The sequence below is a fragment of the Myotis nattereri genome, assembly GCF_964212035.1.
Source record: "Myotis nattereri genome assembly, chromosome: 12".
Classification (NCBI taxonomy): Eukaryota; Metazoa; Chordata; class Mammalia; order Chiroptera; family Vespertilionidae; genus Myotis; species Myotis nattereri.
The window spans coordinates 77,359,199-77,427,014 of record NC_138087.1 but is presented as its reverse complement, the minus strand read 5'-3'; the positions used below and the strand labels follow the sequence as shown (position 1 = coordinate 77,427,014).

At 55.0% G+C, this 67,816-nt stretch overlaps 6 protein-coding genes across 19 annotated transcripts in view; 3 read left to right on the top strand and 3 right to left on the bottom strand.

Annotated features, from left to right (window-relative positions):
• The window catches only part of CIZ1 (CDKN1A interacting zinc finger protein 1), a 16,730-nt gene extending 16,020 nt beyond the window's left edge, over positions 1-710 (top strand). For all 3 annotated transcript variants that reach the window (XM_081103909.1, XM_081103911.1, XM_081103910.1), the window contains exons 16-17: positions 1-35; positions 390-710. The exon at positions 1-35 is cut by the window's left edge and continues 87 nt beyond it. In XM_081103909.1, coding sequence (XP_080960035.1) covers positions 1-35; positions 390-605 — 251 coding nt within the window. In that variant the 3' untranslated portion in view covers positions 606-710. The remainder of the gene's footprint in view (positions 36-389) is intronic.
• Positions 711-1,226: 516 nt separating this feature from the next.
• BBLN (bublin coiled coil protein) lies at positions 1,227-5,186 on the bottom strand. The gene is made up of 2 exons (XM_081103912.1): positions 4,960-5,186; positions 1,227-2,151 (listed from the first exon to the last, which is right to left on the bottom strand). The coding sequence occupies exons 1-2, from the start codon at positions 5,030-5,032 to the stop codon at positions 1,952-1,954; spliced, it is 273 nt and encodes a 90-aa protein (XP_080960038.1). The 5' UTR covers positions 5,033-5,186; the 3' UTR covers positions 1,227-1,951.
• Positions 5,187-5,319: 133 nt separating this feature from the next.
• On the top strand, positions 5,320-23,967 carry PTGES2 (prostaglandin E synthase 2). 7 transcript variants are annotated; one of them, XM_081102865.1, is made up of 8 exons: positions 5,320-5,389; positions 5,596-5,827; positions 20,280-20,477; positions 21,514-21,572; positions 21,890-22,039; positions 22,315-22,515; positions 22,609-22,726; positions 23,404-23,967. In XM_081102865.1, the coding sequence occupies exons 5-8, from the start codon at positions 21,927-21,929 to the stop codon at positions 23,527-23,529; spliced, it is 558 nt and encodes a 185-aa protein (XP_080958991.1). In that variant the 5' UTR covers positions 5,320-5,389; positions 5,596-5,827; positions 20,280-20,477; positions 21,514-21,572; positions 21,890-21,926; the 3' UTR covers positions 23,530-23,967. The 7 variants fall into 7 exon arrangements, with proteins under 7 accessions (XP_080958991.1, XP_080958986.1, XP_080958990.1 ...); XM_081102860.1 differs by lacking the exons at positions 5,320-5,389; positions 5,596-5,827 and adding an exon at positions 18,102-18,735; XM_081102863.1 differs by lacking the exons at positions 5,320-5,389; positions 5,596-5,827 and adding an exon at positions 18,390-18,735 and having other exon boundaries at positions 20,342-20,477; positions 21,933-22,039.
• On the bottom strand, positions 7,175-11,351 carry LCN2 (lipocalin 2). Of its 2 annotated transcripts, none has more exons than XM_081103724.1 (7): positions 10,772-11,093; positions 9,956-10,089; positions 8,838-8,917; positions 8,545-8,664; positions 8,206-8,307; positions 7,460-7,489; positions 7,175-7,357 (listed from the first exon to the last, which is right to left on the bottom strand). In XM_081103724.1, the coding sequence occupies exons 1-6, from the start codon at positions 10,907-10,909 to the stop codon at positions 7,467-7,469; spliced, it is 597 nt and encodes a 198-aa protein (XP_080959850.1). In that variant the 5' UTR covers positions 10,910-11,093; the 3' UTR covers positions 7,175-7,357; positions 7,460-7,466. The 2 variants fall into 2 exon arrangements, with proteins under 2 accessions (XP_080959850.1, XP_080959849.1); XM_081103723.1 differs by having other exon boundaries at positions 7,176-7,307; positions 10,772-11,351.
• Positions 23,968-31,763: 7,796 nt separating the features above from the next.
• SLC25A25 (solute carrier family 25 member 25) lies at positions 31,764-66,004 on the bottom strand (the record flags this gene model as incomplete). Of its 5 annotated transcripts, none has more annotated exons than XM_081103862.1 (11): positions 31,765-33,781; positions 33,892-34,042; positions 34,576-34,743; positions 34,863-34,970; positions 35,231-35,383; positions 36,839-36,997; positions 38,262-38,373; positions 38,631-38,666; positions 39,290-39,377; positions 39,462-39,588; positions 65,682-66,004. In XM_081103862.1, 11 exons carry the CDS (start codon positions 65,931-65,933, stop codon positions 33,597-33,599), a joined length of 1,539 nt encoding a protein of 512 aa, XP_080959988.1. In that variant the 3' UTR covers positions 31,765-33,596. The 5 variants fall into 5 exon arrangements, with proteins under 5 accessions (XP_080959986.1, XP_080959987.1, XP_080959988.1 ...); XM_081103864.1 differs by lacking the exon at positions 65,682-66,004 and adding an exon at positions 48,135-48,353; XM_081103860.1 differs by lacking the exon at positions 38,631-38,666 and having other exon boundaries at positions 31,764-33,781.
• Positions 66,005-67,079: 1,075 nt separating this feature from the next.
• Positions 67,080-67,816, top strand: part of NAIF1 (nuclear apoptosis inducing factor 1) — a gene marked incomplete at its 5' end in the record, with an annotated part of 4,548 nt that continues 3,811 nt past the window's right edge. Inside the window, one exon of the mRNA XM_081102895.1 lies at positions 67,080-67,590. Coding sequence (XP_080959021.1) covers positions 67,080-67,590 — 511 coding nt within the window. The remainder of the gene's footprint in view (positions 67,591-67,816) is intronic.

The window sequence follows — 67,816 nt, the reverse complement described above, 5'->3', positions numbered from 1 at the left end:
ACTGCAAGTCCTCGGGCCACTTGGAGAACCTGCAGGTGAGCTGGGCCTCCAGCCCCACCCCACCCTGCCCAGGACCCACCCCATCCAAACTGGGAGCGATGGCCACTGGCCACCTCCCTCCTGTGTTTGACCTCAGCTCCCAGACACACCCCCCAACAGGGAGGACCTGCCCACAAAGGGGGGGCGGGGCTCCTTCCGCTTTTGTTCTGGGGAAGAGAGGTGCTGAGGGCCAGGCTGGGGGCGCCAGAGCTCTGGCCCAGGGAGGCTGAGCACAGCACAGAGTCGCACAGCACGTCCAGTGCCATCTCAGCCGGGCGGGGGAAGCAGCTGCCGCCTGGCAGTGCACCAGGCAGGGAGGGCCCTGCCTCATCTGCACCCTCTGTGTCCAGAAATACAAGAAGGCCCAGGACCCCAGCCCTGCCGCCAGGCCCGTGAGCCGCCGGTGTGCCATCACTGCCCGGAACGCCCTGACTGCTCTGTTCACCTCCAGCGGCCGCTCACACATCCAGCCCAGCCTCCAGGACACAGCCAAACCCCCCAGCAAGGTGACCACCCAAGCTCCCCAGCCCCCACCATTCCGGCGCTCAGCGCGCCTCAAATCCTGATAGGAGCTCCCCCAGCCACCTGGGGCGGGTCCGGATCTGTGCTTCCTGGGGGTCTGCATGGTTGGTGTTTTTACCCAGAAATCCAATAAAAGAAGGTAGCTTGGTTGTCTAGTCCCCACCAGCACTCTGTCTGGGTGGACAGGGGAAGGGAGGCACCCAGCCAGCTCTCCGTCTCTCTAGGCTCAGTGTGGGGGCAAACCAGACAGCCACCCACAGGTTCCCAAACCAGGGATTCTGGGATCACAAGGCGCTTCACCTCTCTGAGCCTGTTTCCCTCTTCATGTACGAGGGCCAGGAAAATCTTCAAGAGAGATCTCATTTAATCTTCACAGTGACTCTAGGAGGGTGGTCTCATCACCCCAAATTATAGATGAAGAAACCAAGGCCTAGCAAGGTCAAGTGACTCGCTGAAGGTCACACACCTGGCGAGTGGCCAGGATTTGACTCCAGGCATGAGCGCTGGCCCCGCTCTCTCCAGCCGGATTCTGTGGGAGGGGAAGTACAGGCAGGGGGAACCTTGCTGCTCTTCCCGTTCCGAGCTCGTGGTGCACTAACGGTGACCCTGCCTTCTCGTCAAGTGACCTGCGATGAATCGTCAGTGACTGGAGCCCAGGCTGAGTTGGATCTTTAGTTCTGCTGTTTCCCCATTTGGAAAGACCCTTACAGATCAGACAACCAGACCAACCGTACTGTTGGCCAGCTGGGGAGACTGGGGCCAAGAGCGGGAGGGTGGTGCCCGAGGGGGCACGGCACGCCTTGGTGTCGGCTGTCAGTGAAAGCCCTCGTACCCAGAGGAGCTAAGCGCATCCCACGGGGTCACACAGCATGTCCAGTGCCGTCTCAACCTGGCGGGGAAGCACTGCTGGCCAGGAGCATTCCAGCGGGGGAGGAAGTCCCGACCTCACCTGTACCCTGTGTCCAGATATAAAGAAAACAGGAACCGCCCCCCTCCAGGCCCATGAGCAACGCCCGGAACGCCCTGACTGCTCTGTTCACCTGTCGGCCCCCGGGGCTCTCATCCAGGATCCAGTCAGAGGCGCAGTGCTACTGCAGACACGTTTAATGTGGACATTCAAGGCCTGGGCAGAGCGGAGCGTGCCCAGGAGTGGGACAGGCAGGCAAGGTGGGGGGGTTGCAGGCCCACACCTGACGCCAGGAGGGAAGGCTGGGTGGTGGGAGGTGGCCCATACACGCCGAGGGGAGAATCTGAAGAGCGGCTCAGGCAGGCAGAGCCGCCAGGGGACCTGTAGGCCAGCCCTTGAGAAGGCATCTAATCGGGTGGTGAGTGCCCAGGCTGGAGCCTGGCCCTGGAGGCAGGGTGAGGGCTGCCTGGAGGCTCCTGGAGCCTAAGTGCTGGCGTCGTAGTCGTAGCCGTAGTCGTCATCGTCGTCGGGGTCCTCCCCCAGCTGCTGCTGGAACTCCAGGCGCGTCTGCCGGTTGGACTCCAGCAGCTCCTGGAGGCGGGCGTGGAGGTGGTCGTTCTGCTCTTCCAGGTGGTCCAGGCAGGAGTTGATCTGGTCCAACATGGAGTTGATGGCAGCGTATTCTGGAGGAAGGGAAAGAGAGCCAAGATCCCAAGTCTCCTCAGCGCTCAGACACCCCTCACCCCCAACCACCACCCCCAGCCTGACTCCAAAAGGGCTTTGGCAAGTCCGCACTCCTTCCTGAGCCTCCGCGTCACTGTGGGGAAAGTGGGTGGGTATAACAAGAGGGAAGGCTTTGGAGAGAGAATACCTTAGCACACCAGGCTCAGCCAGGGTCCTGCCTGGGAAGTCCCGCCTGATACCAATCTCCTTTCCACTCCTTCACCTGCCGAGAGGCCAGAGCCCACATTCCTGAGTGGGGCAATCCAGGCCTGTCCCCAGGCAAGTCCATCCTGACAGCTCTTCCATGGCCTTTGCCCCCACGATAAGGCAACCAGATTCCAAGACCCCACTCTGCTCTCTCACATCTGCCTTTGCCCACCTCAGGCCCCTTGAACACGCTGTTGCCTCTACCTGGAGTGCACCGTACCCCCCTCCTATCTCCCTCCCTCCTCCTGGATGAGTCCTACTCATGCTTCAAGTCTCAGCACGGCTGTCACCACAGGGAGCCCTCCCAGCACCCCAGACGAGATCAGGCCTCTATGCCCGATCCCCTTCCGCACACCTCGGGGGCCCTCCCTCCGGATGTGATCATCTGTGCTGGTCTGCCTCCCCGACCAGACCATAGAGCTCCGTGAGAAGTGTTCACCGCCATTTCCCCGAGGCCCTCGCCGACACACAAGGAACATTTGTTGAATGAGTGAATGAATAGAGGAATGAATGAAGCCTCTAACTTTCCAGTCCTTTTTCTGCCTTTGCTCGACTGCCCCTGCCACCCAGAATACAACAACAGCCATTTAACAACTAGCTCAAAACACCTCTTCTGAGAAGCCTTCCCTGATCTCCACCAGAAATCATCACTCCCTCCTCCCCAACCACTCCTGACCTGCACCCAGCAGCACAATGTCCCTTAGGGCCCAAGGTCTGGGCCTGTGCCCACTGCGGAAGCCAGTTCTGAGCCAGCCCATGACTCAGATACACTCCGCTGCCAGCTTGGGACCAAGGGGAAGTGGCTGGCAGTGTTTGGAAAAGGCCAGCGCTGGAGGGTGTCTGGGATATGGATGCAAATGTGTCTGCATTCTGGAGGAAGAGCGCCCATCACCCAGAGTTGGCACACCTCAGAGGCCAGAGGCCTGGGAAGTCTCTGCTGGGCTTTACAGTCCAACCACCTTGTGGTACAGGTGGGGAAACTGAGGCCAGGAAGGAAAGGACTTGCGCAGGGTCCTCCAGCTAGTCGGAGGCCGGAGCCAAGAGGCAGACCTGGGAAGTGGGGCACCTGGGCTTCAGCCCCAGCTCTGCTCCATCCCAGGAAGTTGCTGCAACCTTTCTGGAAAAGGGAGAGACAGTCCTGGTGGCTGTGAGGACTCAAGTATATCAAGAACTCAGACAGGGTCTGGCCGCAGCAAGTACTTAATACTTGGTCATTATTATCAACGTTGCACATTCTGTGTCAAGAGACACAGCCAGGGAAGGATGGGGGCGGCGGTGTCTCCACAACACTGGGGCCGGGCTCTATCTGTGTCAAGGGTGCTTCCCATTCCCAGCCTGTGCCTCCCTCCTCCCCACTGTGCTAAGTGCTGTGAACTGGCTGGCGACCACTCAATGTGACTCCTGGGAGGCCCGTCCTGATGCAGCTTAACACACATCTGGCCACCGTTCAGGGCAAAGCGGCCAGCTCACCACTCTTCCCGTGGGAGGTCTACCTCTATTAAAGGCAGGCCCTGGGTGATGGGAGTGCTGTAAAACTATTGAGGTGATGCCCTCGCTGGTTTGGCTCAGTGGATAGAACATCAGCCTGCAGGCTGAAGGGTCCTGGGTTCGATTCCAGTTAAGGGCACATGCCCAGGTTGCAGGCTTGATCCCCAGTAGGGGGCGTGCAGGAGGCGGCCAGTCAATGATTCTCATCATTGAGACTTCTACCTCTCTCCCTCTCCCTTCCTCTCTGAAATCAATAAAAAAATAAAACTATTGAGGGGATAGATGCACACTCTGGATACTGTGAAACCCACTGAATTGTACAATTTAAATGGATGAGTTGTATAGTATGTGAATTATAGCTCAATACAGCTGTTACCAAAACAAAATGCAGACTCCACACCCTACATTTACTAAGTCCTGCACTCTAATAACCCAATCTTTATTACACTAAAGAGAATAATAATAACCATTTACTGAACACTTGCATTTTGGAACCTTCTGAGTATTTCTCATTCATTTTTCCATTCAATCCTGACACATCTCAATGCCTGAGGCAATAATCATTGTTATTTTACAGATGAGGAAACAGGCTTCCGAGGGTGAGAAGGGAGTTGACGGTTCTCTCTCCACACCTCACCCACCTTCCATCCTCCGCAGTGCCGTGCACACAACAGGCTGCTTTGTAAACAGGTCACATTCGCCAGGGCTCCAGGCCGCACCAGAAAAGATGGCTGGGGCTGCTGACTTAGCAAGGCGCGAGCCCACCCGGATGGCCCTTGGGCTGGGCCCGAGCGGCCCGCCATCCCCACAGGGGCCGAGCTCAGCACTGGAGCAAACCCCCAAAGCGCGAGTGTCTCTGCAGCGGCCTCAGTTTCTGCAAAATGGGGCCCGCTGCCCACAGTTCTCGAATGCTGGGGTTTCCAGACACCCACTGGCAGGTGCCAGGAACCTGCAACCCACCCAGGAGCGGGGGTTGGGAGGGCTCCTTCCTTCCACACCCCTGTCCGGGCCGCCCCCTCCCCAGGAAGGTACCCGGAGAAAGCAACGGTCGCTCAGCAGTCCCCCCGCGTCACCTGCTTCCCCAAAGCTGTCATCCTCGTCTTCCGTGCTCGGTACCACCGGCATTCCCATATTGGGGCCCGACATCGCGGGCTCGGGCGCCGCAGAGGCCACGAGACGCTGAAACGCCGCGACCGTCACGCCGCAGCCCGCGCCGGGCGGAAGGTGGAGGGGGCGGGCGTCGCGCGGGGGCCGGAAGAGTGGAGCCGCGCAGAGGAACGCAACCTGCGGACTGGGCAGCCGGGACTCCGCCCACAAGGCAAGGAGCCCCGCCCCAACCATAACCCCGCCCCGCCCGCCGTCAGGCCCCGCCCCTCCCACAACCCTAACCCCGCCCCGCCCGCCGCCAGGTCCCGCCCCCAGCCGAGCCCCGCCCTCTCCGTCGAGCTCCTCGCTGGAGTCTCCCGGCCCCGCCACCCCCAGGCTGCTGGCCGGGAAGCCCAGGTAGGTGGTGGAGGCTCGGGCAAGCGAGTTGGGTGGAGGGACAGCACAGCCTGGGACCCCGCCTGCCCTGTTCTATCCCCATTCCGCCCCTCCTGCCGCTGGCGACCTGTGGGTGGGCCAGCAGCGCCTCCGCGTGGGCGAAATCTGAGACGCGTGCTTTCTAAGGACCCCCCTAATGAATGGCTTCGGAACATTTTCGTTCACAGCCTCCTGGAGAGTCACGGTTGGCAGAGTGCTGCGTGTGGCTGTCGCTCAAGAAAGGCCGTGGGATATGCCTGGCCCAGCTGCCATCACCCCCACCCCTTTGCCAGCTGGGAAAGGGAGCCCTGCTCAGTCACCAGCCAGCAGGTGTCGCTCCTGAGCGGGACCCAGAGGTGTGATCTCCAGCTGGGAGTGACTTGCATACAGTCAGTGCCACCGCCTTCTCTCTGAACCACGGTGAGTGGAGGTGAGGCCTCAGCTGAACCAGTCCCTCACCCAGGCCAGCTGACACCACCCCCACCCCTATCCCGGACTATAAAGTGGGGGCATCCTTTCTCCTGTCCCCCAATCGGCCACCCTCCTGCCAAGCTTCCACTCCTCCCTACTGGGGGCTGGCACACCCTCACAGCCGCCTTGAGAAGCACCTGTGCCCCCGATGGAGCAGGTGACAGCACTTGGACCATTCCGGGAGAGGGAGGAATCTTTGGGTCCGAGAGGGTGCTAGGAGCGTGCCTGGGGGCAGCTGGGTGCCTTGGGCATGGCCCTATCCCTCTCTCAGTCCAGGCTCCACTAAACTCATCTTTCCCTGGAGTCTGGCCCCGAGCTACAGCGGCATCTGGTTGGGCCTGGCCCCAGGTCTGTCCTGCTGCCTGGTGGCTGAGGCTGGGACTGCTCACAGCTCCAGTACCTCCCCATGCCCCTGCCGAGGGCTAATGGGACAGGTGTGCAGTCTGTGAGGGGGCGGAGCCTGGGTTCCTTCGGAAGCCGGCCTCCTCGGGCCTCTGGCCTTGCCAGGGGAGAAGAGGCAGGGGAGGGAGTTCCCGTGTGTGGCACAGGTGAAGAGGGGCTACAGTTGTAGCCCAGATGGGCAGGAGCTTGTCAGGCCCCAGACACAGGCCCCGCCAGTGGTGGTGCAGGCCTGGGGCCCTCAGGCCTCTGGAATCTGGATCCCTGGCAGCATCTCCCCCTTTTCGCCTCCCCCAGCCCTGCCCCAGGTGGTCCAGACGTCATCATAGAGAAGAGGGGTGGTGGAGGGACAGTGCTCTGAATGGGGTTAGCATGGGTACTGCCACTCACCAGTGGAGGGCGAGCACTGGACCCACAGGAGGCTGGCAGAGGAGCAAGGGACTACCCTGGTGACCCTGTGTGCCTGGCACAGCCTCAAGCTGGGCATTCCTCTGTCCCACCTACTGTTGGCTGCCATCTTCTAACATCACAGGGATCCTGGTGAGTTGGATCCCTGGTGAGGGATCCAGCTTCCCCTGTTCCCTCCAGCTCCCGGCCCTGGCAAGGCCTGTGTTGTAGGACCTGTTGCAGGTGGCTGAGTGTAGACGTGAGGTGTGACCTCAGTGTCTCCATTGGCCTGGGCACCCCTCAAAGGCAAGGACATGTGAGGGCTAGCATTGGCTTGGGGGTGGACCCAGGATTGGGACTTAGGAGGTGTTCAAAGATGGACTCAAGTTCCGTGACCTCCATCCCTCACTGAGGGCCTCAAGGCGGCCTGGGAGTAATGCTGAGAGCCACCCTTTGCCCTTTGCCCTTTGCCCTCCCAGATGGCCCAGTGGGCAAGGAACACAGACGGGGGGGCTGGGGCATGTGTTTATTTAGCAGTCAAGGAGCAACTCCAGCAGGGTGGCCTGGGAGCAGCGCTGGGCCGCACTGTGAGAGGGTCCTGGCTCTCAGTGGCGTCCGGCTCGTGGGGGCAGCTGGGTGGTACCTTGGGCAGAGGCAGAGATGAAGGCAACGGGAAGGAGGAAGAGGAGGCACCTGAGAGGCATGCAGGGGAGTCACGATGGTGACAATGCCGGGTAGGGGAGCAGAGGCCGCTGCCCTCAGGCTCCCATCAGCCCCCTCCCCATCCATACTCACCACCTGCTCACTGGTCATCGATGCACTTGTCTGTGGGGGAGACAGTTCGTCACAATAGGCAGGGATGTGTGTGTGACCCCTGACCACCAGGACCCCTGCCCTGCCCCCCGGCTGCCTCAGGCCCCAGCCTGGCCCAGGAGCAGCAGATCTAGGGGTTCCCTTCAGGGCTGGGGCAGCAGAGGGGCAGATGATGGGGGAGGGGATCTAGAGAAAGGCCTGAGAACACCTGGGCGTCACTTGTTCTCAAAGACTCAAAGGAGGCCCAGCCACCTGCTGGGCACCGCGGTCTCCTGCCCATTGACCTGATGAGCCCTGGCACCCCCTCAGCCTTGGGGAGGCCGGTGGCTCTGTGAGTGGCCTGGGTACAGCCCCTGCCTGGCCAGGCTGACCTCCCAACTCAGTGGTGAGCAAGCCCCAGGGGGAGGGGTGGGGGGAGGTGGCCCAGAACAGCAGGACCTGGGCTATAGGGGGAGGGGGCTCAGGCAATGAGACTGGGAAGCTTGGCCCGGCCTGAACCTCTCATCTGGGTCGGCCCAAGTCATCTCTCAGGGAAGAGTCCTTGGGACCCAGACCCCCGGGGGCCACGCAGACCCTGGCCTGGGGCATGGTCTTTCTGAACCCAAAGTGGCTCCCAGGGGCTCCAGGGACTAGAGGGGAGCGGGCCTCCTCTCCCTGTTTCCCTGGTGGGACGTAATCAGGCCTGGTCAGTCCCAGACCCCCCTCTCCTCTCCCCAACTGGCCATTACCGATGGGGACAGGGAAGACGATGTTGTCATCGGTGAGGCCCAGGGATTTGACAAAGCGGATGAAGTTCTCCTTCAGCTCAGGGGGCAGCTCCTTGGTCCTTCCTGTGGCCAAGATGGCCGGCGAGTGGCCGGGAGACACTCCATGAATATTGTTGAATGGATGAATGAGCCTCAGACCCCTTCCTCGTGGGGGGCCTGCGGAAAGCCCTCGTTCCCTGGCCTCCCGGGGACTTGGGGCAGAGATAACGCTGGAGGGGGCCTTTGGGGATGGTGGGGATGGGCCCTTCCCTCCCTCGGATGGGACAGGAGCGGGGTCCCCCAGGGTGGCTGGAGACCCACCGTAGAGGGTGATCTTGAAGTACTCCTGGTTTTGGGAAACCTTCTTGAAGAACACCGTCGCGAACTGGTTGTAGTCGGTAGACGCCACTCGCACGGTGTAGCTCTGCAGTGGAGGGTAAGCTGCGGGGTGGACAGCGCGGGGTCAGCCCTGGCTGGTTAGACAGAGCAGCTCCCTCCCCCCCTACCCCGCACAGGACGGCCTCTGTGCGGAGGTGCAGGGAGGCCGGTTCCCCCTCTGGAAGGACCCCACGCCTGGGACCCCAACCCCAGGGCCCGCCTCACTCAGGACTCACCCTTAATGTTGCCCAGGCTGAACTGGCCGGGCTCGGAAGTTTGGACAAAAGTTCTGACAAAGTAGTCGCAGCGCTGGTTCCTGTGGGAGTGGGAGAGGTGTGGGTGAGGGGAGATGCGGGCTTTGCCCCCCTGGGCTGGACGAGGTGGGAGCCAGGGTTGCCGCTGGAGGGGCTGGGATTCCGCAGCCCTGGGTCCAGCCCAGCCCATCCCCGCCGCAGCAGGAGGCCTGGTCTGTCCCTCTGTGCTCTCCCCGCTGCCCTGCCCGGGACCCTGCCTCCAGCACCCACTGTCCTTCCGTCTGCAGGGCTGTCTCCCCTCGGTGGCCTTCCTGTACACAGTCCTCCCCACCCTGGGCCTTTGTCCCCTCCTCTTGTCTTGCTGTTTTCCTCTGTAACCCCTCCTGGGCGATTCATCTCACCATGTCCTTGGCACCCGAGAGCCGATCTCCCCAAACCCGTCCTTCTTATGCCCCTTATGCCCAAATGATCCAGCGCCCGCCAACCTCCCCCCGCCTCCAGGTACCAGGGCCAGAAACCCACAGGAGCTGGTGAGCCTGGCACCCCACCATTCCTCTTCCCCCTGCAACCAGAGGGGCCCTGTCTTCTCGCCAGATACCTTGGGTGCCGGTGCCTGAGGCCCAAGCAATGTGGTGCCCACCCTGGCCAGGCTGCTCATGGCTTGCGGCTGCCCGAAGGAGCGGCTGTCTCTTACTCGGAGTCCGCCAGCCCCTGCCGTGAACCCCGTGCCCCTCCTTCCAAGGCAGATTGGTTCCCCCAAGGCCCAGCCAAGAGGCCACCTCCCAGGAAGCCCCCAGTGAGGTCCTGGCGGGGTTCCAGGCTGGGCCCAGGGACCCTCCTCCCACTCCGGACTCCCCTGCTCTCTGCCTTGTTTCCTGAGGACTGTCCGTGCGCACCCCTCCTGCTGTCTGTGCGCACAGAAGGGACCAGTAAACGCTGACGTAACGAAGGAAGGAAGGAGGACACAGGTCTCTGAGTCCAGTGCTGAGGAGAGGAGGACTGACTGTCTGTCCGCTTGGCCGTGACATCAGTCTGTCTCTCAGAGCCCCTCCTCCACGCAGCCCCCAGGTTCCCATGCTCCCGGGAGGTGGGGCTCTCACCTGAGCAGGGTGGAGGTGACATTGTAGCTGCGGTCTTCTTTCAGCTCGTAGTTGGTGGTGTACATCTTAAACTCTTTGTCTTCCTTTGAAATGGCATTCCCTGCCAGGCCCACGACGTACCACTTCCCCTGGAACTGCAGGGGGCGGGTGACAGGCCGAGCTCTGTCCCTGCACCCATCTCTGGGCAGCTGGCTCAGAACCAGGAGCGCCTCTACCAGGATCGCAGGACTCCTGATGGGGACTCGGGCCTGCACTGGGCCTGCACTGGGCCTGCACTGGACCTGCACTGGGCTTGCACTGGACCTGCACTGGGCCTGCACTGGGCCTGCACTGGACCTGCACTGGGCCTGCACTGGGCCTGCACTGGGCTTGCACTGGTCCTGTACTGGGCCTGCACTGGGCCTGCACTGGGCCTGCACTGGGCTTGCACTTGGTCTGCACTGGGCCTGCACTGGGCTTGCACTGGGCTTGCACTGGACCTGCACTGACAAAGCCAGCAGGAGCTGGAGGCTGTGGGCCAGAGGGAGCCCAGAGTCTGGCAGAAATAGAGTGACCATGGGCAGTGGGACTGAAGATGTCCCCACCTGGCAGGGACTGTGGAGATTACAGGAGAGAAGGTGGACCTAGGCAGGTCAGCCAGGCTGGGGTGGGGTTGAGGTGGGGGTGGGAGCATGGTTTCCATCAGGAGGCGTAAGGGCAGGCCGAGCTGAAACCTGGGCCCATCCCATCCTAAACGTTCTCTAAGACTCGGCCTCAACTCCCTTCTGCTCCCACTGTTCCGGGGGGCCTCCCCACAGCTGCCCACAGGTTCCTTACCTGGTCATCTTGGAAGTTTGGCTGCAGCGGGACCCTGGACAGAGGGGGGGCTGGGATCAGGTTTGGGGTGGCTTCCCGGGCCTGGGTGTGCAGGGCCCCCAGTAGGGTGAGGCCCAGCCACAGGAGACTGCGGGGCATGGTTGCAGGGCTGAAGCAACTGGGCAGCTGCTGAGCCGGGCAGGTGGTGCAGGAGGAAGAGGCGAGTGAGGAGGCTGGCCTGGGGGCCCTATTTATGGTCCCGGCTCTCCCGCTCCTGCCGGGGCGGAGTGGTATGTCCTTTGCCAAATTCAGGAAGGGTTACATAACTGCCAGCAACTCCTCTACCTTACGGAACATTCGGTGAGATTTCTGGCCCTTTCTCCACGGTCAGGATTGTGCAAGGTGGAGGGGCAGGAAGGCCAGGGGGGAACCGGGGGACTTTCCCCAGAGCACCACACCTCTCCTGCCCTTCCCTCCACTCTGTTTGTGTTCAGTGGCCCGATCTGTCACCTCTGACCTCCAGGAGTCCCTGCTCTGGCCAAGGAGGGGCGGGGGTGTTTGTGTGGGCAGCTGGAAAGTGCGGTGAGATCCTCAGCACAGTGAATGCAGAGGAGGCCCTGTTTCCTGGTGCTCAGAAGGTGCAGGGAAGGGTGGGGCAGCTGGAAATGAACATTCCTGACAGGGAAGGACATAGACTTCTGAGCTCTCAGAGGCCTCCCCCCGCCAGCCCTGGCACAGGGGAGACCCCTTCCTCAGACGCCCATCTGGAAGGGCCCCCACCTTGAGATGCCCCTCCCCCTCCGTGCCCCATGATCAGGAGTGGCCCCCCTGTGGGCCCCGAGACCCCAAGCTGGGTGCTCCAGCCGCACATGGAGCGGCTCAGCTGCATCCTGGAGCCGGGACAGTGAGGGGTGGGCCTGAAGCCGCTCTCCACCTACTGCTCTGACCCCCGGGGCTTCGGCTCCCAGGGAGTGCAGGACTTGGCCTCGCCCTGGAGGGTCGCTGAGACCACCCACCATCTCTGGCCACAGCCTTGGTCTGTGCAGTCCCGTGGCCCAGGCCTGGGTCCCCAGAAGTGTTCCTGCCATGCTGACCCCGCTCCGTCCTGGCGAGCAGGCTCCTCCCTGGGGCTCTGGCTGTCCCTGGGAGAGGTGACGGGCTCAGCCCCTGGGCTATGGCTCCCGATGCCACTGTGAGGACAGAGGCTGCCTGCAGTCTGACCTGGGGGGATCTGGGGGTGTCCGGGCCTCAGGACACTGACAGGGACCCGGGGCTCTACCCGCCACCTGCCGCTCTGGACCCAGCACCCCCAGCTGGGATTGGGGCAGCGGTCCCAAGAGAAGGGGCTTTGTGCGGGGTTCTGAGCTGGTGGGTGGGCTGCAGCCTTGGCCATCCTGACTGAGAAGCCCCCTAGGCCCTGGCCGGGCTGCCCGTCTGCGTGAAGAAAGGCAGGAAGTGGAGATGAGCAAAGTTTCCACGATGTGGCCACCAAACCCGCATGCCCTTCAAGCGCCGTGCCCGCCCCCCCCCCCCCCCCCGGCCCCCCGCCCCCCGCCCCCTGCCTCTCTTCCAGCCAGCGGGCCAGGGCTCCACCCAGCCACTCTCTTTGACCTTAAAAGGGATCTTTGAGCCTTTGGTGACTGTTGGATGTGGGGGAGACTGACGGTGGAGCCCCAAAGATAACTTGGGAGGGGCAGTGCCCTAGATCACCAAGGAATCATTGGGTAGACTTTTTTTTTTTTTTAATATATTTTATTGATTTTTTACAGAGAGAAAGAGAGAAGGATAGAGAGTTAGAAACATCAATGAGAGAGAAACATCGATCAGCTGCTTCCTGCACACTCCCTACTGGAGATGTGTCCGCAAACAAGGTACATGCCCTTGACTGGAATTGAACCTGGGACCCTTGAATCCACAGGCCAACGCTCTATCCACTGAGCCAAACCGGTTAGGGCTGGGTAGACTCCTAAAGCCAGGGAGTAGATGGCCCATGCTCCCTGGTATGAATTGTGGAAGGGGTAGGACAGGGTCTGCAGCATGAGCAGACCAGGGCCAGGTGCCTGCGAATCTCTGCCCACCCCTCACCCCCTCTGCTCTCTGCCCACCCCTCACCCCCTCTGCTCTCTGCCCACCCCTCACCCCCTGTGATCCCTGCCCACCCCTCACCCCCTGTGATCCCTGCCCACCCCTCACTCCCTCTGCTCTCTGCCCACCCCTCACCCGCTGTGATCCCTAACCACTCCTCTCCCCGTCAGTGCAGCCTTGAGCGCCCTGTGTTACTGACGCTCTGATGGCATATGTGCCTGAGCCCCGTGAAGGCCTCTCTATAAATAAGATTCTGGCGGCGACTGTGCAGCTCGACTTGTCTTCCCGCGCCCAAGACCCGCCTGGTGAGTTCCCTTGCTGACTAACTGCACCTGCCCAGCTGGAGTGGCCTCTTTCCTTGCCCTCTCCTTGCCCTCCATGTACGGGGACCCCTTTGGGAAACAACAGGGTCCCAGGACAGTCATGGCCTCCACCGGGCAGACTCAGTGCTGGGCTGGTTGGACTGGAGGGCAGGGGACCGGCCGAGGGTGCTTCTTGCTTCTGCCTTAGGAAGGCAGGGCCCTGCAGGCGGTCGGGGTGAGAGGGGAAAGCTGTGCCACCTCCTTGGAGCCAGCAGGGCTTTCGGGGCGGGGTCCGCTCAGCAGGCACCCGCCTCGCACAGCTGTCAGCACGGGGGCTGGGTGAGGGGCGCGGGGTAGACTCCTGTGTGGGCACAGGCTGACTCCCAGGGCTCCAGGGCGGACGGGACCCTCGAGGCCCCACTCCCCGGCCACCCGCTTCCCACTGGGCCTGGGCACCTGGTCAAGGAGGGAACTCTCAGGTGCACCCTGCCCAGAGCTGGGCAATCCCTAGGCACAGGGGCTTCCAGAATGGCCTGCACCCCTTCCCCTTGGCCCATCACAAGCCGCACGGAAGCTTTTGGGCCACGGCCAAGTCCCACTCCGGGTCCATTTAGCAATGGCAGGAGCTACACACCGTCTACACGTGGGTTTCTCTGTGGCGAGAAGCCAGGAGAAATCTGGCGGCTTCAGACAACCTCCCATCCCCCCTGGCTGGCAGGTGGCCCTCCCCTCTCCACAGGCCCGAGATGCGAGGCTCCCACGGACACAGTGGCCTGTTCTCCCAACCGCAGGGCCCAGGCCCCGGGCCGAGCCTAATCCCTTCCGGGTGCAGCGAGTGTTCCCTGTGCTGACTGCATGTCAGGAATCCAGTCTAACGCCCTGGACTGTTCCCCGGAAACGTGTGAGCAGCGTTCAGCCACGGGTGGTTGGGGAACAACAATACCCTCTGAGGTGCCTGAGGGCTGGGCAAGGGGTGCCCTGGCAGCGGGTCACTAGGCTTCTAGGCGCCCGGGACCACGTGGAGGAGACGCCGATGCCCCTGGAGGCCCGTCACAGCAGCGGGGACTCTTGGTGTCCACAGATGGGCCCCCCTTGGCCACTGCAGGTCCAAACACCCAGGAGGGGGAAGGCCTGCTCCTCTCGGGCCTTGGCTGGACTCTCAAGTTTCTAGAAGCAGCTTTCCAGCCCCCATGCCCATCTCTCAACTCGGGACTCAGCTGGGCTCACATGAGCATTTCCTGGCTCCTGCCCCTTCCAGGTGTTGGGGACCCTGTTTATGGAAAAGCTCTAAAAGGCAGCCCCTCCCACACCCCCGGCCACACGCCCACCGGATTCCTCCCCATAGAGGGGTCCACGGGGCAGGGGGCAGCGGGCAGGGGGCAGTAGGCTCTGCCACACGGTCCGGGTCCAGGGCGGTCTCCTGCTCCTGGTGCTCGGTGCCTGGCCCAAGCATGTCCCTTACCCGGCCGCTCCTGCTGTCTCTCTGGGGCCTGGACTCACGCAGGTGAGCGGACCCAGGAGGACCAGGACGGGGACCGGAGGCCACGGCTCTGAGCAGGGCCCGCAGTGGGCTGCAGGCATCCAGCTGGGGCGGGTGGGTGCTGGGCTCCGTGGAGCTGGACAGAGTGCCCGTCATGGCCTCTGCTCCTCGCAGCTCTGCACCGCTCCTGCCTGGGCTGTCGCCCCAGCACCGAGGGAAGGGCACCTCCACCTCGGCTACTGCCAGGTCGCTCCCTGCTCCCTGCTCCCGGGGCCCACGCTGGGCGTCTGTTGGACACCAGCAAAGGTGGCTTGTGTGGGGTTGGATCTGGCTCTCACGAAAGGCTGTTTCTATCTGCATCCTCCGTGCCCAGGACGCACCAGGAGAATGCCCAGCCTAGGGGGCAGGTTAAATGAGAACTGACATCTGCCCCAGTGCCCCTTCCCCCTCCCCATTCATCTCAGTGGTTGAGGAAGTGGGGAGGGGGTCCCAGCTGGGCTCCTCCTCCTGTTGGGAACCAAGTGTTTATTTCAGATGTGGTTGGTTCTGTGGCCGAGGCTCTCCCTCTGGGGGAGAGGATCCTGAGCAAGGCTGTCACAGGCAGTGAGGACAGGGTCAGGCTCCCGAAGGAGAAGGGGCCTACCTGGGCCAGCGGAGTGGGGCGAGGGCCGGGCTGGAGAGCAGAGAGGGGGAGGCTGCCTGGAAGGGGTGCTGCTCCGTAAGGGCAGGCAGGGAGGGGTGACCGGTCTTTCCGTGGCCTGAGGGGTCTTGGGGAGGATCCATCTGAAAAGCAATCCTGGCTGCACAGTAGTCTGGACACTCTGAAGCCACCCCCCCATCTCCCCCCCCCCCCGCCCCCGCCCAGAACACCAAATCTAGCGTGAAACAGGCTCTTAATGCCTTGTCGGGCTCACAATAAATGAGGCACATCCACAGCCTTAAGTGTGTGTTTTATAATAAGAAAAGGTCATGAGTAAAGTGTCCAAAGTAAAATATTTAGAAAAGAAACTACAGAATAAACCCAAAGAAAATAGAAGGCAGAAGTAAATGAAGAGTGGAAATTAATAAAATACAAAGATACATTAGGAATATCAAAGCCAAAAGTTGACTCCTGAAAAAGACTAATAACATAAGTAGAAATTTGGGGGGAAAATTATTCTCAACACAGAAAGGTATAAGACACAAATAAACAGAAGTAGAAATTTTAAAATCTATAACTAGGTTTTACAGACATTAAAGGGTAAGACAATGTTATAGGTAATGAAATGGGAAATACTCAGACTTGTGGATTCATGAAGTAAAAGAGAGGCCCTAAAACATCCACAGAGTTGGCAAGTTAGTAACAAATCTTCCCACAAAGAGAACAGCAGCCATGCAATATATTCGGAGAGCACAATTAGACAAGTTTAAAAAAATAAACTCTTAATTTTGTTTCAGATTTATAGAAAAATTGTGAAAATAGTTTGCAGAGCTCCCATATTATCCTGCATGGTTTCCCTTATTTTTAACATCTTCTATTAGTGTGACATGTTACAATTAATGAACCACTTTTGATACATTATTAACTAAAGTCCATACTTCACTCAGATTTCCTTGGGGAATTTGTACATAATGTCCTTTTCCTGTTTCAGGATCCCATCCAGGATACCATGTTGCTTTTTTTTTTTTTAATGACCAGACAATTACATATGAGAATACACACTTTAAAAATATATATATATTTTATTGATTTCAGAGTAGAGAGAAGAAACATCAGTGATGAGAATCATTGATTCGCTGCCTCCTGCACGCCCCCTACTGGGGACCTAGCCTGCAAGCCAGGAAAGTGCCCTGGACCAGTACCTGGGACCCTTCAGTCTGCAGGCTGAGGCTCTATCCACGGAGCCAAACCAGCCAGGGCGATCCCAGGTTACATTTAGTTGTCATGCCTCATTAGGCTCTTCTTGGCTGTTACGCTTGCTCAGACTTTCCTTATTTTATTGATTTCAGAGAGGAAGAGAGAGGGATAGAAACACCAGTGATGAAAGAGATCATTGATTCGCTTCCTCCTGCACACACCCTTCTGGGAACCGAGCCCTCAACCCCCGCATGTGCCCTGGCCGAGAACTGAACCCTGACCTCCGGATTCATAGGTCGATGCTCAAACACTGAGCCACACCAGCGGCAGCCTTTCCTTGGTCTTGATGACCTTGACAGCTTTGAGGGGCACTGCTCATGGATTTTGCAGAATCTCTCCCTATTGGGACTTGTCGGGCGTTCTTCTCAGGATTAGACTGGGGTTATGAGTTTTCGGAGGAAAACTACAGAGGTCGAGTGCCATTTGTTCCACATCGCATCAGGGGAAGACGCTACCCACGGGACTGATCACTGCTGGTGATGACCTGGACCGCCCGGCTGCGGGGTGTGGTCCCACGGCGCTGAGCCAGGTGGCGGGTGCGCACGCGGCGCCCGTTCCCCCCGCTTCTGTAAACAGTTCTCGGTGTGAGGCTTCCAGAGACCCACTCGCAAGAGCTCACCGAGACGGGAGTCTGCAGCCACAACCCACCCAGGAGCGAGGGGTGGGAGGGCTCCGCGGTCCCTCACAAACCCCTATCCCGCCCCGACTCCTCTTCCCAGGAAGGTGCCCCGAGAAAGCGACAGGTCGTCCCCGCAGTCCCCCTGTCACCGGCTTCCTGAGTCCGCCTCCACCGGCAAGCCCAGGTCCCCGAGGGGGCCCGACGTGGCGGGCTCAGGCTCTTCCAGGACCGCGCGATGATGGAACGCGGCGACCACGTGCGGACCGGGGACCTGGTGGAAGCTGAAACGGTGGGACCTCGCAAAGTAAAGCGGGGGAAGCCGCCCGACCTGCTCCAGGGCCGGAACCTTCAGTCCCGAGCCCCGCCCCGCCCCGCCCCGCCCCGCCCCGCCCCGCCGCCAAAACTCCACCCCCGCCCGCCCCAGAGCACGCCCCCTGCCAGCGCCCCGCCCCCGTCCAGCCGTGTACCAGCCAGGCTCTCGCGCCTGCACCGCGAGCAGAGGTCCTTGCTGTCCCCACCTCAGACCACGCCCCTTCTCACCCATAACCAGTCCTGCCCGCAGACCTTGGCCGCAAGGCGGGGCCAACTCGGGTCTGCCCGCGGAGAAGCCTGGATGGCGGAGTCTGGGGCCCCCAGCCAGGGCGAGCCAGCCCGGCAGAGGGTCGGTGCAGACTGGGACCCTCATTCCTCCCCCATCTGCCCCATCCAACCTCTGGGCACTTGCGGGTGGGAGAGTCGGCGCTTCCGCGTGGGCGAAATCTTAGACACCTGGTTTCCTAAAGGTCCCCAATATGTAGGGAAGATTTTATGGTTCAAGCCATAGGAGACGTGGTGCAGCGGCGCGGGAGGGCAGAAAGAGCTGAGTCTCTGGCGCCCTCCTGCTGTTAGTCGATGTGGCGGTTTCTCGGCCCTCAAGGACCCGAAGCCGTGACTCCCTGACACTCCGAAGGGTTCAGTCTCTTTCGATTGGGTGCATGAGGCAGAAATGACTAACCACATGTTACGGCCAATGTTGGGACTCAGAGGCCACACCGGGAGCTGTGTGGCCGATCAGAGGCTGGCGCCCGGGTCACCACCGAGAACCATTTCATCTACGTATTGAGGAGCCGGGGCACTTAGCGACTCCCAGACACCCCCGGAGCTGTTTCCGCGGCTCTGCGAAGAGTATGAAAGCTGGGCCCAACCTGCAACGGCTGTGCCTCTCTGACTGCTCGCTCGGCGTCACTGTTGCCCCGGCAACCTGCCGGTCACCAGACACCCGGCCCTTTAAGGGAAGCCTAAGCCCGGCGGTCTTGGTTTCGCGCGCCCGCCCGCGGCGCCGGTAGAGAGAACATGGCTCAGGCTGCACGAGTGCTGTGGCCCCGCGGGCGCGCTCTGGCCTGGAGGCTGGGCGGTAGCCCGGCGCCCCGACTCCCAGTGCAGAGCCGGGCTGGCTTCGCAGGGGCGGCAGGAGGCCCGGGCCCCGCCGCCATCGCCCGCAAGGGGAGCCGGCGGCTCCTGGGGAGGGCGGCTCTGGCCCTGGGGGGCGCTGTGGGGCTGTACTACACCGCGCGGTGGCACCTGCGCGCCCAGGACCTCCGCGCCCAGCCCTCCGCCGCGCAGGTAAGCCGGGCTGCGCCGAGCTCCGCGCCGGTAGGGGCGCTGGGGTCAGCGCGGAACTGCGGGACTTCCGAAGCGGCCGGGTCAGGAGCGCCTCCGCTGTCCGCTCGTGACCTTGGGCCAGTGACTTGGTTTTGTCTCCAAGTCCTCAGCGTCCTCATCTGTGAAATGGGGCCGCGGCTGTTGCCTGCTAACTGGAATTGTCTTTGTCTTAAAGTTGTGTTTCTAATTTGTTTAAAGACTTTTTAATGGGGAGATTTTGAGATCACAGAAAAGAGAAAGAGCCTCTTTCAGTTTATCCCATTCCCAACATTTTGTCGGCCCCCCATCGTCTTCAAATCCTAAGGTGCTGTTATTTATTTACTGACTAGAGGCCCAGGGCACAAAATTTGTGCATGGGTAGGGTCCTTAGGCCTGGCGGGTGATCAGGGCCAATCTGTGGGGTGACCTGCAGGGTGACTGGCAGGGCAATCAGGGGGCCCCTGCTGGCACCCGCCTTGGCTGGCTGGGGGCCTGTGGGCTGGGAGTAGCTCCTGCATTGAGCGGCTACCCCCTGGTGGTCAGGGTGCGTCATAGCAACCAGTCATTCCACCAGTTGTTCCTTAGTTGGGTCGATTTGCATGTTAGGCTTTTCTTATATAGGATATTATTTTATTTATTTTTTTTTTAAATATATTTTATTGATTTTTTTTTTTTTTTTACAGAGAGGAAGGGAGAGGGATAGAGAGTTAGAAACATCGATGAGAGAGAAACATCGATCAGGTGCCTCCTGCACACTCCCCACTGGGGATGTGCCCGCAACTAAGGTACATGCCCTTGACTGGAATCGAACCTGGAACCCTTGAGTCCGCAGGCTGACGCTCCATCCAGTGAGCCAAACCGGTCAGGGCATATTGGATATTATTATTAGCATTTTTTATGGGACCGATGACCCTTAGATTCCAGGTCCCAAGACAGGAAGGGACATGGTCGTGTTTCCCCCAGCCAGGTGGTGGCCCAGCTGCCCTTGCAATCCTTTGTACATTGCACCAGCACAGCCTTTCTCTGCTGTGCCCCCGTTCCCCCCTCCCCATCCACCCACATATTCCTGCACCCAGGGTGTCAGGGGTCGTGGGAGGGGAGTAGAGTTCTCTGTATCTCCCTGCTCACTTCCACGGGTCCAGCCTCAGTTTCCCACCTGAGCATTGAGGGCCATGGACTGCAGCTGTGACTTTCAAAATATGCAGCAAGCTCACATGGTGCTTTCCTGCAGAACGTGCAGGATCCAGATCCTGGCCCAAGGCCCCGATACAACCCTTTCCCTTAGAGACTGGAGGTAGACCCCATTCTGGCCACGCTGGGGAAGGGATGGGGGGCACTCTGGATTGAGGCTGAGCCTCCAATGTTCATTCCTCCCTGCCGCCCCCCTATTCCTCCCCATTTTCTCAGGGTCATCTTAGAAGGCTCCTCTGGGAAAAAAGTTTGCTTGGGGCAGGGCCTGGGTTTGGGGGCAGGGCCTGGGGAACAGGCCTCAGAAGCCCCTGTCCCTCTGCCCCCTCCCCATCCAGCTCTCCCTGTCCGACCGCCTGCAGCTGACTCTGTACCAGTACAAAACGTGTCCCTTCTGCAGCAAGGTCCGCGCCTTCCTCGACTTCCACGCCCTGCCCTACCAGGTGGTGGAGGTGAACCCTGTGCGGAGGGCGGAGATCAAGTTCTCCACCTACAGGAAGGTGCCCATCCTGCTGGCCCAGGAAGGAGAGAGCCTGGTGAGCTTCGGGACGCCCACCATGTCCTGGGGGGTCCTGGGGTCCTCCCCGAGTCAGCCCTGGAAGGAACGCGGGCTCTTGGCCTCAGCTGAGGACAATGAGGGGAAAGTAGCTGGTATACAGTAGGTGCTCAGTAAATGTAGGCTGCCACCCTTCCCCACCAACAGCAGACACCAGCCTGGTCTACGGGATCCAGAGCACCACAGAGCTTAGCAATGTGGGTTCTGAAATCAGTGAGGTCTGGGTTCAAGATGTGGCTCTGCCCCTCCCCAGCTGTGTGACTTGGGGCCAGTCACTTAGCCTCTCTGGGCTTGCTTCTTCATCAGTCAACAGAGGACCATACTCTCCAGGTTGTAGGGAATGCCTGGCTCCTAGTCTGAAGCTTCTGGCATCCACCCTGCCCCTCATGCCCTGGAGGCCAGGTAGGCGGAGCAGGCAGGGCCTAGACCAGGGGTGGGCAAACTACGGCCCGCGGGCTGGATCCGGCCCGTTTGAAATGAATAAAACTAAAAAAAAAAAGACCGTACCCTTTTATGTAATGACGTTTACTTTGAATTTATATTAGTTCACACAAACACTCCATCCATGCTTTTGTTCCGGCCCTCCAGTCCAGTATTTAAGAACCCATTGTGGCCCTCGAGTCAGAAAGTTTGCCTACCCCTGGCCTAGACCCTGGGTCCTCCCCACGCCCTCCTCCCCATTAACCACACTTGGGTCTCCCCTCTGATCGGCTGCCTTGAGAGGGGGGCTGTATCCCGGGGGTGGGGAGAGCTCAGTGGACATGGGTTATAGGGGTAACCCCCCAGGAGTGGACCAACAGTAGCCTGGTTCCCCCCGGCCAGTTTCTGAGGAATGCCTGGGCACGGTGTTGCTTAGAGCCCTCCACCCTCATCCCCCCTCCACCCCCATCCCCCCTTCACCCCCACCCCCCCACCCCATCCCCCCTCCACCCTCACCCCCCCTCCACCCCCATTCCCCCTCCACCCCCACCCCCCTCCACCCCCATCCCCATCTAAATCACCCTCTTCTCCTCCAGCAACAACTGAACGACTCCTCTGTCATCATCAGCGCCCTCAAGTCCTACCTGGTGTCGGGGTAAGGAGCTCCTTGGACGCTGTCTCCAGGGAGGCCTCACCCGCGTTCTGCGTGGGGAGGGGGGGCTGCTGCTGGCATTTCCAGAACGGGTCATGGGCGTCCCACTCAGAGCCTCCCCCGTCCTCCCTTCGCACATCTCCCCCCGTCAGGGAAGTGCTCCGATGTCTGCCCAGATCCCTCGTGCTGCACTTTTATGGGTCGGTTCCGGCTTCACCCGGGGGCTGGGTCAGGCCGGGTGGATATTCACCCCAAGGAGGCGAGGGCTGGGTCTCCTGGAGGAGGAAGGAGTTGGGTGAGACTCTGGATGTCTCCTGAAGGCAGCCCCTGGATGTCATCCTCACCTACTATCCACCCATGAAGGCCACCAATGACCAGGGCAAGGAGGTGACCGAGTTCTGCAACAAGTACTGGCTCATGCTGGACGAGAAGGAAGCCCAGCGCCTGTACGGCGGGAAGGAGGCCAGGACGTGAGTGGGGCTGGGGCTGCCCGGGAAGGTAGCACGGCGGGCGGGCGGGGGGTCTCCCCCAGAAGGGACGGGCTGAATGAGGTGCTGTGCGGGGTGAGCAGCGAAGGGGGTGGGCAGCGAGGGGGGCCACCAGAGCTGGGCCGGTCTCTATGGGGACCTGCCGCCCAGGCCTCGGCTCCCATCGTGCACTGGGAGGGCTAGCCAGTGGGCCTGCCCCCCACCTGCCAGGCCCCGGCTGAGGAAGCGCCCGCCAGCCCGTGCCCGCCTCCCCGCAGGGAGGAGATGAAGTGGCGGCAGTGGGCGGACGACTGGCTGGTGCACCTGATCTCCCCCAACGTGTACCGCACGCCCGCCGAGGCCCTGGCCTCCTTCGACTACATTGTCCGGGAGGGCAAGTTCGGGGCCGTGGAGGGCGCCATGGCCAAGTACGTGGGCGCAGCCGCCATGTACTTCATCAGCAAGCGGCTCAAGAGCAGGTGATGGTGCATGTGCGTGCGCGACGGCCTTTTCACTGGCCTCACCTGGGCCTGGGTCGGCGTTTCCTGATGGACCACCCCATCCCTGCCCAGGCACCACCTCCAGGATGATGTGCGTGAGGACCTGTACGAGGCTGCCAACAAGTGGGTGGCAGCTGTGGGCAAAGACCGGCCCTTCATGGGGGGCCAGAAGCCCAACCTGGCCGATCTGGTGAGCGTGGGGGTGGGAGGGGGTGCGCAGACTGAGGGTCCCGTCGGTGGGTCGGGGAAGCCCAGGCAGGGAGAGCCCGGGTGCAGGCAGTGCTACCTCTCCAGCTCCCTCACGTCGGAGGCACCGGCTCCATGTTACCAGGGGCGTAAGGAAAACCAGCTACGAGGAACCGTCTTGGTCCCCATAACTGACGAGTGTAATGGAGGGGTTGGCTTCAGGCCCAGCTGGATCCCGGGGCCCAAGTGGTGTTACCGGGGCTCAGTGCCCTGTTGCATTCCAACTCCTCGAGTTGATCTCAGCCCAAGGCCAGCCTTTGTCCAGTGCCCCAGGCTCCCCCAGCAGAAGTCCCGGCTTCTACGTCCACGGTGAAGCATCCCTGCAGCCAGCGTGAAACATTGATTGGCAGGCCCAGCAGGCCCAGCGCTGTGGGGAGGTCCCAGGATCTGAGAGTGGGGGGAGGCGTTTTCTCAAAGGAAACTCTGGTGGGGGGTGTTGTCCAAAAGCGGGGTGTGTGGGGGGGGCAAGCCAAACCTGCAGTTACCCCCCTGCTTCGTTCAAAGCCCCGCGGCCAATGAGCCCTGCAGTGGGTTGTGGAGCTGGCAGAGCGGGGAGCGGGCCCCAGGGCACGCAGCTGGCAGGTGGCGGGCAGGTCTGGATGCCCTCTGTGCCCACCCCAGGCGGTGTATGGTGTGCTGCGCGTGATGGAGGGCCTGGAGGCCTTTGACGACCTGATGCGGCACACCCGCATCCAGCCCTGGTACCTGCGGGTGGAGAAGGCCATCGCCGCCGAGGCCCTCCAGTGAGGCCCCCACCCCACCCCCGGAGGAACCGGAGACCCAGGAGACGCAGCTGCCGGCACCAGGGCCACTGAGCCAGCACTTGGCGATGCTGTGCTGGGTGACGGTCATTCTACCTCTTGTCCACGCCCACCCCACAGCATTCTGTCTAACACTGGACACCTGTGGGGGCCCTGGGGTGTTGGGGGACACAGCCCCTGAGGGGCACAGGGAGGCTACCTCCCTCCTCCCGGCCCCGGGCTCTCAGCGGCTGCCCTGCCTAACCCTGTGGGTGGGAACTGGGTTGGCCCTCACCTGGACAGGGAAGTAGGGACATCCCGGGTGAGGGAGAGCCCCCTCCTTGGCTCCTCATGTTCCCGCTCTTCCTGAGCATCCCCCGCTCCCCTCCCCCACCCACCCACCCGGACTCTCTCTGTTTGAAATAAAGAAAAAGATTCAGCCCTGTTTGCCCAGTGTTTTAAGTGTCAGGCCGGGGTGAAACGCTTAGTGGCTTCATGTCACATGATCCGTGGGACAGCAGAGGGAGGCCCAGAGGCGGCCCAGCGTGTGGTCGCTGAGGGACTGACTGGGACTCTGGGTGGTGCCCTCTCTGAGCCTCAGTTTCCTCGTCTGTTAAATGGGCATAATGGTCGTCCCACCTCGGGGAAGTGGGGAGGGTTCGATGACAAGATGCAGGTCAAGTGCACAGAAGGTCCCGGGCTCAGGAGGGGCCGGAGGGCCTCCAGTCCTGCTCTACAGACCAGACTCCCAGGGCCCCTGGCAGCAGTGGCCGCCCGGGCTTTGCTCCCAGGCCTGGGACTTCACAGGGATGGACGCTGGGACGGAGTCTATAGGGAGAAGCCAGGTTGGAGTGAGGGGGGCTGTGGGTGGAACCCCCTTCTGAGCAGGGTGCCCTGGGCCAGGGTGTCGTTCCCCTGCTTTTGACAGATGAGTGGCCCGGTGGCGGCCATGGCAGCCCTCCCGAGGCCAGAAGGGTGGCTGGTATACCCAGTTTCACCCCCTGGGCCCTTTGTTGGTGTGAGGGGTGATTGGGCAACCCTCCCAGGCCCACTCTGGAGAGTCTTGAAATTTTATTCTTTGAAAAAAACAATGCATGCTCCCTGTAACAGCTTGACATTTGAACGCGGTGGCCTCAGTTTCTCCCACGGGGCATGGCTGCCGCCTGCCTGTCCTGGCTCCCGTGGGCATCTGTCATTGCCACGCCTGCTCCTTCCTGGCTGCTGAGGGCTGCACTGCACATCCGACCACAGCCCACCAGCCAGGCCCACGTGGCGTATTGAGGTGGCCCCCCTCCGGGTCCCCCTGGGAGTGTTGAGCGTGCAGGGCTGTGGGAGGGAGAGAAGCCCAGCTGAGGCCACAGCAGCCTGTGGCATGAGGAGCCACAGAAGCTGCCCCTGAGGGCCAATAGGTGTCGCGGGCCCCGAGCCACCACTGTGTCCAGAATGCCATCCCCGCGTCATTGGCCAGACCTTAAATCCCAGGGGCCTTGGCTCCAGGGGCCCCGGGTGGCCTGCGGACCCCAGCCCACTCTCCCTTCCCTCCCAGCCGGCCTTTTCCTGCCGCTGCAGACCTTGCCCGGGGCGGCTTGGTACCTTCCGGCTGCTCAAGGAGGCACTCACCTCTCCGTGGTCTCAGCCCCGAAGGGAGCATCGGATGTGCCTGGCGTGGGACAAGGTGTCCGCCTCCCGTCCATGACGTCGTGGCCAGGGCAGGGTCTCACCGCCACAGCCCACCCTGTGCTCCCAGCCCTTTCTGCCCCTGCTCAGCCCAGCGATGTCTCCCAGCCTCGGCTTCCCCTTGAGGCCCAGACCCACTAAGGAGGCTCGGGGGCGGGCGGGGTCCCTGCCACCAGTCTCCTCCGTCTCCCCGTTTCACAGAGGAGGCTATGGCTGGTGGCTAAGCCATGCTGGGGGCAGGGGCCCGACTCCTGACTAGAGCTCTCCCTGGGGCTGCTGCAGGCACAGGGGAACACGCCTGGTCATCCTGACACTCACTGAATGGTCACCTTGATGAGCAGTCTCAGGACTGTGCCAGCTAGACCCCATCTCTGGGCCTGGGGCTGGAGGCTGGCTAGTCAACCCAGGGCCACTCTGGGGCACCAACTGAGCCGAGCTGCTTTCACCAAGTATCCTGCCCTCCACCCACCACAACTCTGCCTCAATTTCCCTGGGTTCCTAGGCCTGGCCCCTGGGCATGTTTTCCCATAACCACCAGAGGGCGGTCGAGGCTGCGAAACCCTGTAGGAGATGGAAGCCAGGTCCGGTGCTGCCACCTTGAGGCTAACTCTTGCATTGCACCTTCTCTGGGCAATCTTCATTATCCAGGGACTCCATTTGCCCTTCTGTAAAATGGGTTTAGCACTCAAGGGTCTGAAGATGGGCAAGTAGAAAAAGCCACACCTCCCAGGGATAAGGGGCTCAAGCCAGTAAACCCTGCCCCATCTTGGTCATGTTCAAGTTCCCTATGGCCTTGATGGTAGCAGAGGGCCTGAGGTGGGAACCCTGCCGCTGCTCCCTGTGACCTTGGGCAAGCCCCATCCTTGCTCATCCTCCAACAAGCCCTTGGAGGCCAGCTAACCTCCATGGGGTTGGCACCATCAGAGTCAATGCACCAGGAGTCAACATGTGAGGGGCGTTTTTATGTAGCCAGGGGGTCTGCTGTCTGTTCTCAGAACACACTCCCTGCTCTGTTCCCAGCCAGGTTCCCAGAGCTCATGGTCAAGAGCTTCAGGGAGCAAAAATGGGAGCGAGTCCTGAGAGCAGCGAGAGCTCTTCTCCCTGGGTGTCAGAGGGCTCCCTGGGGAGGGCCAGCCACAGCCCAGGCTTTAGAGATCGGGAGGTTCTAGCTTGCTTATTTGTTTGTTAGATTGTTATATTTTTAAATTTCATCTGGATTTATGCAAATAATTAATGTTTTCTGTACATAAATAGAACTGGCAGATGAGTAAAAAGATGTACCAACTGTTACCATCCCACCACCCAGAGATATAACCACTGAACATTTTTTTGGAGTACGGCCTTCTAGCTTAATTTTTATGCAGGCTACATAGAGCACACATATATATTTATATTTTATGTTATTTATTGCTTTTTTTTATTGTTGTTAATCCTCACCCCAAGGATATTTTTTCCATTGATTTTTAGAGTGGAAGGAAGGGGCAGAGACAGAGAGAGAGAAACATCAGTGTGAGAGAGACATATCGATTGGTTGCCTCCCTCATGCACCCTGACCAGGGCACCCTGACCAGGACCGGGGATGGAGCCCACAACCAAGGTACACACGCTTGACCGGAATCGAACCCGAGACCCTTCAGTCCTTGTGCCGATGCTCTAACCACCGAGCCAAATGGCTAGGGCTATATTTACTATTTTCTATGTAATATATATCTAACAGTTAAATCTGTTGGCAAGCACTGTTTTAAGTTCTTCGTACATATTACCTCATTTTATTCCTACAACATCCCTATGCAGTAGGTTAGGTACAAATATTTACAGATGAGGAGACTGAGGCATCAGAAAGGTTAAGTGAATTCCCTGGAGTCACACAGCAAGTGGCAGAGGGAGGATGTGAACTGGACCTCCTGGCTCCGGAGTGTGACCTTCAGCACAGTGTCACACTGCTCCTCTCTCTCTAGATAAGTTTTTCTTTTATTTTTTAAAAATATATTTTTATTGATTTCAGAGAGAAAGGGAGAGGGAAAGGGAGAGAAACATCAATGATGAGAGAGAAGCATCGATGGGCTGCCTTCTGCTCATCTCCAGCCCACAGTTGGGCATGTGCCCTGCCTGGGAATTGAACCATGACCTCCTGGTTCTTGGGTTGATGCTCAACCACTGAGTCACACCAGCCGGGCAGTTTTTCTTTATTTTACTAGTGAACAAAAATTCAGATCACACAGGAACTCCTCAAGCGTTAACCTGTTTCAGATTAGACACTGTTCTCCCTCATCCTTGTTGATGATGGGGTAGAATTCCATCCCACGGTGTTCCATTGGATGACTGTTCCCTGGTTAATGTGACCGGCCGAGTGGGAAGGATTTTGTTTGGCGGCAATGTCTAGCGGGGAGCAGGCATTGTAGTGGCCCAAATAATGCCCCCAAATGTACCCAGGTCCTAACCCTGGCACCTTGAAAGTTACCTCCTGTGGCAAAAGGGAATTTGTAAATGGAATTAAATTCACAACTTTGAGATGGAGCGAGCTTCCCGAATTGCCTGTTCCTCAAAGGTAACCACGGGCGTCCTTAGAGGAGGGAGACTCGACTGCAGAAGCAAGAGGCTGGGGTCATGGAGGAGGCAGTCACAAGCCCAGCATGCAGGCCCCCCAGAAGCCGGGAGAGGCGAGGCATCCGTTCCGGTTCCGGCAGGAACCTCCCTGCGGACGCCCTGCTTCCTGCCAGGGAAGCTGATGGGACGCCTGGCCTCCAGCACCGTCGGAGAGGAGAGCGCACGGGTGTTGTTTTAAGAACCACGTTTGTGGTGATTTGTAGCAGCAGCCAGAGGCTCCGAACACAAATGGCACCTGGGAAGAGAAACCGCTACAGCAGCGGTTCCCAACCTCGGCTGCACGTTCGAATCACCTGGGGATCTTTTTAAAATCCTGATTTCTGGGCCTCATCCTCCGGAAATTCTGTGTCTTTGTTACTAACGTTGTGGCCCCACCCCATCACAAAGACACAGAATTTCCGGAGGATGAGGCCCAGAAATCAGGATTTTAAAAAGATCCCCAGGTGATTCGAACGTGCAGCCCAGGTTGAGAACCGCTGCGCTACAGCAGCCTGACCCCGACCGACCCTGGATGGGCCAGCCCCCCGCCGGGTCAGTGTCCTCTGTAAACGGAGGGGGTGGGGCCCCTCGGCAGGTGCTGGCGCGGCCAACGCCCTCTCTCCTCAGCCTCCAAACTCGGTGGGGACATAAGTGCCTCCTGGGCCACAGGGGCTGAGCTGGTGGGGACAGCAAGTCGTCAAAAGTGGCCGTCCCTTTGCGGCCACTACCTGGCCAGGAGCCGAGAGCAGGAGGCCTGGGTCTGTCTGGCTCCCCCGGGGGACTGGGCCGGGACTCGCTCGCCTCAGTTTCCCCATTCTCGGCTCCTCCCTGCCCTACTGCGTCACCCCCCCTGCCCCTTCCATCCAGCCCTGGCGGCCTCTCCGGCCACGGCCACGGGGACTGGGCCTCGCCGGTCTGCTCCAGCTTCCTCGTCCGCCCGCCCGGAGGCCAGGGAGCAAGGTCCGCGCCGGGGCAGCGGGCCGGGCTCAGGGCTGCGGTCCTCTCACCCTTCCCCTGCATTCCAGCCCCATCAGACCGGGGAGACGGGGCAGCCCAGCCGGGAGCTGAGGTGGAGAACATGGCCCCCGAGTCAGCAAAGCTGGTTTGACTCAGCTCAGCATTTTCCCGGCATGAACCTGGAGGGGTCCTTCCCTCTGAGCTGTAAGGAAGGTTCTGGGCTCCTCTTGCTCGTGAGGAAACTGAGGCTCAGAGGGCAGGAGATCTGCCCATGACCCCACTGCCACGGTGCCAGGATTGACTCAGGTACAGGTGCCCCCCCCCCCAGGTTCTCTGCAGCCGCCTGGCACGGGAGAGCAGCCAGGGGTCAGGGGCCCCTCGGGGAAGGTCCCCAGAAGTGGGCCATGGCACCGTCCCAGGCCCCGTGCAGCCCCCTGCCTTCACCCCAGGCATGCAGCACACGGAGGGAGGGACATGGTGGCGGAATTACCTCCTAGAACTGCCAGGGGCTAACCCAGCTGGTGCTCCTAAGTGTCATTCCCAGGAATTAGAGGTGACCCTTCACCTCTAGCTTCCGGAAGGAGGTTGACGTGGCTCCTCCACCCCCAGCCACCCCACTGGCTGGACTTCCTTTCAGATGCCAGAGATCCCAGGCCCATGTGAGGCGCCTCACTGGGAGGCTGGAATGAAGAGCATTTCGGTGGAAATGACTACGTGTGTCTGGAATCCTGGAGGGGAGGGAGCTGGCAGATGAAACTGCTTATTAAGGACCAGACATTTCCACTCCTCAGTCTCCGCTGACTTTCCAACAGGCAAATCTGGAGGTCAGGCCTGCACACTGGGCTCGGCTCCAGGTGTCAGCGGGCAGCCTTCCTCCTGGACGCTCCAGGGTTGAATCTGTGCCTGGCCTTTTCCAGCTCCGAGAGGCGCCTGCAGCCCTGCACTTGTGGCCCTGTCTCCGTCCTCAAAGCCAGGGACCTGGGCAGAGCCCTTGCCTCACCTCTCTGCCCTCTCCCGCCTCCCTCTCGCACCCAAAGATCTTGTGATTCCTCGGGGCCACTCAGGTAACCCAGGCTCATCCCCCTATTTTAAGGTCAGCTGATTAGCAACCTTAACTCCACCTGCAGCCTTACTGCCCTTGGCCATGCCACCTAATTCCCTCAACACCCTGGGGAGGGGGCGCCATTCTGCCTACCACACCATGAAACGTCTGGATGGGTTTCCGTCAGCTAGTAACTGCTCGTTCGCACCAAGTGGGTGCCAGCACCTGCTGGGAGCAGCAGTGAAGAAAGCCAACACCCAACTCTCACGGAGGAGGCAGACGCTAAACCAAGGAGCGAGAGAGAGCAAGCAGTAGAGTTGGTGGTGGACAACTAGGGAGAAAGCTAAAAGGACGTGGGGCTGGTTGGGTGGGGGAACAGGTTACATTTAAACAGTTGTTTTTTATTTTATTTTTTTAGAGAGAGGAAGGGAAAAGGAGAAAAACATTGATCAGCTGCCTCCTGAACACCTCCTACTGGGGATCAAGCCCGAAACCCAGGAATGTGCCCTGGCTGGGAATCCAGCGATGCGAACCATGACCTCCTGGTTCACAGGTCAATGCTCAACCACTGAGCCACACCGGCAGGGCCAAAAGGTTACCATTTTATTTTATTTTATTATAAAAAAAAATATGGAACGCTTCACGAATTTGCGTGTCATCCTTGAGCAGAGGCCATGCTAATCTCTGTATCGTTCCAACTTGAGTCTGTGTGCTGCCGGAGCGAGCGCCAAGAGGTTACCATTTTAGATAGGGAGCTGAGCGAAGGCGCGGTGAGAAGGGACATGCGAGGAGACGGATGGAGGAGGGATGGAGACGACTGGAGGAGGCAGGCCTGGTGGGCTCAGAGCTTTGGCCGCGTCAGAGCAGCTCCCAAGGTTAACTTCTGAGCTTGAGAGAACTGAAGAGAGCAGGTTGGGGGGTGAGGGGACACCAGTTTGCCAATGATTGGGAAATGGTTTATGCCTGTAACCCTGACCACAGCTGAGGCAAATGGCATATTAGTTTCCTAGGATTGACAACGCACCACCCAGTTGGGGCCTAAAACAACAGAAAGCCATGCTCATAGCTCAGGAGCTGCATCCTGAAATGCAGGTGTCGGCAGGCCCGTGGCCGCCAGCGCGGGATCCTTCCTGACGGTGCACCGCTCCGGCCTCTGCCTGTGGTCACGGGGTGTTCTCGGTGTCTCTGTCTGTGTCGGAATTTCCCTCTTCTGTGACACCAGTCACTGGGTTGGGGGCCCACCCTCAGGTATGACCTCATCTTAACTGGGATACTTTGCAAAACTCTAGTTCCAAATAAAGCCACATTCTGAGGCTCCCAGTGGACACACATTGGGAAACAGATGCTAAATCAAGGAGAGCAAGACACACTCTCCAGCCCCGTACGAGTGCTCTGTGCCAGCTCACCCGGGAGCACACTTCCGTGCCTCCCCACAGCCTCTCGCCACGGTCCCGACCCATGGCACCCAGGCTATCGGGGTCAGAGTGTGGACCGTTATTTAATAAGCATTTTATTGAATACTTTGTGCATTGGGCACTCTCCTAGGGCTGCAAATACAACCCCGCCCCCAGTGGCTCATCCTCTCCTGGGGTGACAGGCAGAAAGCAAATAAAGCTAGGTGGGGCCGCCAACATCTCCAAGCAGGAGACAGGCAGGAACCAGGAACCAGGAACCGGCTGGGAGGCTGGGGAGGGGCAGCCGTGAGGGGAGCAGGTGGTGGCTGGAGCCGCTCCAAGCAGGAGGGAGCAGCCAGCTCTGCAGGAGAGGGGCTGAGTCAGCGGACTGAGGGGGACCGCCAGCGGCCCTCAGAGCACCCCAAATCCAACGAACACACATTTTAAAGGAGGTGCATCTCTGAGAAACATGGGGGGGGGAGGTTGGCTTTCTTGTTTTTTATGATGAAAAAATTGGGCTCATTTTCTAACATGGGAACACCCCCACACCACCCAAGCCCAAATCAGAAAAATCATGCTCTGTCATCGGCTTTCAAACGACTTTATTAGAGGCTGTTTTAAATGACAACTCCCAATTCTTCTTAATTTGCTTTTTCACAAATTCCAGTTAGAACTATGTTTATACAGGACAGTCATTTTTGCATTGATCTTTGCGTCCTATTTAAACCGCCCATCGGGCCGTTCTGGTAGAATGAAAAGTGCAACTGTGAGGCTGCAGGTTGACCAGCACTACTGAGCAGAGGCGGCGGGGGGGGGGGGGGGGGGGGGGCGGGGCGCGGGGGCTGCGAGGGAGAAGCCCACTTCACAGGTGGGGCGGGCGCTGCCACCCTCTCCTCTAGCCCCCCAAACTCACAGTGATAGGCACCTCGCTGCCTGTCATTCAGAAAGGGTGAAATAGAGACAGACCCTCCTGGTCCGAAAAAGGGTTTGGACTTCCATCTTCAACGGAATTGAGGTTTCTCCCACCCTTCCCATCTGAACACTCAGGTCCTAAGGCTCCCCGTGTGCACGCGCGTCTCCCCAATAGGCCAAGGACCCTCTCTGGGAGCAGGGCCCCCCCTCCGCTCCTGGCCCCTTTCCTGTCCTTGGACAGATGTGACTCCGGTGTGGGCAGTGGCAGGAAGGCCACTCCCACGTCCTCTCCTCACCCCACCTCTTGGGTGTGGGAAGGTACAATCAACCATGAACATAAATATGAATAAAAAATGAACTTGAAAATGACAGGTTATTAATTAAACAAATCTATAAAAATAGTTAGGACATGACTCTGTTCAAATAAATACGAAATAAATAGGCTCGGAGCAGAGATCCGTGGCATCAGTGGAATGTGCGGCTGGTCCCACCGCCCCAGCTGGGATTGGACAGGAATCCCGGGGCCTCAGGAACAGACTTTAATGCATCAGCCAAGCTCTCCACTCGCTTTGACTTCCCTCCGGAAGCTCAGGCAGGGCTTGCACATTTGTCCAGTCTGTCTTTCTGAACAAAACCCTTTCCTCAAAAATACCTAATTAAGGCCCCCAAGCCCTTTTCCTTCTCAGGGCACGCAGACATGGGGCAGAAACCTCCCGTTACCCCACACCCCACTGCCTCATGCCAGAGCAGGGACGGGGAGCTGGATCTGAGCTGGTGCCAGTCCCGACAGAGCCCGGAGCCAGCTCAGAGCACCAGGAGGCCCCAGCAGCGCAGGGCAGAGGCCTCTGGGCTCCGGGAAAGCCATGCACCCGGTGCCAGGCAGCCAACGGCAGGGTGGGGCCTTGCCCCTGCATGCATTGGCGCGGGGGGGGGGGGCACACTCCCAGGCTCCTTCCTTTCCCTGCACAACCTAGCCGGGCATGAGGTCAGGTGGAAGCACCTTCCCCCGCGGACTGAGGGGGAGGAGCAGGCGGGCATGGGAGTGGGCTGGTGGCCCTCCTCCTACCATATTCAAACAGCAGTGAGGAAGAGGCAAAGTGGGCACAGGGCAGGTGCCCAGCAGGCCAGAGGGCAGGGGCCCGTGGCCCACGGTCTGGGTGGGAAGAGGAGATGGAAGAACTAAGCCGCCTCCAAGCCCTGCTGTCTGGCAGGCCCTGCAGGAAACGTCCGGTCTCTACTGCGCATCAGCCTGAGTCCTGCTGACCCCTGGACCCGAGGGATACCCACGGGCCTTCCCTGGAATGGACACGAGGGTGGGCCATGGTCAGCAGGACAAGCCCAGTGGGCCTGCCAGCTCCCCCCACCCTCCCTGCGGTGCGTCCCAGGGGTTTCACAGCTTGGCTTAAGTCAGCTTAGTGTCGGCACATTCACAGAATGAGATGGCTACACATCCCGGGGCTGCAGCCCAGGATCAGGAGTCCGCCAGGCAGGCTGTCCTCCCTCCCGTCACCGAGACTGCACGCCCAGGGTGATCTTCAGGTTCTCGTACACCACATAGCTGATGCTCACGGCTGGGATCACCTTCATGAAGTTGGGGGCCAGCCCCCGGTACAGGCCAAAGGCTCCCTCGGTCCGCAGGATCTGTTTGAAGAGGCTGCTCATGGTCACCTCTGGAGCGCCCTCAATGGAGGCTGCAGAAATAAGAAAGGTCGTCCATCAGAGGCCTTTCGCCGGCTCCTCCCTGGATCCCAATCCGCCCAGGGAGATGGGCCCCTGGGGACTGGCCTAGGACTAGCCTTACCTTGGGCCTGCATCCGGGTCCTGACCAGGGCCAGTGGGTAGCTGGCCAGCTGGCCACAGGTGCTGGACATGGTGCCACAGGCCAGGAGCACAAACACTCCAGGGTCTGCGCTGTTCACGGCATAGCGCTGCAGCCAGGCATTCTTGAGTGTCTGCAAGGGGAAGGGCGCAGGGATGAGCCAAAGTGCCAGCGAGAGCTGGCGAGGCCGTGAGAGGCCGGAGTGAGGGGGGGAGAGTGACGACATTACTGGACCCCATCACATGAATCTGTGAGGCCACTGTAACCCGATTCGCTTGGCCTGGGCTGGCTGAGCTCCTGGCCCGCCTGCCTTTGTTTCTGCTGTCCCTGGGGATTCCTGGGTCAGACAGGAATGGGAATGAGGCAGAGGCAGCACGGCCTCGCCCCCAGAGAAACTGACTTCTGTCGCCTGGAGTCTGCTGGGGCCCAATGAGCCCCCAGGGCACTGTGCTCTGGCGATCTGCCTGCCAGGCACCTGGGGCAGAACTTGAGGCTGCAGGGGACCCTTGCCATGAGTCTGAGAGGATGAGACGCTCTTTGGTGCTGTCCCTGTCCCACCATCCCCAGCGGTTGTCAGGCATGGAGACAACAGGTGGGGACGTGTGAGGAGGGGGTTTCTGAATCTCTCCTGCCAGTTCCAGGGGCCTGAGTCCTCTAGCACCTCACCTCGTAGACAGCCAGGTCTATCCCAGCGTAGGGGATGATGCCCAGCATGTTGGGAACGTAGCCTTTGTAGAAGGCGGCCATCCCCTCTCTGGCCAGGATCTTCCTGGCACAGTCCAGCATGCCCGAGTACTGGCCTGTCTTGCGCAGGGCCATCCGGGTCTTCAGAACCTGCAGAACCCAACAGAAGCGACAGAGTGTGAGCACGGCCCACCCCTCAGCTTCATCCCCACGTGCACTGCCCGCCCCATTGCACCTTGGTCCGCCCCAGGACCAAGGGGGCCCCTCACCTCCATCGGGTAGATGCTGCTCTGAGCGATGGCCCCTGCCAAGGACCCTGCCACAAGCCTCTCGTGAATCCTTAGAGTCTCCTGGTCACTCCCAACAAGACGCTTGATCTACAACAGGGAGCAAACACGCTGATACACCCGAGACCAGGACCCCTCCTGCCCCACCTTCCTCACGGAGCCAGGCAGACTTAGCCCAGACACAGTGTCCCTGGCCCACTTGACGCTTCCCAGAAATAGAAGGAATTGGCCCACAGCGGAAATGGCAGCAGAGACGGGGTCAGGCCCAGGCCCGCCCCCCCCCCCCCACCACCACCCCCGCTCCGCTGCCCTTGCCAACTGACACCACCACCTGGGGGGCGGATCCTCACCTGCTCGTAGGCCATGAATTTGATGGCTGATTCGGGGGCAATTTTGATGACGTTGATGCCGTTGCCCCGCCAGAGCGACCTGGCCCCGCCCTCGCGGATCATCTGGGTGAACCCGCCCACGATGCACATGTTGTTGCTGCGGGAGGCGTGGACCTGGAGCGGGAGGGACGGGGTCAGAGAGAACTCGGCCATCGTCCGACACAGCCTTCTCTCCACGGCCAGCCGTCACGGCGGGCGGGCGGGCAGGCTCTTTCCTCTCGTGTTCTGAAGCCTAACTGAGCCTGAGAACCAAACAGCCATCCCAGGCCCAGCTACATCTCCCCGTGCCACACCTGTGTGTGCCAACACTGCTAAACACCTCCTCAAGGACCACTTTTCAAAAGTTAAAAAACTGAACTGCCCTGGCCGGGCGGCTCGGTTGGTTGGAGCGTCATCCCGTGTACCAAAAGGTTGCGGGTTCGATTCCTGGTCAGGGTGCGTGCCTAGGTTGCAGGTTCAATCCCTGGTTGGGGCGCATAGGGAAGGCAACCCATCGATGTTTCTCACATTGATGTTCTCTTGCGTCTCTCACTCTTCTGCTCTAAGAGGATTAAAAACATCCCTGGGTAAGGATTTAGAAGAAAAAAAGATCGAGCTTGAGCTTTTTATTATGGAAAGATTTCAAATATGTACAACAGTGCGGAGAATTATATAATGAGCTCCCATGAGCCCTTGATCAGCTTCCACACGCATGCAACCACAGCCAATCCGTTCCCGCACTGCCCCTCCCCTGCTGGGTTACTTTAAGGTACCCAGTAGGACTGTGTCATTTCACCCAAGGGAAATGCTTCCAATGTCTACAGCATCCCTGGGGATTCGTGCAGAACCCTGACAAGGAAGGCAATGTGTCTCAAGCCTCTTCGGCTCAGAGCAATGAAGTCCTGGGGCCAAGTGACTCGCCTGAGGTCAGATGGGGTCAGATTCCAGGCCTAGAGCTCTTCTCCCTGAACCCCTCCACTTCCCTGTTTCAGTCACGTTATTCATCAACAGGCTCCAAACGCAGGCAGGCCCAGGAGGGCAAAGGGGAGGGAGAGGATGACGTCTTCTCTGAGCAGGAAGGTGCCAGAACAAACAGGGGGACAAGGAGCGACTGGCCACTGTTCAGAAGACGCCAAAGTCCAACAGGGAATGCTGTGCAGGTTGACGCGGAAACCCTGCCCCTGACGTGGGTCTAGCTTATCTCTGTCCTAGTGGAGTCAGGCCTCTGGCCATAACGGTGTCGGGGCCAAGTGACCACCTGCTCACACCTTCCCCCATGCGACACCTACACAAGACGTCCTACAGAAAGGTTCCTGCCACACCCCATCCTCACTACTTCACCAGGCACATTACAGCCCTGTAATGTGACCCCTGGCTCAGGGCCCCCAATAAAATTAGATCAGCTACGTGCATTGCCCAGGCCTGGATCTAATGTTGCCCTTGTCTGAGCAAGAATTACGATCTAATTTATTGGGAGAGAAAAAATATGGGTGCAAAGAGGGCCCCAGACAAGGGAGGGGAGGGGAGACCAGCCCACCAAAGCAGCCCAGGGGTGGACACCAGAGGTTTGGGGCCTATTTTCCTGCGTACCTGCATGAGCACCTTGAGTCTGTCCAGGGGGGCCGTGCAGGTTCTGGATACGGCCCCGGCCCCACCTCCAGCCACGAGGTGTCTCCACCACATCCCCGTCTGCCTCTCCTCCACGGTGAACTCATCAGGAACGGTCAGATTCTCTCCCACATCAAAGATCTGCAGGGAAGACCAAGAGATCAAACAAGCAGGCCCTGATGCGTATGGCCAAGCTGCTGCTGGACAGCAGGTCCATAACCTTCCACCGTCTAGAAGGGGCCACCCAGGGGGTAGATTGCAAAGGACTCTGGGCAGGAAACTGATGCACCAGCCTAGTCCCCCTCCCCCCTCCATGCGAAGGTGGCAAAGCTCTGGTCCCTGTCTGTGGCCTTCGGGAGGCCCAGGTGTGCCATGTGAGAGCACAGCTGGAAGGAAGCAGCTACAAAACCCCGCAGACAGCCTTCCAATGGCCGCCAGGGAGCTCCTGCAGGAACAGCTTACACAGGCGTTTGAGCGGAGGATCGCCAGACTGGCTGTACTGAACCCATCAAGCCAGGGGTGAAAATTCTCTTGCAACCTGATGTGTAATCAGACCGCGCTGGCGGCACATTATGTGAGGCCTCAGCAAATACGAGGGGGTGCAATGCCTGCGCGTCACCCTCTCTTCTCGGTGGCATCCTGGCTGGTCAGACAGAGCCAGCTCTGCTCAGACCTGGGCTGCAGGCCAGACCCACGGTCAGCAGCCCACATAACTTCACCCAACAAAGATGCCAGGTGTCCCGAGGGTGAGGCCCTGGCCTGGGCACTGCAGGAGACTGACCAGGAGGATCACCTCGGCCTCTGCTCCCAGAGCTGACAGCCTCGGGTGGATCAGACTAAAATCAAGGGGGTGCTCAGCAAGGACCAGCAGAGAGGGCCGCATCCCGCATGCAGGAGGCCCAAGGGCAGGGAGTCAGGGCGGACAGCTCTGACGAGACGTAAGAGCATACGTGTGGTGGTGGGAACATATTCTTTTGTCACAGAGAGAAACAGCACACAAGATGGGGCAGTCGGGGGAGACACCTAACAGCTGTGCCATTTGTTCCCTGGAGAGAGCACCGCCCAGAAGGCTCACACTGGCTTTGGGAGAGCAAGTGCAATCAGGGGAGGGGTGAAGTGGGCCTTGAGGAACAGGCAGCCCATAGGGACAGACGGGCACCACTGGCAAAGGAGCCCTGTGTTTGGGGAACGGTCAGGCCATCCGGTGGGCAGGCGTGTGGGAAACGGAGGAGGCATGCGGCGGGCTCTGTGGGGCTGGCAGAGGAGGGGACAGTCATGCTGTTGAAGGGGAGGCAAGCTGAGACTCCCACCCCCATCCCCGCCCCGGGATGGGGACTGAGGCTGGGCGAAGGGACCCGTGAACGGACAGGGAGAAACGGTCCCCAGCTCCGGGCACGGGGCTCACCGTGGAATGCTTCCAGTACAGGATGATCTCGGGGATGTTCTCCACGGGGTGCAGGAGGTGATAGTCTCTCCACTCGTTCCAGTCGATGGTCATCGTGCCGTTTTTATCCATGCTGCAAGAGGACGCACGGTTGCCCACGTGGAAACGGGCCCCACCCGTCAGCCGCACGTCCCCTTCCCGGTGAGCCAAAGGCAGGCACACGGCCACCGAGGACACCACGGAGGGTGCCTCTGCCCGAGGAGAAAAGGCAGGGTGGCTCCACACTTCACTTGGCACAAAAATGGGCTATCATGACCCACAGGAACCCCATTCTGATCGGGCACAGAGGTTCAGGAGGGAGGCAGTCGCCAGGGTGACACGGATACTTACTAGGTGACAGGGCCCCAGAAGTGGCCCGTTCGTATTCTGACAGACAGACAAAGGAGGATGCAGAGGAGAGAGGAGAAACAGTACAAGTAAGTGCTCGAGGAAATGTCACTGAGGCAGACGCACAGCACAGCACAGCACGAGGATGCGCCCCCACAGCAGCCGGGGAGTGGGCACAGGATGGGGAGAGGCCCAGACAGGACAGGAAGTGCTCCTGGGGCTCTTCTGTGCAACTTCCCGGCACAGCAGCAGCTCTGCTACCCCCAAGACCACGGCTCACCTTAGACCCATCTCTCGGGGCAGCACATCCGATGATGGCGTCAAGTCCACCTTAAGTGGAGGGCGGCTGTGTGAGCCCCTCCCCTTCCCACTGGCAGAGAAGGGTGCCCCCTGCTGCCTTTCACCTACTTCACCCCCTCCCCCACTGGTCTTTCTCTGGGGTCACTGTGAACAGGCACACTGCCAGGTGAACAGGGATTCTTCAGGTGAGTGCTGACTAGCAACCCGGGGAAGGTTACTCATTCATCCTTTCAAACTACCAGAAGCCAAAGTTCAGAGAACAGGGTTAGCACAGTGAGAGCCACCAGAGTCAGCCCAAGAACGTTGCTTTCGTCACACTGTGTTTGAAGTGGGCCAAATGCAGAGACGGGCTAAGCTCTCACCTCTTGAGAATCTTTTCTGCCTGCTGCTCGGATATCTTGACGCCCAGGTCCCGCAGGGACTGCACGATCTCCTGAGAGTCGATTCGCCCTGCAACAATAGAGGCCGTGAGCGGGAGCCAGGCCCACGGAGAACCCACGGCGGCCAGCCACTGGCTCCGGAGGCAGCACTCACCATCATTCTTTTTGTCCAAACTCTTGAACACTAGCCTCAGTTTCTTCTCATGATCTTGGAGGTAATGGACGAACTCTTCAAAGTCCAGCTGCCCATCAAGGTCTTTATCGCCAGCTTGTACAATTTTCTATGGAACAGAAGTAAAGCTTTATCCTTTAGCTCATGCACCAGCTTGTCCCTCGTGACGCCGTGTCCCCAGGAAACAACTGCACTAACCCGTGAACAGAGGTGGCCCGAATGACCCAGAGGCTTCCCAGAGCCCAAGAACCCACCTTGCAAAGAAAAAAGCCCCCCACCACCCCCCACACACACACCATGAGGAGCCTTCAGGCAGAGGCCAGCAGTGACAGGCTTGGTGAGTTCTCATTCCAAGTGTTTTAAAGACCAACTTGCTGTACCGCCAGCGTCAGCTGCTTGGCTCCCCTGCAGCGCTATCCCCTGGTGCCAGGCCTCAGCCACATGCTCTCTGCCCAAATGTGTGGCTAGGCCTGGAGCTCCAGATTCCACCAGGAACGCCACAGCTAGCTCTTTTTTCCCTACAGTGACAGTGGCCCAAGGACAAGCGGGTGGCCAGGGTGAAGGTAGGAGGCAGAGCTGGCCCCTGCCCATGCCTACTTGCCACAAATACAGCCAAGAGAATTCTGGAGAAGCAGTAAGAGCCCCCAGGGAACTATTTTGGGGCATATGCTTGATGCCACGGCCAGTCTCTGATCTCAGGGGGAATTGATGATATAACCAACCTCAGCTCCCTCAACCAGGTACTGAACAAGCTTGCTGCTTAGCTTCGTGACCCAAGAGGCTTGAAGAGACCCTGAGGTTCTAAGCCATGGGTCCTGCTAAAAGCATAACCTCTAGTAACCTGCTGAGTCCTCACAAACAGCTCTAGGAAGGAGGTTCTATCATTTCCCCACTTTACAGAGAGGGAATCAAGCTCAGAGAGGTTAAGTCATCTATCCTAGATCACACAGCTAGGGAAGTGGAGGGCAGCATTCAAGCCAGGTTTGTTGGACGCCAAGGCCACCTCCCTAGAGATCGTGCTGCGTTAATCTGAAGAAGGTGGAGCACATACATGAGTCACCCCAACCCAGCAACACCCCAAACTAGGAAAAAAAACCTCCCAGGGAAAATGGTCGCCTTCCTGTACTGCCCAATGCTCTTAGTGAAAGCATGTCAAACTCACGACCCACAGGCTGCATGCCTCGTTTAACTGGCCCGTGTTAGCCTTTGAGCTTGACATGCTTGTCTTAGTGAGAATCCATTCACTATCCACAAACCAATATGGGTTTCCAAGTCTTTTGACCAATGGGTTTGGAAATTGACACATCACTGGCTAGCTGGCGCTCTCCAACGATTACAATCAGTCTCTGAAATCACCTGATGGCTCTTGGTGATTGCTCAGCCACCACGGGTGCTAGGAGGAGGCCTGGGCAGATCCCAGGAACATCGCAGTGGGTGTGGCTGGGATGTGAAACCAATGCTGGTATTTTATCTACTATCTGAAGTTATGCTAACTTCCTGTAGACTTCTGTGCTCTCAGCCAAGAATTACGTATAGGATTGTCACTGTAGATTTACGGCAAGAGCGGAAATAGAATCTACATAATCTACATGACATTTAGGGAGGAGGTGAATGGTAGGCATGAAGCTCTTTGGTATCTGGCTGCTCTGCCACCAACGCAAACCATGTGCCTTATTGGGGTGGGTGCCCTGATTTCAAAATCATCTCCCAAGTCCTTGCTCCCACCTCAGAACCACTGGGCCTACTTTCTGTCTCCTTCCCAGGATATGCTAATCCCCACGCCTTGCACACCATGTGACCTCCTCTGCCAGCATGAGCTGGGGACAGCACGGGAGAGGATTGACAGAGAAGTTGGGGTACCTCTTGAGGAGGCAAGCAATCGCCATGGTCTATGGCTGCTTCCCCATCTATAAAATGGTAAGGATTTCTGCTGCCTCCCTGCTCCAAAGGGACATCTGGCAGGCTGCCCTCACCACACACATTGGCTGGTCCCACCCAGGCACAGCCTGCAGCTGCAGCCTGGGTCTCCAGTGAGAAGCCTCTGCCTCTCCCTCCTGTGCCCTCTGCTCTCCCTCCTGTGCCCTCCTGGCCTCCTCCCTCCAGCTCAGAGAAACAGCCCGCAGCGGCTGGACTGCACCTCCCTTCTCAGGGCCCCCCTCCCACCCCTCGGCAAGGAAATTCCTGTGCATTCCTCCCACAAGTGCCTTCCCTAGAACTCAAGCCTTCCTCGGAAGTCACGTGAAAGCCAGTCATGCCTGTGAAGTAGCCTTGTCGCTGGCTGCCGCGACATGACAACCGGAGGAAAAACTCGCCCGTTTCTCGGGTGTCACCACTACCAGCACCCATCCCTTCACTCAGCCAACTCCGATGAAGTGCCCGCTGCCTCTCCCGGCCCCCATACACACCTGCTTCCACTGGCGGAAGGTGGAGAACTCCTGGGAGGGGATGAAGACACTGAGTTTGAAGATGGACTTCAGCTCAGAGGGAAGCCCCTTGGACTCGAAGTACTGGAACTCGGTCTGGGCCTCGCCGATGACCGGCACGTACAGGCACAGGCAGAGCATGCTGACGGGGAGCCGCGTTCAGCTGCCGCCCAAGCAGCTCCGGCCGCGCGGAGGACGGGAATGCTGCCGCCGGCAAACTAGCGCAAGATATGCCGGGGCGCGGCTGCCATTGGCGGCTCCAGCCCCGCCCTTTGGCTTCATTGAGAAAGGCCCGCCCACTAAGTCCTGCCAACAGCCAATCAGCACAGAGGCCTAGATTGCACAAGAGGCGGCGTGAAGATCGGCACTGGCGTCACCGCTCACCGCTCACCGCGTTAACTCTTCCCAGACAGGCAGAGTCCAAACAAACCTTCACCTCCGGCTGCCGGCCCCTCCAAACGCACACACAGCCGTCAGCCTGCTCTTTCACAAGGTCCCCAAACACGTCACACAACACAGTGACTTCCCCCCGTAGCCAATCATTCCCAACAGAAAAATAAGTGGATAGAGAGATGAAACCAATGCTCACTGACAACGGGCCCAGTTTGGCTGTGAGAGTAGAAGTGGGGCGTGGGGTGGCCGAGGTCCCGAGCCTTCCGCGACGTGGCCACACCTGGGCTGCAGGGCAATCCAGGCACAGCTCTGACCTGCTCCAGGGGCCTTTTCCAGGCCGCTCCGCTATGTGAGCGCCTCAGGGCCCACCCATCCCCCTGCAGGCTTCCCCAGGGGAACCCACAGCACTGAGGCGCTGCCGTGATGGGGACAGGAAGAGGACACTCAAGTGCGTTGTGCGAAGGGACTCCCCAGCAACATCAATCTGGGGTCGGCCAGGGCCTCACTGAGACCCGTAAGGTGGTGTTCGGAGCCCAGCTTCACTCGGAACACTTGACGCGTTAGTGTAGTTGCAGCTTTCCAACTTAACTGCGCTGTTCAACATGGACGTTGTTAAACTTTAAATTAGTTGAAATGAAATGAAAAATCCAGTTTCTTGGTGGCATAGCCACAGCTCAAGTATCCATAGCTGCATGCACTCAACTTAGCACGTCCACCATCACAGAAAGTCCTACTGGGCAACGCGGCTCTAGAATGCCGCTTGGAGGTGGGGAGGAGAGAAAAATCTCGTCCCGCAAAGTCCCGCTTTTATTTTTATCTGAGGATGATTCTATTGAGCCCAGCCTGCGATCGCCACCTCATCCTTCCCCACAGTGTCAGGGCTGCGTGCGGCGGAGGAAGGAAGCACGTCACAGCCATGAAACGAAAGCTGGTCTCGCTTGCTCCTGCTCCAATGTGCCACTTCCTAATATAGACCGAATCGCACCACCAGGAGGGATAAAAATGGAGATCAACAAAAGTAAAGGAATTTTAACTTGCTAAAGAGCTTTTTGTGAGGAACTTGAAAAAAGGATTTTAAAATAAGATGTCGAAGCTTACATATTACATAAACCAGATTTTATTAACTTATATGACATTTCTGCCTTTCTGAAAGAGATCTGGCTTCAATTCACTAGGGTGCATCCAAGGAGCTATTCAGAGGCAGCTCAGGACAATCCACATTCCCACTTAGATCCCATGACACTCAGCTGTCTCTTAAGCTGTCCAATCCAGAATGTTCTGTTTGAGGTTATTTTTATCTCTGCTGCTGGGATCCTTGAAGGCAGGAGGCTATTGTTTCAGACGTTTGTGCCTCCTGGTGGGAAGAAGCCCTGGCCTTGACCCTGGCAGGTGCTGGATATGAGCAGTTCCTGAATGAATGAATGAATGAATGGGGGCTGGCAGGCCTCTAAGGCCTCAATCTCACCCACCTCAACAAAATAATGCATTATTATTTTTATTTTAAAGGAGGTTCACATCTATAATAAAAGCATAATATGCTAATTAAGGGCTGTGAGGGAAGATTGGGTCCCCGGTGCCTGCCGGAGGCCAGAGGGAAGGAAGACCAACGCTTGCACAAATTTCGTGCATCGGGCCTCTAGTTTATAAATAAAAGGGCTGAATTTCAAAATGCTGATGTTCCTTCGCTAATTTATTCACATTTGCTTCTGAAACAAAAATAAATTACTCAGATCTGCTGAAGTATCTCATTTCAATGATGACTGTAGTTATTCGAAAATGGCAAATACTTTGACAAAAATAAGCTGTCGATTGGAGATGTTCATTTCCATGGAGTTATTCCTCTTTTTGTATCATTGCGTTTTATGTTGTATTTACAAGACAAATCTGAGAACAGATTTGAAAACAATACCAAATAAAAGTGAAATGTGCCCGAGCCAGTTTGGCTCAGTGGACAGAGCATTGGCCTGCAGACTGAAGGGTCCCAGGTTCGATTCTGGTCAAGGGCACATGCCCAGGTTGCAGGCTCCATCCCCAGTAGGGGGCGTGCAGGAGGTAGCCGATCAATGATTCTCTCTCATCATTGATGTTTCTATCTCTCTCTTCCTCTCTGAAATCAATTATATATATATATAGTGAAATCTATATTCAGTGTCTAAGAAAAAATTATTAAAATGTTAACCAGCCCTGGCTGGTATGTTCCAGTGGTTAGTGTCAGCCCACGCACAGAAGGGTCTCCGGTTTGATTCCAGGTCAATGGCACGTATCTGGGTTGCAGGTTCCATCCCTGGTGCCTGTGGGAAGCAACCAATCAATGTGTCTCTCTCACCCCCCTCTCTCTCCCTCCCTAGCTCCCTTCCTCCTTTCCACTCTCTCTAAAAAGCAATGGAAAAAATATCCTCAGGTGAGGATAAATAAATAAATATGTTAAAAACATTAATCAAATAAGCTCAACTATTTTCTAGAAAAAAATAATGGAATTACCCTGATTATAACAAAGCTCATTACTTGACAGGCCAATGGTATCAGGAATGTGTTTGCCAAGATGTTATTTTACAATGTTAACATTAATTATATTCCAATGTTATTTTTAAAAGGGGCTATAACTTATTTTTATTTTGCAACTGTGATCAAGTCCAATAGAATGTCTTCACTGGACAAACTTAAATTGGCATTTAATCACCTGTCCTCCCGAATTTCCCAGGTCATGCAGAACTCCATTTTCACAGAAACTGGCTGGGGATTCTTTCCAAGTAAGCCCCTCTCCAGGCACCGGGAGTCCAAAGTTAATGCTTTATCCCTGGACTTACAGATAGAGGGCCAGAGGGGCTCTGGAGTCATCCCCTAATTTCTGAGATGAGCAAATAGGCCAGGAGAGGTTGACCAGGCCCCAGAGCCTGTAGATGGTGGGGCTGAGCCTCACCAGGACCTGGCTCTTATTACAACAGCCATTTAACAGCGCCCAAACCAAACCCAATGCTGCCAAAAGGAGACACAAAATTAGTTTCCAAAGAATGCTTGTTAGGCTGACATTGAGAACTACTGCAAGCAGTACCTCAAACTGGAAGGTGGCAGGTGTGTGGGAAAGCTGTAACCAGAGCAAGTTTAAACTTAGCCTTAGCTGAAAACAACAACAAATGTATTTGTGTTACTGCTTCTGAACACATGAAGAAACACAAATAAGGAAGAAGACGGCAGCAGGGCTCCTGTTCGGTCCTGATGCTTTGCACCAGCAGGCTCTGTAAATCCCTGTACCCGCTGTCTCCCCTTCTGCCCTCTTATCCTAATTTTGTGGCCCAGATCTACTTGTGTTTCTTCTCTGAAACAATGAGCATTGGGGAACAATGATAGCAACTCTAAAGCCCGTGGAATTCAGTGGGATCAGATTTCACCTACTCTGTCAAGTCCAGTCCCTCCCAGAGCATCTTCTCACCCTCAAATCGGCCAATGCCACCACAAGCTTTCCTTGTTCTACCACTCCGCTTCATGCCAACAAAACAGGTGCTTCCCGCACCAGGTAAGTGCCAAAATACCATGAGTAAGACCAGGGCAGGCAGACTACTTTAGGGAGTGCGGCATTAGGTCATGAAGTGTTCCCCCTCCTCTGCAATGACTCAGACCAAGCCCGAAGATTAATATGCGAAGGAGCCTCGCCAGCTTCCGGCTGCTCGAGCCCCACCCACCCCTAGGGCTCTGGAACCTCATTGGCTGCTGTGGACACAGTGTCATTTGATGATCAGGTTGCCATGACAGCCCAGTGTAGCTGAAACCTGCCTACACTGCCAATCAGACACACAATAAGCAGAATTCTCTGGGCTTCTGAGAAGACAGCCCCTCAGGATCTGAAAGCTTGGATGCGGCTGAGGTCACCTCCCTCTCCAAACTAATGGCTTTCCGCTCCAACAGCAGAGGAACTGTCAGCTGAGGATAAAGGGGAAACTGGAACAGGTCCTAGAATAAAAGCTCAAAGGGACCTGACTCACGGGCAGACATATTTAGACAGAGGAAGTGAGGGCCAAACAAAGTCGTGCTGCTGCGAAACTGAGAAGCCTGAGAACCAACCTCAACTTCTAAGGTTTCCATAATGTTTGGGGAGCCTCTTCCTGAGAGAAACAGTGAGGCCAGGCCCCACTGGCCGCTGCTCACAAACCCCAAAGCCTACCTTCAGGAGCAGCTGCACCGGGAAAGCACGCGATGCAAACGCTCCCGCTGTTCCAATACTCAGTTTATCTGCTTTTCAGAGTCCACACCACCCAGGCGTGCTTGCTTTCTTGCTTCAAACCAAACCGGCTGATCCATCTCCTTCTTGGGGCTTCCCCACCCTCCAGCCAGCTGATCTGTCTCCCTTCTAAGCCAGGGAAAGGGTGGGTCTCAGGTTCAGTGCCCCTCAATCCTGACTCTGCAGGCCACGGACTAAGCTGTTCAGAACAGAGAGTCCCGATGCCAGGCCACCCTGGGAGAGGGCTGGCAGGAGGTGCCAGTATGAGTCTAGAAAATGGAGCAGTTAATTATTAAAGTCAAAAGTAGGTGACTTTAAAAGGGAGCCAGCCAACCCCTTATTTCCTTGGCCTCAAGGCAAGCTGGCCTGTAGATAAATGTTCCTCACAAAAAAGGGTACCGCTGCCAGTTTTGAGCTCATCTAAAACAATCAAAAGGCAGGACGTGGCGCCTTCGGAGCACACCGCAAGCATACTGCAGACTCGGAGTCCCTGCCGGCCAGGACCAGCTCATTACAGTCTAAGGGTTCTCCTCAATGCTTAATCGTAAAAGATTGCGAAAGTTGCTGCATCAAAGGTCCCTGCCACTTAGCAAAGGAAAAACGAACATTTATTAAACACAGCAATTCAACGAACATGTTTCAGGAATCTACAATGTGCCAGACACAGGGCACAATCTCCTCTCGCTGATTTTTATCCTGAGAAAGGAGAAAAGATCCCAAATCACCAAAGCTCAGGAAGTGACAAGGTGACTGCTACTGCAGCAGGAGACACCTCAGCCAGGCGGCACTTTCCGTTCTAACCCTGAGAACTCCCCTGGTCCCACTGGAAACTGCTTTTTTAAGGGGAAGGGAGACAATACAGGGTGAAGTTCCAGGCTGATGTGGGTGAAGTCTCGCCTCCACCTCTCCTTAATTGTTTAACCCTGGGCAAATTACTTAGCCTTTCTGCACCTCAGTTCCCTCATCTATGAAACGAGGATACCACCACTTACCCTGGCTCTTGTGTAGATCAGATAATCCACATTCAGGGTCCCAGTTGGAGGGAAGGCCCTGGCACTCAACAGACCCGCAGAACCCAGAGAGACACAGGTCTCCGCACCTGCAAACTCCAGCCTCTCTTCTGAGCACTCCCTCCTGCGAGACCCAAAGGCCCTCCGCCCGCCAAGGCCAGGGGTCTGACCTTCGGGACGCAGGGCAGGCTGGCCCTGCCCAGCTCCAGGCTGTTGGTTCAACTTCAAGGGTGCACTCTGTAGCTGACTTCGCTTGTTGGTCCCTAAATTGTTCAGATACCATACGATACAAGACACACTCTAGTCACTTGTCTTTACTTTCAAATGACTTTTGAAACTGACAAATCGAAGGCAAATCTGCTATTGCAGTCAACCTCCCTCCCCCTAATGGCCACACTGAAGTGGTCATAATAGGGTAATAAAGCTTTTGCAGTGGCCGCAAAGATTCCAGCGGAAGATTGGGGTTTCTTTATTGTCTGACACTCCTCCCCGGCCCCCAATACCAAACTGATGGACTTACAAGTCCTCGCTTCCCCCCACACTCCAGCTTTTTTCAGGAAAATGTTCCTAGATCAGTCCCTGAACTCGGAGGTCGTCTCGAGGTTGCCATTACCTTAGGAAACTGCTCTGCAGGTCCGACCACCAGCAAAATGGTGGGTCTCTTTTCCGTGGCCTCAGCCCTGCCGTCTTGTTTCCCCAAAAAGCTTGACATCGGGTCTCCCCGAGCAGGAGCTGGGGTGCCTCTGACTTCGTTATCGTTCCCCTCTGTGGGGCCTTGGCACCCAGCCCTCGGGAAAAAGCTACACAGAAAATGCCACAGCATCTGCAGCATCACGGCTTTCTCCCAGCGGCGCTGACGGTGACCGGTCACTTCTCAGGAGGAATGTGACCACAATACCAAGGGTCGCTGGCTACACGGCTGCCGGGAAGACTGGCCTGGGAGCTGTCAGGCTGGCCGCTCTGCATGCAGCGGCGGTTTCCTGCTCTTTCCAATCTGCGAGCACCGCTGCCGTGCCTGGCCTGAGAAACAGCTCGCTCCCAGAGCCCGCGGTGCTGGCAGCGCGCAGAGAGCAGCGAGAGCTTCTTCAGGAAAAGCTCACTTCTGCAGGCGGATGGTTCTCAAACGTCTGGCTTTTTAAAAAGAGGAGAAAGCAATAGCCCAACAGACCTCTCCCGGAGGCAGAAGCAACTTCGAGCTCCCAATTATTCATCTGTCTTCGCTCAACTACTGATCCCACAAGCGAGGACCTGAGCATCCAGTCTGCATTCTCACTGCAGCAGGGCGCGGCCAATCACCTCTGCCGACACTACCAAGTTCATTACCCTAACCCGCAACATCCCTCCAATCACAGGCGGCCGATTCCCTGCCTGCAGCTCAGCACTTCTGCAGGGAGGTGCCAATGGCAACCTACAGGCTCGCTGAAGGCACCAGCGCTGGCTCATCCCCGGGAGCCCAACTTCCTCCTCTCCACCTTGGTTGCCTCTGGGATGACATTCACCATCAAGTTTGACATGATCAAGAGTCCCTGATAAGACAGCTAGCAGCACGCTTCCTTGTTCCGTGATCCCATTCTCTCCAACCATGCGTAACGCACATGTGTCCCAGCTGCTTCTTCTCCCATGCCTCCCCGCACATGGTGAGCTGCCTGGGGACAGGGACCAAGTGACAGACCTTTCCACCCCTAGCACCCAGAACCGGGCACAGATTAAGTCTGCAGCCTGAACTGAGTAAATTACTAAGAACACAAGGGAATTGGTCTTTGCTCATTTGATGCTTAATTTACTAGCAGATAAATACAGGGATCAACTACTGCCACCCCTCACAAAAGTGGCCCTTTGATACAGTGTTCATAATCATTAAATAAACATGAAAAAAGTTTAATAAATGTTGGGAAGAGTATGGGGAACTGAACACCCTCATATGCTGCTGTGAGCGTGCGCATCAGGACAATTCTTTGAAGAGCAATTTAGTCACAGCTACCAATATTTCAAAAGCACAAACCCTTTGTCATAGCAATTCCACTTTAAGCAATGTATCCTGTAGATACGGTTGCACATGTGAGAAGTTACACACACATGTATATGATATATGTGTGATACAGATATGTGATCAAACATAAGGATATTTTTTGCAGCCTTGCTTATAATAGTACAAGTTTGGAAACAAAGTGCTGTAAAAGGGAAAGGGCGGATAAATCATGGCACATCCACTCAGTGGAACCCTATGCAGCTGTTCAAAAGAATGAGGCAGCTCTTTACCTCCTTCGAAAGAAAGAATATAAATGGAGCCACTTCAAAATGGAGGTGGAGCTGCCCTCCCAGAGGAACTGCCTTGCAGACCTTTCTCCTCAAACCTTTGTAAATTGGGCAAATTAACCTTTAGACCGGGCCTGAAGCAACATTATATTCCAAATAACTATTTGTTCTGACTACCAGACTGAAAATTAAAGACATCTTTAGACTTAGCTTGCAAGCTTATCTGTAGATATACAAGTTCTTTCCTTGGCTTATTGGTACCCATAGAAATCCTTCCTTCTATTCGTGTCATTATGCTCCTTCCCTTTCTCATAAATGCCCTTGGCTTTTACCTCTGAATCAGGTCACTATTTGGGTTTCTGCCTGAATCAGTGCTTCCTGAATAGCTGTGATTTGGATCTTAAATAAATACCATATTTTCCCGTGTATAAGACACTATTTTTTTTCCCTCAAAATCCAGGGGCATCTTATACATGGAAGTCAGCCTCAGCCGAGGAGGGAGCCGTGCAGGTGCATAGCTGCCCATACCTTGTCAAACAGGCTTCCTCCAATCTCGACCCTTATTGTTACTGACGTCAGCGGATGCCGAAATTGGAGGTGGAGGTGGAGGTGGAGCGTGCACAGTTGCAACAGGGACCAGAGCGTTCTGAGCCCATAAAGATGTCAAAAAATAAGAAGATAAATACCGGTAAGCGATGGTCTTACTCTGCAAAATTCAAACTGAATGTAATCAGCTATGCAAGAGAGCATGGAAATAGAGCTGCAGAGAGACAATGTGGACCTCCTCCCACTGAGTGTCTGATCAGACAGTGGAGAAAACAGGAAGAACAACTCCTGAAGATGCCAAAAAAGAAGAAGGCCTTCAGAGGAAAACCAGCAAAAATGTTTAAAATATTGATTTCTTAATTTTGGGTTGGAAAAGTGGGGGTGGGGGGCATCTTATACATGTGGGTGTCCTACACACGGAAAAATACGGTACTTGCTCTTCTCACTTTGGCTTTTATTTTTAAGTTAACACTCATATGGAATGATTTGAAAATATCTTGCTAAACGAGAAAAGCAAGGTGCAGAAGAAAGGGGACAGTATGCTGCCATTTATTTCTAAGCTTGTATATGTGACGAGTATCTCTGGAAAGACACTAACTAAAATTGAAGACCTCACTTAAGCGAGCTCTGTCCATTGTTCTTACATCCAGGAAAACATCCCTTGGAAATGTCAGAGTGATTTTCTTTTCCAGTTCCCTTGGAGGCACGACCACTGGCACCAGAGCACAAACCACAGAACACCCCCCCCCCCCATTATTATCTTGTTGCCCGCCTACTATCTCTATGTGCTGTAAACATTAATTATTAACTATCCTGTATCCACCAAATGTAAAGAGATGGTTTGGGGCAGGGAAGGAACTTGGGGGTTTGAGTGGAGAAAGGCAGATGGGAGATTACTTTCACTGAACATCCTTATATCATGTGAAAACAAATCATGAGCCTATACGACCAAGCATACATACATACATATACATACATACAACAATTATTTAAAAAGAAAACACAAGAAGGGACATCAAGATGGCCAAGCTAAGAATGACTTTACCTAGAAGCAGTTTTGTATGTTGATTAAATGTATAGTCTCTGGAGCCAGACCCCAGGTTCAAGTCCTGGCCATGACTTGTATGATCTTGGTCAAGTTACTTTTAGCTCTTTGCGCTTTATGCTTATGTGCAATAGTTCATAGAGTTGGTAAAGACTAAATTAGATAATACGTAAAGCTCTTAGAACAGTATATAAAGCATTGTGAACAAAAATGGGGCTATGTAATAAACCTGACAATCTCAGTGATCAAAAGTAACCACATTCCCTGATAAATTTAATCCTATATAATAAAAGGCTAATATGCAAATCGACTGAACAGTGGAATGACTGGTTGCTATGATGTGCACTGACTACCAGGGGGCTGGTGGTCAATGCGCTCTTATAGGGGGAGCACTGCTCAGCCAGAAGCCAGGCTCACGGCTGGCAAGCGCAGCAGCGGTGGTGGGAGCCTCTCCCGCCTTCGCGACAGCACTAAAGATGTCCGACTGACAGCTTAGGCCCGCTCCCTGTGAGCATAAGCTGGCAGTCGGACATCCCCCAAGGGCTCCCAGACTGCAAGAGGGTGCAGGCCAGGCTGAGGGACCCCCACCTCCAGTACATGAATTTCATGCACCGGGCCTCTAGTAAAGAAACAGAAGATAAGGTAAAAAAAGTAACCACACAGATGGTCTGAACATAAACATTCCTAACTGGGCATGCATGGCAGGCCGTCACATCCGAGGACTAGAACTTCCTTAGCAAGGATTAAGCTTAAGCTTAAGCGAGCTCTGTCCGTTGTGCTTACATCCAGGAAAACATCCCTTGGAAATGTCAGAGTGATTTTCGTTTCCAGTCCCCTTGGAGGCACAACCACTGGCACCAGAGCACAAACCACAGAACCCCCCTCCCCACTATTATCTTGTTGCCTGCCTACTATCTCTATGTGCTGTAAACATTAATTATTAACTATCCTGTATCCACCTAATGTGAAAGAAGTATGTGTTTCTCCATTTTGCTTCTTGTCCAGTCCTAGAGGTTTCCTTGCTTGGCTTTCTCCTGCCTCCTTAATCTACCCCAGTGTTTTCAGTGTTTTTCGTGTAACCCTCTTTAGGTCTTTGCCTTTGACTGGTGTATAAAATAAGCTGCAAAACTGCAATTCTCCCGAGCATTTTCTCGATCTATTGAGACCTTGCTTCCAGACATGTCCCCCAAAATTTGACTCAGATCAACTCTTATGAAACTTTTCCATAGGTTTGGACATTCTTTCATAACTACTAGCTATTTTATTACCATTATCTAGAAAATGATTGTGAGATCATGCAACTAGTTTTGCTTCCTTTGTTTTTAAATTGGGCACTGTCCCCATTAGCCTTTATTTGTGGTCTGCCCTTAATTTTGTAATCTTTTCAGGTGTTTTTTTCCTTCAGTTTATGAGTGTCTCAGTGTACTTACGTCTTCTTGGTTTACTTACGTCTTCTCAGTGTACTTACGTCACTGGCTCCTTTAACAAAAGAAACCCAGAGGCATCAGAAAGCACAGTGGGCTAGAGGGAAGCAGTTTTAATACTGTTAAAGAGAACACCCACAGGCCCTAAATGGTGTCCCTCGTGCTAGAAGCCCATGATACTAAACCTAGACTTAATACCTGATCTAACTGCAGTTTAAGCCTCTCCCACAAACATAATCTTTCGTAGACATCCAGTCTGGAATCTTCTGATCAAGCACTGGTAAAGTACTCTGTCACGTACATGGGTCCTCTCCATCCCCCATAGGAAGAAGAGGCAAGAGACAATCGGTAGATCAAATCCTTGCTGACACCCCCCACCCCTGCCAGCCCCACCTTGCCTCAACCTTCTTCCTATAAAAGCCTTCCATCTTGTACAACCCCCCGGAGTGCCCTTCTAGTTGCTAGATAGGACATTTAATAAAGCCAATTAGATCTCCAACTAGATCTCCAAATGTACTTGGTTGAATTTTGTTTTTTTAAAAAATACTAAGAACCCATCCAGAGCCAAAACCCCTAACTAAACAAGTAATCCTTTCATGAAAATGAATCTTGTTTTTATGCACTGAAAATCTGGTGAAATGGAGGAGACATAAGAGAAATCTCATATTTGGTTGGTTACTGGCTTTTAATTTAACGGACTCCTACATACCACAGAACTGAGTTATAAACTCAAGATGGAGCTACTGGGACCAATTCACCTTCCTGCCAAAACAATTAAATGTCCAGACGAAATATATAAAACGATGGTTTTCAAGACACTGGACTTCAGGTGACAAAGGACAGTGACTCCTGGGAGATCTATACAAATGAGCTGAGCCCACGATTGCTCCAGCTTGCTGGCTGGGGTTTCCAGGCTACAGTGTAGAGCAGCCGTGGGCAAACTACGGCCCACGGGCCGTATCCGGCCCGTTCGGCTGTTCCATCCGGCCCGCGGAGCCGAAAGAGCGGAGGGTTCTCTTGCTCTCCCCTCCGCTCCTTCACCAGCAGCAGTGTTAACATGGCAACGTGGGGAAACACGGCCCAGGTCCTTCTTCTGAGTCCAGTTTAAGAACCCATTGTGGCCCTCGAGTCAAAAAGTTTGCCCACCCCTGGTAGAGGATGGGTACAAGCAGAAGAAAGAAAATAATAAACTAGGGGAAGAAGAGACGGTGTTTTATTTATCCTAAAACCTCCCTTGTTCACCATTTAAGCCGGAGGTCAATGAAAACGTGTGCAACTGCACACTTTGCTAATATTTTTATTCTAAAGCCCCTTTTCTTGAATCTTTGATTTCCTCAAGGGTGAGTACAGTATATGTCTCTTTCGTTACCACAGCATCACCTAAACCAGCAGCACTGAGCAGGCTGTTAGTTTCTTTTGGATGACGTGCAGCTACTACACTACAACCCTACCAGGCTTAGCTTTCTTGGGGTTGAGGGATCACCCATGTCCAACGACAGAGTGGGCAAGTACAACCCTCCTGCAAGTGAGCTTATAAACATCAACAGAAACTGGTTAATATGAGGCTAGTCACCTGCAGAAGTAGCCCACTCTTCTAAGAATCTAGAAAATAAGAGACTTGCTGAATAAAAGCGAGTCACAGTATCTCCCATACTTTTCAGAGAAACAACAGGTTGTACTGGGATGGACCCCCAGAGGGAACCCACTCCACATTAACCTGATAAACTGCCCAGGGGATAAGTGCCCCCAGAGCATCACCCGGAATCTTATTAAACCAGGCAGAGAGCTCTCCCACGACGCACTCCAGGGCAACGCTCCTCGTCTCACGTCCACCGGTTGAAGTACTTACTACCTGTCTATCTTAGAATCGCTCTCTCCAGAAGACCTGTTGTCAAAGGGACCACACTTTTTTATTTAAACTGAGAAATGAAGCCAGGTTTGATTTGACAGAAAACCAGACTGATTTGATTTGAAAGTGAAGACTGGCTGGGCCAATTAGGTTATGTGGAGGGCACTTTCCATAAATTGAATGAGTCAAATCTGCAGAACTAAGGTTTTGAGCAAAACCAGATCCAAAACTGACAATGAAAAACATTTAAAGCAGATATATAATATGCCAGTAATTATATCTCTGCAGCCATTAAACTTATGTCAACTTGAATATGTTCAAGGGGGTACCTGCTTTCTAAGTTCTTTTAGGACAGTATAGGAGCAGGAGTTTGAAGGATCTCTTTTATATATTGTTCTGTGGTAGTGATTTATTATTTCAGAGGCACAACTGCAGCAGGTAACCATCCCTCTCCTCTGCTGGGAATCAACAGGAGAATGTAGATGCTTAGATGCTACGTGCGGTCCTGCACAGCCCTCTGGCAGCTGGGTTTCTGGATGCACCGTCGGACTATTGAACACCCTTCTGCCTGTGGCTCAGTCCACAATTAGACAATGAAGAGGAGCAGGGCACTCGCATCTCATTTGGCACAAATGAAACCAAGGCATTGAAGGTGATGCCTGCCATGATAAAAAAGGTGAAATCCTCTTCACCTATTTCCATTTTAGGAAATAAAACCAGAAATTCTAGCTTTGGCAAAAGCTCCCTGAAAAAAAAAACCCTGTAGATGAGGAAGAGGAAAAGTAGTGTATTACAGAGAAAAAAGATTCTTGATAGCTTCTGTTTACTCGTGGTGAAAGACCAATCTCCATCGGGTCCCAAGTTCAAGGTCAAGGCCTACTAATAAAGACTTTTTTTCTTCTGTCTAATAGAAAGTTACAAGTGTACAAAGTTAGCCCAAATTTAGTTGGGTTAAATGTAGGATTTTGAGGTGTAGCATGTAAACTAAAGATCTGCAGAAGCAAGAAGAGACCGCGTAAGAGCTTGATTCTCCTTCGCTAAACATGTTCCAAGAATAAGGGGCAGGGGGTGAATATGGCGTTGAGGCTGGCATGTAAAAACCCAATCACCTAAAATGATCAGAATCTTTTCAACTGATCCAAAATTGATCAGTGGGAGCCAAAACACTGGCCCACGTTCAGCCTGCTTGCTACAGCCACTTTATCCTTATTCATGCCTTCCCTTCTTCCACAGGAAAAGGCGAATCAGCAGACTCATTACTACAAGTAACACCAAATGTTTTCAGTTTCTTAAAAGTGATTTCAGAATCACAGGCTAAAACTGAGATTGTTTGAATGAATGCAAACATAGCTCTCAACAGCTGCTTTCTCGGGACTCAGGGCCAGGACAGGGGTGTGAAACCCACCAACAGCTGCCCTCAGGGTGAGAAGGGCAGGCCAGAGAAGTCTATGTAAGAGTAACTGCTTTAGCAGGAAAAGGAGACATATGTAATACTTTCAACAATAAAGAATTTATTTTAAAACACACACACACACACACACACACACACACACACAAAAGAATAACTAGTTTACACCAAGCTGGCTCTTAGAAACAAACAATTCAGGTAAGGCTTTTTTTTTTTTTTTTAAATATATTTCACTGATTTTTTACAGAGAGGAAGGGAGAATAGAGAGTTAGAAACATCGATGAGAGAGAAAAATCGATCAGCTGCCTCCTGCCCACCTCCCACTGGGGATGTGCCCACAACCCAGGTACATGCCCTGGACTGGAATCAAACCCGGGCCCCTTCAGTCCACAGGCCGGCGCTCCATCTCCTGAGCCAAACCGGCCAGGGCAAGGTAAGGCATTTTTTAGCTATAAAACTATTTACCAGATACTATCTTTACCTTTTTTTTTTTTTAAATGTTTTATTCTTTTTTTTTTTTTTAATATATTTTATTGATTTTTTACAGAGAGGAAGGGAGAGAGATAGAGAGTTAGAAACATCGATCAGCCGCCTCCTGCACATCTCCCACTGGGGATGTGCCCGCAACCCAGGTACATGCCCTTGACCGGAATCGAACCTAGGACCTTTCAGTCCGCAGGCCGACGCTCTATCCACTGAGCCAAACCGGTTCGGCACTATCTTTACCTTTGATATAGGCTAAAGAAGAGACTCTAGCAAAAAGAATATACCCAAGATATGAATAAAAAAGGGAAAAAATGTACTGTCTATAAATGTAAAAGGTCAACAGGTTGACGAAGGTGCGCACAGCTGGCTGGTTTTAACCAACAGGACTATTCACTTGTGTCAGACCTACAGACAAGGATTTCTCCCCCGGCCCCCCCCCGCTCCCGCCCCCGCATTTCTGTGGTTTTTGAGAGCTTTCTCAACACTGTAAGTGGCTGGTTTTTTGTGTGTTTTAGTCACACATCAGACTCCGGTGGAGGAGGGTGGGCTGGGGAAAGAAGGCATGAGGCCAGGGGCTGATGGAATGTGGAAAGCTTCCTAAAGCAGCAGCAGGAACAGGAGCAGCTACCCTCTCCAGTTTCCCCTTTGACCTTGGGGAATTCAAGCTCCACGAAAGCGGTGCCAAGAGTTGAAAGCAGATAAGAAGCTCCTTATGTTCTACCTTTATAATTTATTTATTTCAAAGAAAGGTGCATCTTTAAGACAACAAAGCCTTTCTTTTAGGCATGCGTGGAGTCTTTCATATCCCATACTTAGCGAGAGTGTACCTGTCAGTTCAGTGGCTGCTTCCTGAGCACCATCAGAGGGTCTTAAAATGCTAGCTGGCCTGGTCGGCGTGGCTCAGTGGTTGAGCGTGGACCTATGAACCATGAGGTCATGATTCGATTCCTGGTCGGGTCCTGGGTTGCGGCCCCGACCCCTAGTGTGGGGCATGCAGGAGGCAGCCGAACAGTGATTCTCTCTCATCATTGATGTTTCTCTCTCTCTCCCCCTCTCCCTTCCTCTCTGGAATCAATAAAAATACATATTTTTTAAAAAAAGCTGAGCTGGTGTTAGGCACAGATATGGCAAGGTCATAAACTGTGAATATCAACCTTGTCAAATTTTAAGGGCTAGTGAAGTATCTATAGTGATAGTAGGAAGCAGTGTATGTTGACCTAACTTGAGCAAAGTCAAAATCCTGGGTTCTGCTACTAGCTTTGCCTTCAACCAACTGGAAGGCTAAGCCACAGCCCCACTTCTGCAAAATGATGCAGCTAGTGAGGTAATCTCCAAGGGTTTTAACTAAGCTCTGCTTGAAGCTTCCATTTTCACATCAAAGTGAACTCTGCATTAAGAAAATGGCCCATTTCCATCCAGGGAAACACACGGGTGAAAGACATTGTTATGTGGAGTGACTCCACCACTTCAACAACTTTAAGAAACCTCCTAACACCAGGGTTTCTTTTTTCTTTTTTTACAGTTCCTGCCTCAGGTTTATTTGTACAAATAGCACAGGAAGACACCAGCCCCACGCAGTCAGTGGTCCAGGGACCATATCAGGCCTCCCATCCTCACATCAGCAGAGACCTCTACTGTGGGGGCCTGGGCACCTTTGGAGGCCTGAGCCGGAGCTGCAGCTGTGGCCTGGGCTTGATTTGAGGCTTGGCCTTGGCCTTTGGCCGGCAGAGCCTGAGAGCCTGGGCTATGCGGCACGATCACGTTTCCCAAGCTTGCGGTGAGTGATGTAGGCAAGTCAATTGAGCTTGTGGCTGTGCCCTTTGGAATGTTGGGCTTGGTCTCCTTGGGCTTTACAAGGGCCTTAATAGCCTGGCACATGCACTCATGGCCTTGGCATTGTGGGCCTGCATCTTCTTAAGGCCCTTCTTGTTGGGCCTCTTGGCCAAGCACATGTTTCTCAGGAACTTAAGAAATTTGTATCTTTGTGATCAGGGTTTCTTGAAGCCATTTCTGTGCCATTTTTGTAACTGGTTGTGCATGGGGTGGGTCTTGGATTTGGCCATAATCTGCACTGAAGCCTGTGGTTCCATAAACCTCTTTAAAAAAAAAAATATATATATATATATATATAATTGATTTAATAGAGGAAGGAAGAGGGAGAGATAGAAACATCAATGATGAGAGGGAATCATTGCCTCCTATATGCTCCCTACTGGGAATCGAGCCTGCAACCTGGGCATGTGCCCTGACCAGAAATCAAACAGTAACCTCCTGGTTCATGGGTCAACCATTGAGTAACACCAGCCAGTGGAAGCCTCTTTTTTTGTTTTAATTTTCCTAATGTCTATAGGGCCCAGGCTCTCTGCAACCTACATTCCTCCTCCCTCAACTGCTGAAGGCCCTGTCAGCTGACAATAGACTGCGCTCTGCCTGGGTGCTACACACCTTTCCTACAGACATCCCAGACTTTCTACTTCTTTCTATTGCACTTTCCACCTAAGTAATTCAGGAAAAATGCAGGTGGTTAAGACCAATTGTGGGCATGTTCTTTTCAAAGACTCAATGGAGGAAAATGTCACTTTGTGTTAAACATCTGAGTGTCAGGCTCTTTATATACTTTATCTAATTTAATCCCACCACAACCTGATGAAATGAAATAGATATTCATATCATGTATCTGTTAAGGAAAACAGACTTGGAGAGGTTGAGTAACTTGCTTAAGGTCACATGGCTAGCAAGTTGCAAAAACAATATTTGAACCTTGGTTTACACCATAAAGTCGATACTGTACTGTTTTACAAAAAACAAACACATTCTGACCTGGGGCGAAGGGCAGGGATGGGCTAGAAGGGGTCAATGGTGGGTGTGGGGGGAGGGGGGGGAGGGACATATGTAATACTTTCAACAATAAAGATTTAAAAACAACAAAAACAGTTTTGGAAGTGATAGCCACATCAGGGTGGGGTGAGAAGACTTCATTTCTCCCCTTAAATTTACAAGCCAGACAACCAGAACTCCACAAGGATCGCCTGCTCAATACAGAAACCCCCCTGAAAGATCCAGGCATTGGGGTATCTGAAGGCGGGTGTATTGGAATGAGTAGGAAGGTGGGATGCGGGGAGGACAGACAAGGGCTGCAGACACAGTTCGGTGCCCACTGTGACTCCAGCTAGCACGGTCGCGGGGAGAGGTCAGGCTGCGGCCCTCATAAGACGCCCTGGAGCATAAGAGGGCCAGAAGCAGTTTCCCTCCCAGGATATGTGCGACCATCGCCACAATCAACTTTAGAACACGTTCACCACCTCAGAAAGAACCCCCAAACCCTCACCTTCCTTCCTCTCCATTCTCCTCCCTTCCCCGGCCTAGGCAACCACTAATCTAGGTTCAGTTTCCAGCTTTCCCTATCCTGGAATTTCACAGAAACGGATCATATAGCATATGGCCTTTTGTGACTGGCTTCTTTCACTTGGTGTAATATTTCCAAGGAAGGGCTGTCCTCTTAATTAACTCCCATGGCATTGCCTCCGAGAAGGGACTATGAAAGGTGTGGACAGCTTACTGTGTGAGAAGTGCATGATAAAACCCAGTTTTTATAGCAGCGGAGACTAAGGTATGATAGTTTTCTGATACTTAAAGGGCCCTTGGGTCACTTTTGTGTATTGCTCCTGAAGGTAAACTTGAGGCACATGGGAAGCAGATACAAGCAGACAGACTTCAGTCCGACATAAAGTGCTGTACTCACAATAACCCCAAGCAGTCCACCGTGAAATGGGCTGGCCGGCCACCTGTGAGGATGCCCCAGAAGGAATGCTCCCCACGCTGGGTAGGAGGCTGGCCTATGATGACCCATCAAGATCAAATTCTTTGGTTCTGGCAAATTCACATCAGTATAAGAAATGGTTAAAATGAAAAGTCTGGCCTGACTTACCAAGACTGACTAGTCCTTTAAGTACAGCTTTGTTCACTGAATTCAACCTGCGGCTGTACTCAGCTGGTCTAGAAATGAATACCAGCAAAATATTTCTTTCTTTCATTCCCTTGTGGTTTCGGTGAGACTTCAGCAATTAATGACTCTTTCAACATCAAAGGAATTCATCCAACTGAAGCTCCAGGTCAGGCCTACTTAGGCTGTATCCTTATTTTTCACATGGTTTTAGATCAGGGTACTTGATCCCACCTTTCCAAATTATCAACTAATTTTTTTTAAGCTTCCTTAAAACACACACGCACACTTTTTTGTCTGTTTGTTAATCCTCATCCAAAGATATTTTTTTCCATTGACTTTCAGAGAGAGTGGAAAGGAGGGGGAGGGAGGGAGGGAGGGAGGGAGGGAGGGGGAGAGAGAGAGAGAGAGAGAGAGAGAGAGAGAGAGAGAGAAACGTCGATGTGAGAGGGACACATTGATTGGATGGATCCAGCCGGCAACCAAGGTAGGTGCCCTTGATGGGAATTGAACATGCGCCCCTTTAGTTCGAGGGCTGACACTAACCACTGAGCCACTGGCCAGGGCTTAAAAAAAAAAAATCATATCTTGATGATAATTACTTCGAGCAAGGAACCAATTTTGCAACAATATAACAATCAGGTTAATATAGGAACCTAATCCAAGCTGCAAATAGCATTTTTCTTTTTCTAACGGGCTATTGTATTATACTAAATTATATCTATTCCTTTTCTATGAAAAAGGCTTCTTTTTCTGTAGACTGTCTTATCTAAGTCTAGCTTCCCCCTCAATGACCACACATTTAAATATTTTTAAATATGTTTTTATTGATTTCAGAGAGAGGAAGGGAAAAGAGAGAGAGTTAGAAACATCAATGACGAGAGAGAATAATGGACTGGCTGCCTCCTGCATACCTCTACTGGAGATCGAGCCTATAACCCAGCTGGGAATCGAATCGTGACCTTCTGATCCATGGGCCAACACTCAACCACTGAGCCACCCCAGCTGGGCCAAATGACCACACATTTAATAGGTACACAGTTTAACAGTACTGTCTGGTTAAGCAATACTACCAACCTGACCTTAACGATCTTCCATTCATTGTTTCAAGTCAATAGAGATTGCCTCTTGCACACTGCCCAGGTCAAGGAGAGAATTAGGGCAGGGTGGATTCTCATTCTTTGACAGGATAATCTCTGGATAATCTTGAAACCCACTTTGGGAAAAAACAGATGTGGTTCTAAATTGATCCCTCCTCATCTTTCTCAAGTTCTCCCAAAAGCCCAGGTAGGGGCCCTCTTCATGTCCCTCAGAAACAAGTGGTCTAGTTAAAGAGGAGTGGAGCTCAAATCAGAAGTTGGTTCCAGTTCTTGCTCTGGTCTAATTCCTTAGTGGTCAAATGAGTTTTGAGGTTGTTTTATCATCTTTTTCAACCTCTGTTCCTCCCTCTGTAAAATGGGGTGAAATCCCTGTCTTGCCTATTTCACAAAGGTATTGTGAGCCTCCAACTAGCTGGTGCATATGCATGTCTCTAAGTCAGCAAACCACTCCACCTTCTAAAACCCTCACCTGCCTTAAACTCCAGCCCCACAGCCTCAGCTATGGGGACACTGTTTTTACATCTAACCCAGCTTGCCTTCTTCATCTAATTGGAATCTATGTTTTAAATCTGTTTGAAGACAAAGATTTTGTTTGGTCACATGAAAATGCCTTAAATAGGCAATGCTATAATTAGCTCCAGCTGAAGCCTCATTTCCTCAAGTCACTACCGCTGCCTGCCGTCATCTTCTTTCTTTCTTTAATAAACCCTTCCCCCAAAAAATAAAATAAATAAACGCTTCCCTTCCTTGTCTCAGGACAGGCTTCTTGCTCACATGTCCTTTACAAAGGAAATTTCCCTGGCTGGCTGCCCGCTTCCATTTTAAGTAATTTTTCCTCGACTGTCCCAATTTCTTCTGGACAAAAAAAAGAAAAAAGAAAAAAAAAGGCAGATGCCAAAATTGCTGGTTCATTTCTAAAGAAAACTTGACCCAACCTGTTGTAAAGCTAGCAAGAGGCTTTGATAGTCACATGGCTGGGTTCACCCATCACCCACTGATAAGCACTCAAAGCTGATTTCTGAGCAAACCCTAGCACTTCAGACTGGTCCGAAGGGTCACATGAAGCAGCTGCCAAAGTTTGATGTATTTTTCAACGCCTATTCCCGTGAATGACGACCTATTTCTAACCCAGGGGCCCCCACCTTCTCTCTTGGCTTTTCGAGTTCTGCAAAACTACAGCACTACTTTTTCTGTTCGTAACTAACACTGATATTATTTCAACAGGAAGTGGTATGGGGGTTCATGCGGCAGGGTGTCTTCCTGTTGCCTGGTTATTTACAACAAAGCAGATTTCCTCTCTCTTAATACTTAAACCATTCGCCAGAAGACTGGCATGTACTCCTTTATGGGTAATAAACAAATACAATTCATAATTCCCAGTCTCAACCCTGTATAATAATTTAACTTATTCAAAGGCCAAAAGAGTTATAGAAATAGAGTCCATACTAAATCCCCACACCACAAGAATAGAAGAGGGTCCGGCCCTAGCTGGTTCGGCTCAGTGGATAGAGTGCTGGCCTGGGGATTGAAGGGTCCTGGGTTTGATTCTGATCAAGGGCACATGCCCAGGTTGTGGGTTCAATCCCTAGTCAGGGGTGTGCAGGAGGCAGCTGATCAATGATTCTCTCTAATCATTGATGTTTCTATCTCTCTTTCACCCTTCCTCTCTGAAACCAATAAAAATATATTTAAAACAAACAAAACAAAGAGTCCTGGCCGGGTAGCTCAGTTTGTCAGAGCATTACCTAATATGCTAAGGTTGCAGGTTCGATCCCCTGTCAGTACACATACAAGAGTCAACCAGTGAATGCATGGATAAGTGAAACAACAAACTCAAGTTTCTTTCTCTCCCTTCCTCTCTCTCTCAAACCAACAATAAAAATCAAAAATATTTTAAAAATAAATAAAATTGCCGAAACCGGTTTGGCTCAGTGGATAGAGCATCGGCCTGCGGACTGAAAGGTCCCAGGTTCGATTCCGGTCAAGGGCATGTACCTGGGTTGCGGGCATATCCCCAGTGGGAGATGTGCAGGAGGCAGCTGATCGATGTTTCTCTCTCATCGATGTTTCTAACTCTCTATCTCTCTCCCTTCCTCTCTGTAAAAAATCAATAAAATATATAAAAAAATAAATAAATAAATAAAAATAAATAGAACTTAGGTCAATCACAGAATCAAAAATCTTAGAACCAATGGGACCAAGGGGCCAGGCAACTTTTGGTTAATCAGAAAGGTTTCTTTCAACGCTGGAAAGAAAAATGATCCCTTTCTCCTTATTTGCCCTTAGAAATTTAGTGCCAGAAAAATGGATTAGGATCAATGTCAGATGTGCCGTGAATCACAAGAACATTGTGACTCTAGTTTAGCACTGAGCATAGCGTCAACACTGAATACCCTCCCACCGCCAGATGCCCTCGATGTGCCTGCAGCATATGCCAAGTGGGTGCAAAGAAGCAGAAAGGTAAAGCTGGGCCCATAAAGCCTGACAGACTCTCTGAATTTAGCCATACTATCTTCCCAAGTGACTTATTCATCAGATACTTACGGGACAACATCAAGCTCACACTACTATTTTGTGTAAAACTCAGTTAAATTTTATTTTTGTTAATCCTCACCCGAGGATATTTTTCCATTGATTTTTAGAGACTGAAAGAGAGAAGGAGAGACACACAGAGAGAAACATCGATGTGAGAGAGACACATCGGTTGGTTGCCTCCTGCACAGTCCCGACCAGAGCTGGGAATGCAGCCTGGAAACCAGGTATGTGCCCTTGACTGGAATTGAACCCGGGACCCTTCAGTCCACGGGCTGACGCTCTATCCACTGAGCCAAACTGGCTAGGGCTACTTAAATTTTTTTAACTTGTCTCTATAAACCACTTGGATTTAACCCATTGATTCTATTCTTACATGGTGTTACCCTTGGTCTTCTTCCCAGGCAGATCCTAAGTAGGTTCCTTAGATGTTAATCCAAGATATCTTGGACATGAGTTAAAAACACTTTACATACATACCTGGCCTATCAAAAAATTGGTTTAATTCTCTGGTGTTCTATCAGATTTCTTCATACTTGGCTGTGAGACTCTGTACAAATGGACCAAATAAACTAACTTAGAAGAAAAACAGGTTACTAGGTACACAGCGGTCCGCCCGCGGGCTGTAAATCAGGCTAAGCCACACGCAAATGAAACATTCGGAAAGGGAAGCGACAGCCACAGAGTCAGATGGAAAAACATCTTGAGAGAAGGGGAAGAAAGAGCTTCTGCCTGAGGTTCTTCTAAAGAGAAGGCAGCACTGATCTTTCCGGCAGGCCTGGAGATGGGCCGTTCTCCGTCCCCCTCCGCCCTGGCCAAGAGCCCACTCCTCAACAGGAGTAAGATATTCCCTCCAGGCATGCAACACCCTCACTTTTAGGAAGTCTTGCCCCCTCCATTATTTTATCACCTGCAACGCTGCAAGGATCGTCATCCCATCTCCGGGATAGCATGTCGATAGGAATGAGCCTACACCGAGAGAGCTGCTAGTCCTCACCACCCACACCAGCACAAATCTGCCTAAAACCCCAGTTCCCTTTTTTCCTTCCCCCAACTCCCACATGCTTCTGAGAGGAACCAGATCCGGGCCAATGGCTGGCATGGAAACCAGAGGGGAGGGAGGGGGGCGCTGGAGGAGGATGGATGAACTTGTCAGCGGTGGGTAGGGGGATGCATCAAGCTTAGCCTTGAGGTCAGGAGGTGAGGAAAGGCAGACTTCTGAGTCCTGGCCTCTCCTCTGGGGAAAGCTGGAGCAGGAAGGGGCTTTTCGCCCATCAGAGGCTCCCAGAGGGTGCCCACCTGTGCCCACGCAGAGCACTTCCCTCTAGCTTAAGCGCCCACAGCGGTCAAGGTGCTCCACTCCCACCAGCACATAAAGAGGGGACCCATCAGTCACTCGGGGGTCCCACCAAGACCAAGGGGCCATCCAGCTGACCTGCTACGCTCCAAGGGGCTGCTCCATAAGCCAGGGCGTTCAGACCTGCCCCCCAGCCCCCTTCCTGGACCTCCCTGGAGTCTGGGACACGCAGGGGGCCCCTTCCCCGCCCGCGCGCACGGTGCGCGCCGCCTACCCGGAGTTCGCCCTCGGTGCGGTGCAATCCCAGGCGTCGCAGCCCCACGGCCAGGTCGTTGACACACAGGCCGCCGTCGCGGTTGACGTCGAGCGTCTGGAAGAGGCTCCAGAGGCGCAGCCTGTGGTCTGGGCCCCCGCAGACGGCACCGCCGCACGGGTCCACAGACGCCGGCGACGAGGCGGACGAGGCGGCGGCGGCGGCGTCCGGCGGCGGGGAAGCCACGCAGCGGCACAAGACGCTGCTCACCATCGGGCGCGAGGCAAGGGCGCCGGGCGGCGAGGAGAACGCAGAAGACACGCGGGTATCCTCAGACTACGAGCGCGGGTTCCGAGATGCCGGCAAACGGGCGGGAGGGGCCGCTTCCGGGAGCCCCGCCTCTCTGGCCACGCCCCCAGCTCGCCGCCGACTAGTCACAGGCCGGCACTGCCACCCGGAGGGGCGGGACCTCTCCAAGGACTGCCCACATCGTCCTTGCCGGCCTGGATCAATACAGTGGGCGGGGCGATTCCGGCTCAGCCTGGGGCCGATTCAAACTGAGGGAGGCAGGGATTGGCTGAACCGGGCCAAACAGAGGAAATCGCGCCGCTATAGGCAGAAGTCATGTGATTGGCAGGCGGGGAGGTCCCGCGTCCAGTTTCCATTGAGTAACTCTGTTTGGACTTCAGAATCGTAAGGATGGGAGGAGAGGTCGTGTCTTCGGTGGGAAATAGGATTTGTGTGAGGAGTAATTGTGAGCTGCATCTCAAACCAGTTTGCGCCCGGGGGTGGAATTATAAATTAACTGGCCAACGGCTCAAGCTGAAAGCACTAGAGATCCGCAGGAGGCCGGGTTTTGATAATCTAGCTCCTTAAACCAATAAAATAGCTGAATTTAATAGGATAATATTCGTAATACTGCTGATTGAACGACAACAAATTTCCAGTGGAAGTTAATAAAGACTCGGTGATCGGAGCACTCTGTAGCGACAGGCATACCTTTAGACCAATGATTAAGTCGATCCCGGTAAGTGGGCGTGCTCTGTAGCTGAGCGACAGGTCCAAAGAACCAGTGAGTGTCCTGATATTGAGCCGCCCCCAACCGGGAGGGCGGGTTCCCCCGGAGCAGCGCTGGGAGGCGGGAAGAGGGGAAGTGGGCGGATCTCCGCACACCCGAGCGGAAGAGGCAGATTCAGGAAGCCATTACGCCGCTGGCTGGCAGCGGCTGGGCCGGTCGGCGCCGGGCCCTACGCACTTTGCGTAACGGGGGGGTTACCAAAGGCCTGGCACTTGGCCTTGGCCAACTCGGCCTATCCCCTGTAGGGGGGTGTGCGAGGGGCGAGGCTGAGGAAGAAGAGAAGGGAAATTGGGCGGTTGAAGGGATTATAATTTCTTTAAAAAGAAGGGTAGGGAGAGGCCATGGCCGTCCCAGCCAAGAAGAGGAAGATGAACTTCTCGGAGCGAGAGGTGGAGATCATCGTGGAGGAGCTGGAGCTGAAGAAGCACCTGCTGGTGAACCACTTCAACGCCGGGGTCCCGCTGGCTGCCAAGAGCGCGGCCTGGCACGGCATCCTGAGGAGGGTGAACGCCGTGGCCACCTGCCGCAGGGAGCTGCCCGAGGTCAAGAAGAAGTGGTCTGATCTCAAGACCGAGGTCCGTCGCAAGGTCGCCCAAGTACGGGCGGCTGTGGAGGGTGGCGAGGCCCCAGGGCCCAATGAGGAAGATGGAGCTGGCGGGCCAGGGCCAGGTGGTGGCAGTAGTGGCGGTGGCCCAGCGGTAGCCCCCGTCCTGCTCACCCCCATGCAACAGCGCATCTGCAATCTGCTGGGTGAGGCCACCATCATCAGCCTGCCCAGTGCCACAGAGATCCACCCTGTGGCCCTTGGACCCACGGCTACTGCAGCCGCAGCCACGGTCACCCTGACACAGAGTGAGTGACCTCTCCTGCCCAGTCCAGCGTGCATAAATGGGAAGGGCAGCCTGGGGAAGGTTGACTGTGAAGGGTCAAAGGTCAGATAGGAGTCTTGGAAGACCATGAGACCTTCCAAGAGCTCCGCAGACAGAAATGATCTTGTTCTCTCTGGGGCTTCCTGGGCGCACAGTCTGGGCTTCTGATGAGCTGGATTGCTCTCAAGTGCGTTTTGCCACCCTTCGTG

Bases quoted from the DNA above. Each gene is read 5' to 3' on its own strand.
- LCN2 (XM_081103723.1), bottom strand. From the start codon at position 10,909: ATGCCCCGCAGTCTCCTGTGGCTGGGCCTCACCCTACTGGGGGCCCTG. The intron at 8,665-8,837 runs GTGAGTCCTGAG...TCCACCCCGCAG, and splicing joins CAGCCTGGGCAACATTAAGG to CTTACCCTCCACTGCAGAGC. The intron at 8,308-8,544 runs GTGGGTCTCCAG...TCTTGGCCACAG, and splicing joins CTTCAAGATCACCCTCTACG to GAAGGACCAAGGAGCTGCCC.
- PTGES2 (XM_081102860.1), top strand. From the start codon at position 18,466: ATGGCTCAGGCTGCACGAGTGCTGTGGCCCCGCGGGCGCGCTCTGGCC. The intron at 21,573-21,889 runs GTAAGGAGCTCC...TGTCTCCTGAAG, and splicing joins AAGTCCTACCTGGTGTCGGG to GCAGCCCCTGGATGTCATCC. The intron at 22,040-22,314 runs GTGAGTGGGGCT...GCCTCCCCGCAG, and splicing joins GGCGGGAAGGAGGCCAGGAC to GGAGGAGATGAAGTGGCGGC.
- BBLN (XM_081103912.1), bottom strand. From the start codon at position 5,032: ATGTCGGGCCCCAATATGGGAATGCCGGTGGTACCGAGCACGGAAGAC. The intron at 2,152-4,959 runs GTGACGCGGGGG...CCCTTCCTCCAG, and splicing joins TGACAGCTTTGGGGAAGCAG to AATACGCTGCCATCAACTCC.